This window comes from Erpetoichthys calabaricus, chromosome 15 (assembly GCF_900747795.2).
Source record: "Erpetoichthys calabaricus chromosome 15, fErpCal1.3, whole genome shotgun sequence".
In the NCBI taxonomy this organism is placed as follows: domain Eukaryota; kingdom Metazoa; phylum Chordata; class Cladistia; order Polypteriformes; family Polypteridae; genus Erpetoichthys; species Erpetoichthys calabaricus.
This window is the reverse complement of record NC_041408.2, coordinates 37,577,459-37,649,547: the sequence shown is the minus strand read 5'-3', so window position 1 is coordinate 37,649,547 and position 72,089 is coordinate 37,577,459. Positions and strand designations below refer to the sequence as shown.

Genomic DNA, 72,089 nt, shown 5'->3' with positions numbered 1-72,089 from the left:
GTGAGCAGGGCTGGCCGGAGGAGGGATCGGGATCCCTGTCCTTCCACGGTTTCAGCAGGTTCACATGATAAACCTGCTCCCTCAGCCGCCAATTGGGTTGACTCACCAAATAGTCGACGAGGCCCTTCCTCTCCTTAACTTCGTAGGGGCCTTGCCAATGGGCAAGCAACTTAGAGTGGAAGGTAGGCACTAGGACCATGACACAATCTCCCGTTTGGAACTCCCAGAGAGACGTGCCGCGGTTGTAACAATGGACCTGTGCTGCTTGGGCCTCTTCCATGTGACTTTTAAGGAGGGGCCGAATCTTTCCAAATCTATCGTGTAATTGCACGATATATTCTAGTGTTTGTAGAGGGAAGAGCCTCTTCTTCCCATCCTTCTTTTAGGATATCTAATATGTCCCGGGGTTGCCGCCCATACAATAATTCAAAAAGGGAAAACCCCGTGGAGGCTTGTGGGACTTCCCGATAGGCAAAAAGGACGAGGGGGGGGGGAGCTGATCCCAGTTCCTTCCATCCTCGCTGACCACCTTACGCAGAATTTGTTTGAGAGTCTGATTAAACCTCTCCACTAGACCGTCGGTTTGAGGGTGATACACCGCGGTCTTTAAATGCTTTATTTTCAGTAATCTGGCAGTCTCCTTGAACGTCTCCGAGGTGAAAGGTGTCCCCTGGTCCGTCAAGACTTCCTTGGGGATACCCACGCGCGCAAAGACCCCTAGTAATTCCCGTGCGATGGCTTTAGAAGTGGCTGAGCGCAACGGAACAGCTTTGGGGTATTTGGTAGCATAATCCACGAGGTCCGACTATATTGACCCCAATTCGTTGGAATTTGTCGCAATTGACACTCCGGCAGGAAATGCAAAAGCGACGAACCTCCTCATTGATTCCCGGCCAGTAGAAACAGAGCTTGATCCGCTCCAGGGTTTTTTCGGTGCCCAAGTGGCCACCTAGGAGGTGGGTGTGTGCTAACTCACAGACCTGCCACCGGAAGGTTCACGGGATTAGCAGTACCCTTCTCTCCTGCACGTCATGCATTGCTACGCGATAGAGAAGGTCGTTGTCTAATACAAAGTGAGGACCCTGTGGCATTGATTGGTTAGTGCGCTGGCTGTTGACAAGGACCACTACATTTTTTGCAAATTTCAGGGAATCGTCACTCCACTGCTCCCTTTTAAAGGAAGCCGGCGTCTCTCTAAATTGGAACCGTGAAAGGGAGAGAGGGTCTGGACCAACCTCAAGAGGCGTGGTTTCCTCCAGCTCCACCGCGGCACTGGTGGATGACGTGTCGGCACGTGACGGCCCGGGAGTTGCCACGTCACTCAGGACGGCTGCTTTGTCTCTCTCTGCCGGCTGATTACACGGCGTGGAGGCAGCTTGAGACGGCTCATCCCCGTCCATAACTAGGCCCAAGTTAACCCCAGGAGTGGTATGTGTCACACCGCTTTTGTTATTAGACCAGTCCCGCCCTAGTATCACCAGGTGTGGAGGATCAGGGAGGATCGCCACGGTTAATTTCTGAACTGATCCTCCATAGCTGATGACACAAACGGCGGTTCTGTACCAACGGGTTTCTCCGTGGACACAGGTTATACCGGACTTAAATTTCAACCACTGTTGCGGTAGCACAAATCGGCGGGCAACAATGGAAATGTTGCTGCCGGTATCGAACAGAGCAGAAGTTTTATACCCGTTAACGATCACCACGCCTGTGTGTGGGACCGCCAACGGGTTTGTCAGAGCACACCAACACCTGCATTCCACCTCATTCCCAAGCGGTTTGCACGCCCGCGGCCTCGGGGACGTCGGCACAAGCTCTGGGTTGTACACGGGGGGCTAGGTTTTGGGACGTACTCCGGTTGAGTTCGGCCAAGGGACGGTTCAGCTCCCCCAGATTGTGAGGCCATCCTTTGTCTTTCTACGAGCTCTATGAGCTCTGCCATGTTTCTGAATTGTCTACCCCAGACCGGCTGGGTGAAGCCCTGGGGTAGTGTGTCCAGAAGCAGATAGCAAGCCACCCGCTCTATTACTTGAAAGGGCTTGAGTTCCTGTGGCCGTAGCCACAACCCTACCTTTGCCCATAGTGACCAGGCTTCTTGAGGGGTTGGCCGTTCTGGGTCGAACCTCCAGGTTTTCAGGCTACTCACCTGCCAGTCTGGGGCACCCCTAGGTGGAAATCGGGGCTCTGGCTTCACAGGGAGGCAGGCACTCTCCTCCGAGAGAGCATAAACAGCCCTCTTTGCCTCCCCCTTCCGAAGCAGCCCAATTCTGTGAGCCTCTCCCACACACTCCCTGGCCTGCCTAGGTTGCCTAGTGGAGCATGCCGGGGGCAGAGCCTGTACTGGGCCACTCCGAAACACGGGACACCCTCCCCGCCTGGAAACTCGGCCCCGGTACGCTCCCACCTGGATGTGTTGAAGGTCCTGTCCCCTTCTCTTCCAGGACTTCTTCATCCTGCCGACTACGCCAATGTCACAAAAATGAGACATAAACAGATAAAGGTTTGGGGCAGCCACCCGTATAATATGGTATCCTGGCTGCAAAGTTGTGTTTTTTTGTTTATCAATAAACAGCACTGATGTGCATACAACTGAGTCCAGAACAAGACTGAGGGAAAAAAAGAGTCAGTGCATTCTGACACATCCCGGCATGCCTCAGAACTGCCTTCACTCAAGCCCTTTAGCTGCCTCCCATGCACACGTGTGTGACAATGTTAAAAGGAGGATTTTGAAATCTGCCATAAACTTAACCGGGAGCCAGTGTAATGATTTAAGAACTGGTGTTATGTATTCATATTTTCTTGTTCTTGTAGTTCTTGCAGCAGCATTTTGGATTAATTGGAAACTGTATAAAGAACAGTTTGAACATCCAGTGAACACTGCATTACAGTAGTCAGTCCTACTAGAAATAAATGCATGAATTAATTTCTCAGAATCCTGCTTATTTAGAAAATGCCTTAATTTCCCAACATTTTTAAGATGGAAGAAACATGATTTAAACAACTTTGTAATGTACACTTTAAATGATATGCTGGAGTCAAAGATAACTCCTAGATTTCTGGCTGATTCAGTAAACTTAATGGTGACTCTAACTGAGTTAAATGATGACAAAATATTCCTGTGATCAACGTCATTACCAATAATTAACATCTCTGTTTTATCTGTGTTTAAAGATAAGTAGTTCTCATCCATCCACTCCTTTAATTCACTAACACAACTAATTAAAGATAACTTTGGAGAAACTTAATTTGGTCTAAAAGAAAGGTATAATTGGGTGTCATCTGTGTATGAGTGAAAATTTACATTATGTTTTCTAGTGATAGATCCCAGTGGAAGCATATAAAGTGAAAATAGTAAAGGTCCCAGTACTGAGCCTTGCAGGACACCATATCTCAGTTTTGTGAATAATGATGGACTGCTGTCAGCACATTTCTGTACGTATTGGAATCGATTTGATAAATAAGAACAAAACCTGGCAAGGATGGTGCCTGTAAGCCCAACATCACTTTCCAGCCTGTGCAGTAAAATAAAACGGTCAATGGTGTCAAACGCTGCGTTTAAGTCTAACAACATAATTACAGTGGAATTTCCTTCATCAGAGGATATCAGAATGTCATTTACAACACGTGTTAGTGTTTCTGTAGTTTCTGTACTATGACCAGTGCGGAAACCAGACTGGAATTTCTTAAGTAAATTGTGATGCATAAGGTGTGACTGAAGCTGATTGGCAGCTACTTTTTCAAGTATTTTAGAGAGAAAGGGGAAATTTGAAATGAGTTTATAATTATGAAGTATATGTGGGTCTAGGTCCAACTTTTTAAGTAATGGTTTGATGACTGACACTTTTAGTGCATCAGGAACTGTGTCACGCAATAATGAACTATTGATAATGCTAAGATTAGGCACTGTAAGAACATCCATTGCACTTTTTACTAGTTTTGTTGGAACCGGATCTAGAGAACAGGTAGTAGGTTTCATTTTAGAAATTAAAGTCAAGACTTCCTGCTCAGTTACAGGATTAAAATTTCTAAAGTGTTGAATGCAATGTGGGACAGTAAATGTAAATGACTTGCGGGTAAATGCAGACAGAGGCCTTATACTGTTTCTTTTCTCATCCTTTTAGATCTGAGTGCCACATTTGATACCATTGATCACAAATTTCTTATAAATCACCTTAGTCAGTGGTTGGGCCTCTCTGGCAGTGTCCTACATTGGTTTGAGTCTTACTTGACAGGTAGAAAATTCTTTGTTAGTTGTGGTAATTGTAATTCAAAGACACATGATGTGTTCCACAGGGATCTATCCTGGGTCCACTGCTCTTTTCGATCTATATGCTTCCATTAGATCAGATTACCTCAAGGCATAATGTGAGCTACCACAGCTATGCTGATGACACATAACTGTATTTATCAATAGCGCCCGATGACCCCGACTTTCTTGGTTCACTGACACGTCTTATTTGTGTTTCTGAATGGATGATTAGTAATTTTCTCAAACTAAATAAGGAGAAATCGAAAATCTTAGTGACTGGCAAACATGGATATCATGAGGGTTCTGAAAAGATCAAACTCGATACACTTAAAAAGGTTTGGGGCAGCCACCCATATATTGGCTACAATGGGTTAATTTTGTACAAGAAGTGTCTTGTTTGGAGTCCAGATGGGAACTGATGAGGGTTTGTAAAGATGTTGGTTTTAAGTAGTCAGAACAGAACTGACATAGGGGAACCAGAAGTGACCCTCTTCTAATGTCAGTCGAGGCACTTGAACTGGAAGTGACATCATCTTAGGTGCCGGAACCGGAAGTGACATTCTTCTAGGTGCTGCAACCAGAAGTGACGTCTTCAATACTGAGTCAGACAGGTGTTCCCGCGGCTGGTCTGTAGAGATCACAGGAGAAGATTTAGTGCACCCCGCCACCCCCTGGCCTGGCATGGAATTACCTTCACTTGGTCCACACAACGTCCTCCTACTCACACGTGTGCGACAGGGTATTAGAAGTAAACTTGATCCATTAGGCTTAAAAGTCAAGCCAGAGGTAAAGAATTTAGGGGTAATTATTGACTCTGACCTAAATTTTAAATCACATATTAATCAGATTTCTAGGATGGCATTTTTTCACTTAAGAAATATAGTAAAAATTATAACATAACTTTGCAAAATGCTGAAAAATTAGTTCACAATTTTGTTTTTAGTCGACCTGATTACTGCAACACACTCCTCTCAAGACTACCCAAAAAAGACATTAATTGATTGCAACTAGTGCAGAATGCAGCTGCCAGAATCTTAACTAGGAAAAGAAAATCTGAGCACATCTCTCCAGTTTCGATGTCACTACATTGGTTACCCATGCCATTTAGAATTGACTTTAAAATACTGCTTATGGTTTATCGAAAGCTTGCATATTGTAATCTTTTTAGTTAGCCAATAAAAGGTGTCATTTTGCTTGACTTTTCACTACTTATGGTTTACAAATCCTTAAATAATCTCGATCCATCCTATATCTCAGAATGCCTTTCACCTTACACTCCAAATCGTAACCTTAGAGCTTCAAATGAGTGTCTGCTTATAATTCCAAGAGCTAAACTTAAAAGAAGTGGTGAGGCAGCCTTCTGCTGTTATGCACCCAAAATCTGGGATAGCTTATCGATAGAAATTCGTCAGGCTAATTCAATGGAGCACTTTAAAAAAACTGTTAAAACCCATTACTTTAAAATGGCTTTCTCATAGCTTCATTTTAGTGTAACCCTGATATTCTGCATATGCATTTAATTGTCATTTTTTTCATGGCTCCAAAATCCGTACTAACGCCTTGTCACAAAAAGTAGATACAAGAATCACAAATGGGTTTGGGGCAGCCACCCATACAATATTCACTGGCTGCAAAACGGTAAATTGCTAGCTCAGGACGGTGTCCAAAACAGAACTGATCAACTATTTGTTAAATGGCGGTTTTAAAGGCCAAAACAGGATATGATGTCAACAGGGACCAGATCTGGAAGGATCTTCCTCCATAGGCTCAGACCCGGAAGTGACATCATTAAAAGGGTCAGAACTGGAAGTGATGAATTTCCCGTGAATGGTCCTGCAGGAAAGGAAGAAAAAAGGTCAGTGCAACTCCGCCACCCCCTGGTCTGGTGTGGAATTACTCTCATTTAGACCCTTTAGCTGCCTCCCATGCGCACATGTGTGACACCCAACTTTCTCCACTGTTCTTTTTCCATTTCTCTGTGGTGGCGATATGTGCCACCACCACCTGATCAAGGCGCCATGCAGTCCCTACATTGATGGATTGAAGACCATCATCGTCTAATTCTTCCACGTGAAGCCTGAAAACCATGACAACTGATTTAGATCATTTATGTTAGGTAGAATGCCTTGTGGGGGCTGGGAGGTGTCATGGCCTCGGAACCGCTGCAGATTTAGTTTTTTTCTCCAGTCCACTGGAGGTTTTTTTTTTTTTTACTGTTTTTTCTGTCCTCCCTGGCCATCGGACCTTTATTCTTTGTTAATTAGTATTGCCTAATTTTTATATTTTTTCTTTTTTCTTTCTTCATCTTGTAAAGCACTTTGACCTACATCATTTGTATGAAAACATGCTTTATAAATAAATGTTGTTGTTGTACCTTGACAGCAGCAACACCAACTTGTATATTTTTCTTTTTTCACCTTTATTAGCTGCTACTGATGCCAAACAGATGCCCAATGCAAGTTAATGAAACATGTGTGGGCAGAAAGGTGCTTGCTGTTATTGGCTGTCTGAGCGGGCATGCAGGCGGGTAGACAACCCTGCATCTGCAAGTACAGCTGACCATGCACAGAAACCTCTGCATCAGCTAGTTGTTTCTGCTTTATGAAGTCTTCTCAACTATTTGAGTGCAAACAGGAAAGAACTGTTAGAGATGTTAGTTGATGGGCTGGTGCAGCACATGGCGATGTCATCAGTGCAAGTCAGCACCAGCATTTTGTTCAGTGTATTTTTCCAGCAGCATACAACATGACTGGCTTTGAACTGAATGCCAGGCTGTTGTCGTTATTAACATGAGAAACATGGTGTCAGAAGTCAAACCACATAATTCCAAAGACCAAGAAGGCCCTTCTTTTCTTTCACATCCTAAGCACAGACAAAGGTTGGAGCACTGCAAATCAATTCAGGTGAGTAGCTCCATACCTATCCTTCATTCATCCGTGGCCATGGCTACACACATTCCGCCTCCTGTAGAAACAAAACCTTTACCTTGGTGTAAATTGAGATGTAGATTATTGCATTGCTATCAAGCTTAATAGAAAGGACTATGCAATTCCAATAGTTGCTTTGTGGATTAGCATGTGCACAGAGTGCAGACGTGTCTACCAGAACAAGTTGAGTCTTTCAGCAGCAGACCAGACAAATGTAATGGCCATTCTGAATGGACAGAAGGTATACGTTGCAAATGAAGCAACCCACAGGCAGTTACTATGAATGAGAGATCTCATCCTGGCCATGGCAGTGGAGACATGTCAATCAACAGAGCTTACTGATATGAGACTTGGGTCAATGGAGTTGGACAAACCCCCCATGGATAGTGTCAATGTCACCTTAAAGCAAATTTCTTGGAGGCCACTATCCATTACTGCAGCAAAGCAAACCTACAGATCACCCAACATGTAAATACTGTGGTAGTTCAAATGTATATGGGAGAGAACACTGTCAAACATATGGAGAGGCATGCGATTTATGTTAGGCAGCCAACCACTTGACGAGATTCTGCCTGAAAAGCAAGAGAAGACAAATGGAAGGGAAATTCCTCACCATTGATCCAGAAGCAAACCAAGCAACCAGCAGCGCTCATATTGATGTTTACTTTACTGAGCACATTGGTACTGTGGGTACTAGAAGAAAGAAGTGGTTTGTTACACTGCAGCTTCACAAGAAACCACAGTTATGCCAGCTAGATTCCAAAGCCACATGTAATATTATGTATTTAAAGGACAAAATGAGTTTAGCACCCAGAGCTGAGCTGCGTCCCAGTAATACCAAGATAAAATTGTAGTCAGATCAAACAATGACCTCATTAGGACTCTTTGACACAGATTGTGTCCTTTGTAGTCATAAGCATGTAGCAGTGTTTATCCAAAATTGCCAAAGTCCTGCAGCTTTTAATTTGCTTCATAGATTGGCTCTTACACTTCCGGCCCCTAATTGTTTATACAAGAATAGAGACAATTACTGTATTTTACTTCAATAAGAGCCACAGACTACTCGTATACGGTATTGTTTTTGAAAAGCTAATAGTTAACTTCAAAGAAGTATTTAAGAATTTTTTATTTCAAACATTTGCTATTTCTTGTAGCAGGCACAGTTTATTCACGGGTCTGTCCAGAGTGCTGATTTTGGCTCTGCAAACAAAACCTTCTGACTGTGCCTTTAGAATCTGGCATTGTCTGGACGATTTGACCTATTGCCCAGAAAGTTGCAGTGTGCAGCATCATCTACTATTTAAACAATGCCTTCTACTTCAGAATTTCTTCATGTTGTAAGCCATTTTCATGTTCTTGAAATATTGGCAAATACTCTTTAGACCATCATTTCCAAAACAAATCAGCCATGTACTGGACTTGCTTCCAGCATCTTCGAGTATACTGGTCATTTATAGAAAAGGGTCCAAGAGGCATATTGGTCTGTGTCTTTAGTAACAGTAAATGATTGGGTGTGAGGGCCTCTAAATCATTTGGATCATTTGATGTCATTGTGAGGGGTCTGTTATTGATGATTGATTCAACTTAGTACATCACTGTTGGGAGACTTTCATCATCAAGTGTTTGCTGGCTAAGTATTGACTTTAGAATCTTTCTTATGCTTCTAATTTGTCTCTCCCATACTCCACCTTGATGATAGGTTGAAGGTGGGTTAAAAATCCATTTGATTTCTTTCATCATGGCATTGCTAATTTTTTCTTGGTCAAGATTTTTAGCTGCTTCACGTAGCTTTCTTTCAGCTCCATCAATGTTTGTTCCATTATCTGAGCACACTGATTTTAACTTGTCCTTTTCAGCAAATGAATCAGTGTATGGCATTGATACAAGAATCAGTGTCCAGGCTGTGTGCAGTCTTGAAGTGTATTGCTCTAAATGTGAAAATTACTCAATACCTCTTGAGTAGACTTCGTCCTGTTTTAACTTGAAAGGGACCAAAATAATCAACTCCAACATTGGAGAAAGGTGTTTGGTAAGGTAACAAATGATCTCCTGTTTTCGTGTTGTATCTGCATGTCACACACTTTGATATGATTTTTCTGATAATTGGGTTTGCTTGAGGTATCCAATATTTCTGGCGTAGCTGTGCAAGGATACAGTTGTGTCCACAATGTCCAATTTCTTTATGAATGTGCTGCAGTATAGGAGAAGCAATATGTGAACGTTTGTGGAGAATTGCAGGATGTTTAGCTTCTTCTGGCATTGCATCTTTGTTGAGTCTTCCTCCAACTCTCAACATTCCACCTTGTATGACTGGGTCAAGTTTGAAGATTTGACTGTTCTTTTTTACAGGGGTATTTTTCTTTAAAGCCTTTAATTCTTCTGTAAATTCTTGTAGTAGACTGAAGCAGATAAGCTCTATTTCTGCTTTATCCAAGTCTTCTGAAGAAATCGGGTTTGGTTTTAAAGTCAGTTTGTACATTTCCATGTGTGTTGTGATGAGTGTTTGTTGTTTTTCTGGGTTACCTTCAGATTGACTGACTTCAAACTGAAATGTCCTTCTTTTATTTTTTAACTGCAGCAGTATGTCTTTGAACTTGAGAAGCCATGCCACAGCTTTCTTTAAGTTTGGCCATTCTGAGAAGTTGGCAATGAGTTTATTTACAGGTTCAGTAAGCTTTTCTACACTTGTCATGTTGACGGCACATATTTTAATTTGTTGATTATCTCCAGAAATTGGTTAATTTCATCTGGGGCCTCATGTATAAACGGTGCGTACGCACAGAAATGCTGCGTAAGAACGTTTCCACGTTCAAATCGCGATGTATAAAACCTACACTTGGCGTAAAGCCACGCACTTTTCCACGGTACCTCATACCCTGTCGTACACAAGTTCTCCGCTTGGTTTTGCAGACTGGCGGCACCCAGCGTCAAAGCAGTGCAACTGTTCCTGTGTAGTTACCCTTTCTTATATCCACATCCATGACGGCGGCTTTATCAAATACACTGAAATTAATCGCATATCGTTCATAAATTTAATGCATCTGATTGTAATTAACCTGTAACAATATAATGGTCCACAGAATGGTCAAACTATTCTAAATACCATAACTGCTTTAGCCTTCTTCTTCTTCTTCTGTCAGCAGCTCCCGTTAGGGGTTGCCACAGCGGATCATCTTTTTCCATATTACTCTCACTGCACCACTAGTGGTATTTACTGTATATCACTGTATCTGAGTGTGAATCACAGATCTACAGCAATTGGAAAGAAAATTATTGGTATACAACATCAAGCACTCGGTGCCTCAGCCATTCGCTATTTGAACTGCTCTCATCTGACCAATGCTTCACAGCCTTTCCTGTTCGGACCTTGTGGTTCACAAACAGTTTCATCCCAAGAACTCTACATGCACTCAATCAGTCCATCAAGTGCTCCTTGTAGAACTGTTTGTACTTGCAAGTTACCATGAGGTAATTGTACTTATGATACAGTTATAATATTGCACAACCTGAGCCACTTTATAAAGCACGTATTTACATATGATAACAATATCATTTTTAAGATGAAATGCAGCAAAATATGTTGATTATATTATACAGATAAAACTTTAACTACACGGTGCCACAGCGTTAGCGAGGTTGAGCTTCGTTCACGGGTTGTTCCTGCCTCGCGCTGTTTTCATGCTGTGGCTGGCGCGACACTGGAAGGATAGATGGATAGAATAATTAAACATTACAAAGATATTTTGATGTTCCTTAAATGTTTTGAAGATTCGGCGTTCAAAGCTTACAGATGGCTTAACGTCTATTACAGAGCTGATTGTGTGGCGATTGGGTATTTGGGGAAAGAAAAGTAAGGACAGGAATTGGGGGTTAGTACGTTTGAAAAAGACAGTACTTCTGTAATAAAGCATTTCGTTGAAGGTCGCGCATGGCGCAGCAAGCATCTTGCTGTAAGACATGAACAATCACTGCGCCACCGTGTTCCCATGTTTTATAACATGCTTTAACTCATATCATCATGAAAATGATATCACGTAAACATCTCAGTATTTTAATTATTCAGAGAGTTGTAATATTATGAATGTAATGGATTCTGTGTCCTGTCGGAGGAAGAGCACGTAGTGATTCAGGCACATAGAGCACATAGAAGATCAAATACACAACAAAACATTTAACGTGCTACTTTAGTTACATTGGGATTTGAGAAACTAGTAAATTAAACAATTTTAAGATGAAGTTTATGATGTTCTACTTTAATGACAAAATAAACTACGTGATTAAAGTGGAAATTTCGAGATTAAAGTTGACATTTCATGCTTTTTTCACACTGTGTACCTTTTTTTTCACTGTACCTTAATAAGCGTTCATATGACACTCAGACGGTGGGCTACAAGTTGCCTTTTCACGCCGACTTTGATATGTGACAACTTTTTTATTTCGGGCACTGTGCGACTTTGTGCACTTGAGCTTTCGAGTTTCTCCGACACGCTATGTCACTCGATCAACTTCCTTTTGTTGCTTATATAACTGTTTAAACCAACAAATAGTACATTTTTCTTTGGTATTCGCTGAAATTATTCTATTTTTCCTCGTACCTTTGCCATTGCCTTTTCACAGAACGCTGGGCTTAAAGGCTATTTATATTGATTTGCATATTCAAAGAGGCGTAATTCTGGGAGGAGTTGGGGCGGGACAGCAAGCGCGTGCACGTGCGTTTATTTCCACGCTGAGCGGGATTTATGTAGCGGAAGAACGTGGAAGTTGGCGAATGCACAGATTCCTGCATCTGGATTTTTCTGTGCGTAAGCACATTTCGGCTTTTGTGCTTACGTCATGTTATAGTGCGAATTCTACGCACGGCGTTATGCATGAGGCCCCTGGTCTTTTTGACCACCCATGTTCTGGCATTAACAAGAGGTTTGGACCTTGTGACCATGTGGTGCCTTTGAGAAAGCTTTCTATGCTTAGCCCTCTGGATGCTTGATCTCCTGGATTTAGGGCAGATGTGACGTTCTCCCATAGCAAAGGTTGTGAATGATCTCTGATCACGGAGATTCTGTTGGCAACAAAGGTCTTGAATCAAGTCCTTTTGTTCGAAATGTATTTTAACACTGTGGTGCAGTCAGTCCGGAATGTAGATTCTTGTAGGGGTATTTGAAGTTCTCTTTTTAGCATCTTGTCCATTTTGGCTGCTATATTGGCTGCTGTTAGCTCCAGTCTTGGAATTGTGACATGCTTCAATGGTGCCACTCTTGACTTCCCCATTAGAAGTGAACAATGTTTTTTGTCTTCTTCATTAGTCAAGAAAAGATATGTGACAGTGCCATATCCATTTTCATGGCATCTGCAAAACAGTGGATTTGTACTGACATTATGGTTCCAAACTATGCAGGTTTAATGCATCTGTTCACATTGTAATTCGCTAGTAATTGTAAGTCATCCATCCATATTTTAATTTCTGAATGTGCTTGACTTCTGCTACTTCATTCCACCCACATTTCTCTTTGCTCTTAAGATAAGCTTTGCTGGCAGTATAGCAGGTGCTAAAAATCCAAGGAGGTCATAAACTGAGCTAATAAAAGGTAGGTTATTTCATAACGTTGTCTGAAATTTGAAACTGTTTCTGTGCACCACTGGATGCCCAGGGCATGTTCTGTTTGAAGCAAACTATTGCTCAAGCTCTTTTGTTCAAGATCTCTGTCTTCTTCATGAATGGACAATTAAACTGCTCTGCTGTTACTAACCCACTTGGTCAGGTGAAATCAAGGCACAATAAATTTCACCTTTTTTTAAATTGCACCTCTGTGTCTGCCTCCACTGGACCTGGGGTCAGACAGATATACTTGTTAAGGACTCAAGGGCCTGACACAAAACTAGAGAAAGTCTGGAGAAGCACAAATAGGCTGATTCTGGGACTACGAAGTATGAGCTATGACGAGAGATTGAAGAAGTTGAACCTTTTCAGTTTAAGCACACAGAGATTAAGAGGGGAAATGTGTGGTTTTTAAAATGATAAAAGTAATTAGTACAGAAAATTGCACTTGTTACTTTAAAATAAATTCTGCAACAAGAACACAGGGCCACGGATGGAAACTTGCTGAGGACAGATTTCACACAAATGTTGTTAGGCTCCCAATATCTATGCATAAAGACGAGGTTCAAGTCTTTAGAGTCCTAGGGGCCTCATGTATAAATGGTGCATATGCACAAAAATGTTGCGTACATCAGTTTCCATGCACACATCGTGATGTATGAAAACTAAACTTGGTGTAAAGCTATGCACATTCTCATGCCAGCTCAATCCATTGCATACGCAAGTTTTCGACTCAGTTTTGGAAACTGGCGGCACCCAGCATCAAAGCAGTGCTACTGTTCCTGTGAAGTTCCCTTTTTTTAAATTCACATCTCTAACACAGCTTTACAGTGAAATTAACTGCATATTGATTATTATTTAAGGCATCTGACTGTGATCAAGCTGTAACCATATAATGGTGCATGGAATGGCAAACTATTCCAAAATACTATAGCTGGTGTGGCGGAAGTGCCAAAAGAGGTACTTTTCCAAAAACTTGTTTAAAAGAAAACTGGCAAATGGTGAAACACTGCCAGGGGAATGGTTGCTTTATTCCCCTTCAAAAGGCACTGTGTTTTGTTTTGCGTGTAAACTTTCTGGGGGCAGTGAGTCTGCACTGACAGCAGGCTATAGTGACTGAAAAAATGCCGCAGCATGCTTGGGTGAATATGAAAGATCCAACAGCCACAGAAAAGCTGTGTTTGCTTATGCTATGCATGGCTGTGCTGATGCTGGATGCATAGATTCAGAACTAAAAAAACAATTTGAAAGCACACATCGAAAAATATGGCAATGCTGGTAAAGGAACGTAATCATACCTCTCATCAGATAGATAGATAGATAGATAGATAGATAGATAGATAGATACTTTATTAATCCCAGGGGGAAATTCACATACTCCAGCAGCAAAAAATATTAAATTAAAGAGTAATAAAAAAATGCAGGTAAAAAAAAACAGACAATAACTTGAATAATGTTCAACGTTTACCCCCTCTGGTGGAATTGAAGAGTCGCATAGTTTGGGGGAGGAATGATCTTCTCAGTCTGTCAGTGGAGCAGGACAGTGACAGCAGTCTGTCGCTGAAACTGCTCCTCTGTCTGGAGATGACACTGTTTAATGGATGTAGTGGATTCTCCATAATTGATAGGAGCTTGCTGAGTGCCCGTTGCTCTGCTACGGATGTCAAACCGTCCAGCTCTATGCCAACAATAGTTTAGAATTTATTATTTTAGAATTTATTGAACTGATGGGAGAGCAGGTCCTCACGTAGATTATCAGTCAGATAAAAATGGCAAAGTACTTTTCAATCAGTGTCGATTCCACTCCAGATGTTACACACACAGACCAGCTCACATTCATTATGTGCTATGTGTCACCTGACGGCTGCATCACAGACTGTTTTGTCAAGTTTCTACAAAGTCATTCAGAAGAGTCACTGTACCAGTCTGTTCTTGGTGTTTTAGAAGACATGCGCGTTGATATAAGTGACTGCAGAGGCCAGTGTTATGATAATGCAACCAACATGTCCGGAGTTTACAGTGGCCTGCAAGCACACATTAAACAGATCAACCCTTTGGTCGAGTGGGTGTCGTGTGCTGCACACATGCTCAATTTAGTGGAACTTAACAGTATTAACTGCGGCCTTGAAACAGAGGAATTTTTAAATTTTATTCAGACACATTTGAATTTTTCTTCCAAGTCCACATCCTGTGGACAGACAGTTACAGTGGGTTTAGAGCAGGGGTGGGAAAAGTCATTCCTGGAGGGCTGTAGTGGCTGCAGGTTTTTGTTCCAACCCAATTACTTAAGAAGAAGCACTGATTGCTCAATAAACTTCTGCTTCATTTTAGTTGTCTCGCTCATTAAGATTTTGAACCCTTATTGCTTATTTTAGTCTTAAACAGCTGTATTCTCAGTTTTTAATTGATCCTTATTAGCAATAAGATGCAAATGACAAAAGAAACCAGCATTTCTCCATTTAGCTTGTTTCCATTTACACCTGTGAGCACTTATCATGCACTACTTGGTTTAATTAAATACAGTGGAACCTCGGTTCACGAACATCTCGGTACACGTACAAATCGGTTTACGGCCAAAAAGTTTGCCAGACTTTTGCCTCGGTTCATGACCACACACTTGGTATACGAACAAGCCAGTTTCCCTTTCTTTTTGTACATGTTCAGTCTCTTCCTGTGCAGCGAGCAAGAGACAGAGAGCGAGAGAGCGTGACACACACACACACACACACACACACACACACACACAGAGGCAGCGCGAGAGAGAGACAGACAAACACACACAGGCAGCGCGAGAGAGAGATCTGGACACATAAGGTAGGAAGGCAGTTAAAGAATGCACTGGGCTTGATTTTGTTTTCACTTCTGTTTACAGCGATCAGTTCGTAGCGTGCATTGTTGCAATGTTACTTTTCTTGGTGGTTTATTAAATTACAGATTTTTTCAAATGTTCATTTTTTTCCCTGTGCTTAAAACTCATTAAAAAAAAGTGTTTTTAGCCAATGGTTGATAGTGCTATAGCGTGAACTATTGCAGTGTTAGTTTTCTCTGTTGTTCAAGGTTTTCTCAGTGTTATTCAATGTTTTTAAATTTAGTTTACTATTACGCTGTGCATTCTATGGTTTCATTAACTATATTTGTGCTTAAAAACTTAAAAAAAATATATATTTACATACAGTTTGTATGGTCTGGAACGGATTAATTGTATTTACATACAATATTATGGGGGAAATTGCTTCAGTTCACGACCAAATTGGTTCACAACCAGAGTTTTGGAACGAATTATGGTCGTGAACTGAGGTTCCACTGTACCTGGAAGGAAAGTGAACAGAAAAAAGTGAAGGACTGAGAATTACTCATCTGTTTTAGACTTCATATCATTTGGATGATATCCTTAGAATGCAAAAAATATCTAGGATATGAGCATAACCTGACATGCCAGCGTTAAAGCACTAACAAGCCATACAACTAAATTATTGACAAGGATTATTTTTTAATTAAGCAACTGGGTTGGAACAAAAACCTGCAGTCACTGCAGCCCTCCAGGACTGAATTTGCCCACCCCTGGTTTAGAGCCTAATGACAACCACAGGATAGGGACATTGAAAAGCCTTTCAGACACTAGATGTTCAACACATCCACTAGCAATAAAAGCAGTGCATCAGAACTACTCCAGAATTCAAGAGTCACTGCAAAAGTTAGCTCATGAGCCGAACCAAAACCTTACTGCTTGGGATGAAGCCAGGACACTCTATGCGAAGATGGAACAGCATACTGCAACGCTTTCACAAGACTAGCACTGATCTGCAGGCAATTGATTTGGATTCAATGTTAATCGGATCAGCTCATTGAGGAATTATGTAGCTGGCCTGCGAGATGATTTTGATAACATTGAGAGTGACACACAAAGCATGTCATCAACTGTGTCCCAATACTACAAAGTAAACACACAAAGGCATAGAAAAAGGAAAAAACAAGCAGATGAATCCGCTGAACCTGACTGTGAGCGATTAGGCTGAGACAAGTTCAAAACAACAGTTTTTATTGCCGTCATAGAATGACTCATTGCTGAACTAGATCAGAGGTATCATTCCTACAAAGACACTGAGCAGACATTTGGATTTTTGAACAATATTCAAAAGTCTCTCTGTACAAGATCTTTGAACTGGAGCGGCTAATCTCCAGAAGAAATATGCGGGTGATCTGGAAGAAGAATTTGTGGATGAAATCGGACAATTCAGAGAATTTATTAAAGAAAACAAGGACATCTCATCAAGGTCACTGCTGCAACTTATATGAGGAAGAAAATTTACAGTCAGTGTTTCCAAATGTTGATATAGCACGGATATTTATGACTTTGTCTTTAACGAAGGCTAGCGGGGAGCGTTCATTTTCAAATCTGGGACTAGTTAAAAACAGACTAAGATCCATAATAGACCAAAACAGACTAAATCACCTGCCTCTGATGTCCATTGAAAGTGATATTCTGAGCAAAATGGATTTTACCAGCCTCATCAAGGACTTCTCTGTCAGGAAAACAAGGAAGAAAATCTTCTAAAGGTAGGAAAATGTGTATTTGCCATATTAATATTAATTTGTGAATTTCCCCTTGGGATTAATAAAGTATCTATCTGTCTATCTATCTATCTATCTGATTATGCTGCTGTTGCGTTAATACTGTGTTACGGGTCTTATTTATTTTATTTGATACTAGTCATTTAGCCCGTTACAATAACGGGCGCTAGAACAGTAGTGCATAAATATTAGTAGGAACAGTCAATATTAAATAGCAACAAGGGACTTTGACCTCATTCTTTTTGTTGGTCGTATTTTTGTTTCTTTCAGCCTTTCTTTTGTTGATGTTTACTTGCTGAGCTGACCGTTCTTCGTGGGCTGCCGCCGTGTATTGTGTGACTTTAATTTTCTGTGACAGTAATACTGTCTTGTACGTCCGCTGGCTTCTACGTCCGTAATATACCTTTAATTTTCTCTGGCGGTAATACAGGCGTGCGCGTCGGTAATATGCCTTTAATCTCCTCTGACAGTAATACTGGCTTGTATGTGGCTGTAATATGCGTCACTGTATTGTGTACCTTTAATTTCCTCTCGCAGTAATACTGGTTTGTATTTCCCTAAAACGCCTCTAACTTTCTCTGACAGTGATATCGCGCATCGCACCGTGCCCCGCGCATGCGCACTTCACCAGAAGAGACACACACGGACACCTGGACGCACAAAGGGATTTTATTAAAGAGGATGTATGTTGCTCCAGTAATATAGTGTGGCCTGTACTACTGCCGTTATTGCACTTTTTGGTTTAGAAAGCTAAAAGCAGTTACTAACTTGCAGATCCACTGTTAATGCCTTTTATCTGTAGATTTGCTATTTATAGTAAAGGCTGTCAAGGTATTTCTGCAGATCTTTGTTTATACCAGTGTGTCTCGAGTGGGTGCATTTCGGCTATGTAATATTTCCAGCTCGCTATTACATGTGGCGTTAAATAATTTTTTTCTCTGGTAAAGCATTATGAGTAAGTGGGGTTGTCTATTTCCTCTGCAACAGGGGACCCACACAAGGAGTAGCCTAGGTGCCCATGAACATATTAATCTGCCACTGCATGTAATATATTGTGCCTTGAGGCAACAATAATAACGAGCCACTGGGCAACCGTTTTTGTATAAGTTATTTGTTTATTGCGAACTTGCCCAGACATACACTACGGGAGAACAGGAGGAACAATACAGACCAAAAGCGCACATCACAGTACATTACAGCCAGCACCATTTTGAAAAAAGCTAACTACAGAATAGTGCTTCCGACTCAGTGTTATACATGTAATGCAGTAGATGGCAGTAATGCACTATTTACGAATGTTGCTCCTCTCCTTATTTTAAATGGGAAGGAAGGAAGGAAGGCCCCATTCCACGTGGTCTTTTTGTTTGTAATATAACTGATGCGGAACAGTCAACGATTGAAAATAGTCCGAGTTTGGCGCTGTTATTTCCATGAGTAGAGAGAAGGTAAGCACAATATTTTAAAAGGTGAATCCTTACAATTTGAACGATTACATATGTAATATAAAAAATCGGCCGGGACCAAAAAAAAAAGAAACTTCATACCTAAAGGGCGTGTAGATGTTGCGGCTCTTGTGTTGCAGTTTGGTAGATTAAAGCATGACCTTCTGTGTAGGATCTGAGAACGGTAAAATAACACTGTCATTCTCGTTTATTCTAAACCAAAGTAGAAGATGTTCGGGCCTATGCCGATGTTATAGGGCACAAGTCAATGTCGAGGCCTTCTCAAGCAAACATTCACGCATCGGAATCGCTACGGGTGTTCAGGATAGATACGGGAAGAAAACCCCGAAAGAATTTTGCGTAAAGTTCGACATTTGTACCTTCAAGGTCTGTATCTTGGAAACTCGGAGTATAAAGTAATTGAAATAAACTGAGAAAGGGATTATTCCAATCACAAAAGTTACTTTATTTTCTGTAGCAGATGTCTGTTTTTTTTAAGCAACAAAAAGCCGAAATTGATGCAGTTTATACTGAAATCGATCCAAAAAATATAGAATTTAATTTGTGAATTTAGTCATAGCCTTTAAATGGGTTTTAATTGTCATAAGTAGAGCGCCTACGGTTTTGAAGCCATCCAAAGTAATGCAAATCGCAATTCTGTATTTCGGACGTCACATTTTGTGTTTTGTTCAAGATCTCTAAAGCCTCTCATCTCAAATTACAGTTATACAAGTAAAAGCACATAATGTTATATGCATATGGTTACCCACGCCAACAGATGTACTGTATAAGGGGTTAGGAATTTGAAGTGGTTTAAGGGTGTAGGACCGGTAGGTCCTTTAAAAAAAAAAAACTAAAAAAAAAACCCAACAAATTACAAGCGAGTTTTGCATTCACAGTTCTTGCTTAATTTGTAAATCTTTTATTTAAATTTTCATAACCTGCCAAATGTATCCAAATCATTTTTGAAGATTTATCTTGGAGCATTATTTTGAATTCACAAATGAGTTTGTGAATCCTTTGTTTCAGTTTAGAAACATTTTCAGAGCTTATTTTATTTCTCTTTTCGTAGTATGTTAAATTTAACACAGTTATGCACTCCTGTGAAGTTATTGGAATTGAAATTCTGCAATAGAATATGAGGTTTGTAAATTGTTTCCACACTTTCTTCATAACAGTAAAGTCATTGCCTTATCTTAAACTCACGACCTTTTAAGTTGCACTTGTATTAATCCATATTAAAACAGAGGGGCAAAATGACTTGCAATTCTCCAGAAATAACAAAGTTTATAAAGGAATAATGTTTTTGATGCACCATCTTTTAGGTCTGCCTTTGAATTTTACTACACAGATTTAATTTGTGAATCTTTGATTCCACTACACCTCCATAGTGATGCACAGAGTGGCAATATTTGAAGAATTAAGGAAAGTTAAATAAGTATAATTCTCATTTATTTTGAAACTGAAGTTTGCTACCTGTCCTTCTATTCTTAACCCACGTATTAACAAACCTTTTTGTTTGTTTTCAGTTTTTTATATAACCTTTTTATTGAACAAATTTTGCAAACAACTTAAACTATAATTTTGACAACATATTTTCAACCATCCAAAGAGGCATTTAGACTTGGTAATATATCCAGAGGTGCTTGTCAAAAGTTGTATTGCACTGAATATGTCTTAGAAAAGGAATAAATAGTAAATATTTTTTGTAAACCAACTACACTTTCTTTTAATGTTAACAATCTCTCTCCACTGATACGTTAGCTATATGGATTGTAATGGCGTTGGTTATCTTGATCCACCACTTGCTTTTTTTGTCGTAGGCAGTACCTCTAGCAAACACGTCTACAAGTGACGTCTGACACGAGTGTCCTCTAGCTTTTTCAGTTTTACCTAAGAATGTGGAGGGTGCCAATCTTGGTTCCATACATTCATGGTACTCCAAAGCATGTATGCGGTTAAGGTGATGCAGTAAATTGCTTGTGTTGCCACCTCTGGCGACAACTTTAGCTCTACAGCATTTGCAGTAAATAATTGTTTGGTCCACCTCCAACCTTTTAAAATCAAAGCATCTCCAGACAACAGACATGGTTCCTATTTTCGGCAAAAGTTCTTCTGTGTTATCATGTTCAACTTTATCGTCTGCTACAGCTTCAGTTTCAGAATGTTCTTTGTCCATTTTCACCGCTCGGTACCTCCACTAACGTATGTACTCCGTTGCATGAGTGTTTAGCGGTGTAACAGTGAACCCACACCCAGTTTCCCACTGCGCCACGTTCCGAACATTGTTTAGGCTATTTAAACCAGTATTGCTGTAGAAGGAAAATCTATATCATAACAAAAATTTAAGAAACGGTTTTCGGTATGAACCGGTGTACTCCCAGCACTACTGCTACCAGTTATTGATGATCTTTTTTGATATTTAAGACTGGGTCTAGTAGTTTTTAGGATGGAATAAGAAGGCAGTCACCATGAAGTGGATGTATGCATTTGAATAATTTATGCACTTAAAGGTTCTAAATTAAAGAACACTTTGTTTTTCATGCACAACATAACCACCAGTGTTAAATTAATAGTTGATATTTGGATATGAGAACAAAAGTTCCTTATACAGCTTTTTAATTTAACGGTATATGAGTGACGTTAACACCGGCACTTTTATCATATGAAAGCTGAATCCTGATAATTTCTATAACTAATGAAAGTCATGTTAGTTTTTGTCGTGTTAAATGCTCCTTTAGTAGTGTTCAAATGCTGATGATTAGCAGTGAGCAGGGCAGACACAAATTCAAACAATACTGAACCAGAGCCATTTCTTAATGAGAAAGCAAGTGAATATGGCAATGAAAAAAATCACTCCTCTTTAGCATTCAGTATTTTCAGCATTTGGATATCACGAATGGACCCAACTATATAGGAAAGAGTGGATTTAAAAACAAAATAGCAAAGGAAACACAAGTATTACCCCCAAAACACACACACACACACACAAAAATTAACCATTATTTATTTCACTAAACAATGTAATCATTTTAAAAGTATGGATAATGCACTGAATTAAACATGTTTGGAATAAAAATCCGCAGCTACAGGGGTTCTGCAAGACTAAATTTAGGAAACAGTGCTCTAATTTGAATGAAATCTAATTCCTTGAGCATTTTATTCCTTTACAAAACCCTTGGCCTTTCTATATTTAGGCAGACGCAGAGTCTATCATTGTCAAACATGTCATTTGCGTATCTTTAACTTCAGATTCCTTGGTTATTGATTCTGAAGGAATTTTAAGATATGTCATTTATGCAAAATAGGCACATCAAGTTTTTTGTTTCACTTATTTTAATTCCTGTGGGTCCCTGTCTTGCTTTTAAAATGTTCCAAATCTGTCTGTATTCCCATAAATAGTTTCTCTCATCCACCCAACTAGTAGTGTCATTTAGATATCTCACCATTAGTCTTTCTTCATCAGTGTTGAATGTTTCAATCTTCAGTTATTGTGACATTCTGAAGGGTGTACAAGATTTTGTCTCCTCTTGATTCTACTGACTATTATGTTTTCTTGTTTTGCCTTTTAAAACAGTTAGTTTTTGTGATCAGAATACAAAAATATTCATCCAAAAAAATCTGGAAAAAAACCCAAAAAACTATCTATTTAACTATACTCCGAGTTCAGAAAAAAAGTTTAATTCATGCAATGATGTGAGCAGTGAGTCGGCTGTGATTGCTAACCATTTTAACTTCTAGCATTTTCTAGTTAGACAAAGTAATGAGGAATGAATGAAGTAGATAGGAGAATAAGATACATCAATGACAAATAGGAAAAACACTATATAACACTACTGTGTTTAAGGACCTCTGTTTTCATTTATCATCACAGGATTGCAGGTATTATTTAAAAATCCTACATGGTTTAAAGTGATAGTGAGAAAATTCTGCTATGCTTTCAAGGTGAAAAAAGCCTTTCACTATTGCCACTTTTATCCAATTGTTTTATTAATTGACAAAGTAAATTATTCATGCATGCATCAAGAAGACAATGGTGTAACCAGTCAATTATCCGTTACAATTGTTTTACATGGTAGTTTCATGAATCTGAATGTGTTGAAAAGATGCTGAGATTAACGTTTAAAGCACTGTATAGCCCCAGTAAAAAAAACAAAGGCTTTGGATTCACCGTCAGATTTGTTATGAATATGGCTACAGTTGTCCATCATGTCCTCCATCAGTTTTCTAACTGGCTTATCTAGTTAAGAATTACTGGGATCTCATGTATATCCTTTTTATAGTGGGTGAAAGACAGGATTCAACCTTAGACAGCGCATTACTGTTGCAGAATACAGTAAATAAAGAAGAGTCTTCAGCCATCGACATTAATAAAGTCCAAACATCAATGTCCTTTATTTACATCTACAGGTGGAGACCCACATGCTCATGTTAATGCAACATGGCAGACTGAAGAAATCATATAGAGCACTTTTTATCAGCTAGGTTAATTTACATAACATATTTAAATATATTTGAGTTTTTACCTGTCTGCTTTAGATGAATGGTATACTCGAAACCCATTTCTGAATTAAGTATTGTGTAAAGTTCCAAACTAGATAAATGTATTAAAAGTCCAAATTCTAAGAAATAAGACTTATTTGTAAACTGTTATCAAAGAACAAAACAAAGTTAAATGTAATATATGGTCTCATTTTATAAAGAAAAATTTGCTGTTATAAACTAAGTCAGAATTTCCTAGTTTTAACAGGCAGGAGGTTTCCTTCACTTCTTCCATTACAATTTCTCCGTTTTGTTTTCTCGCATCAGCTATTCAAATTGTTTCAACATCATAACAGTCGGCAGATTTATCCTGAGTCTTGGTTAAAAAAATATTAAGTATAGCTCAATCTTTCTGAGATAAAGACAACCGTAAAAGCACCACTACTTGCTGTTATCTGCTAGTCCTCTTGCCGTCTAGAAATATTATTGTCATTGATTTTAAAGAACATTGCTTTGATAGCAAAGGTCATACAGAAGTCTGGAATCAGCTTTATATTTGAAGCCGGAATGTTTTGCCTTTTTCCTTCTGTAAAAAAAAGTGGCTTTGGCAATTTTATGCAAACAGTTAACAAAGGCCGATATTGCAAGTCCCACACCACCCTTTGGACAAACCTAAATAAATATTTTATCTACAGACAATGTAAGTGCAATTAAAGAGCAACTGATCTTATGTCCAGTGTGAAAAGAGTCCTGCTTGAAGCTTGTGCAGTTTTGAGAAAGCTTGTAAAAAGGTAAGTGATTTGTCCATGCAGTTACATTAAAATAGGTTGACACTGGTCACCCTGTGACTTGAAGTTGACCTAATTTGCATTAACTCTGTCTGCTGGTAATTATATAATCATGCATATGCTATTAATTTCATTTTTTCCTTCTTAAAACTCAGAAATGTGTCCCATAACTTAAATTCTAAATATGATGATTAAACATTGTCAGCAGCTACTTGGTAAATGTCTATTTCCTTTGTCAAACTATTTTTCCATGTCAGACGAATCCTGAGTATGATGTTAAACTGCATCCAGCCCTGTAAGCGGTACTCCAACTTGTAGGGAAAAGTTGGGGGTTGGTGTCAGGATTGGCACTTCAGCCTCCGTAAAAACTTCGCGCAGCTCTGAAACGATAGACAGAACTCCTTTCTGCTCTCTGCGGAGTAGCTCTGCTGAGAAGGCTGTTGACATTTTGAAGGGGATGGGGGAATGCCCTCGGGAGCCTCAGCCCCGGAAGAGTCAAAACCGCCAGAGAGCCAATGGGGTCAGGCCTGTTGTAGATCAAAACTGGTTTGAGGTGCTGAGGTATCACCCACTGCACAGCAGCATTTGGGTCCCAGTTTGAGGTGGTTCACCCGGGTACGTGTGTGGAACGTCTTGTTTCTCTGGCCTAGTGATCATCTTCTTCTGCTGTCAGAGGAGCTTCATAAACTCCACGTTTCAGTTTCAACACTCTCTGCGGTGTGCAGAGCTGGGACTGGCCAGATCTCTGTTGGTGGGTACATCTTTTATTGGTCTGGTTTCTCTGATGGGTGTCATGCTTAGGGAGTTGCTTTTGCTGTGGTGGATCAGCTCCTTCTAATGGTGTCCGAAGTCACTCCTTTCAACGAGCATATTATGGGACCCCCATTAAGGCACTCTCTCTAGGGGCCTTGTCTCAGTGTATGCTTCAACCAAGTGATGTCTTGATTGTGGAGGAATTTCTTTTGCAGCTTCGTTCGGTGGTCGATGGGTGCCCCTGAGGTGACACTCCTCTGGTCATGGGTAACTTCAGTGCAACCATTGGCACTGACAGGGCTTGCTATGAGGGATGTGTTGGCCCACATGGGTCTGGTGACACTGGTGAAAGTGGCTCCATCTTCCTTGACTGTGAAAAATGTCAGGGGCTGTGGATTGCTTCATAGTTGGAGTTGGTACTCCAGTACTGGTGGTACGGTGAAGAAGGTTGATCACATCCTCATGGGCAGACACTGGGTTTCCATCTAATAGGAGAATGAGTCTGGACCTGGTCAGACTTCAAGATCAGGCTGTTTCTGATGAGTTTGCATTTGGTTTGTGCAAAGAACTTTCAGACTTGGTTGTGACTGCTGATCCTAATGTGATGTGGGAGACCTTCTGTGACAAGACTCTGAAAGTTGTTGAGGGTTGTGTTGGTATTGCTGGTGTTCCCAGAAGGAGGTGTTTCATTTTGCAGGGCACCCTGGATATCATCGAGAGGAATTGTAGCACACTGCTTGATGGCAACTCCGGTCTGTACTGGGAACTAAGGAGGATGGCTGCGAGTGCTCTGAGGGCAGATAAGGAGGGGTTTGACAGAGGAATCTGTGAGCAAGTGACACACCAGAGTTATTATAGTTTTGACTTTTTTTGCTAGTTTTTATTTTTATATTACTTCAGGTCTTAATTTTAGTTTTAATTTAGTTTTAGTTAGCCTTCATGCCATATTTTTAGTTTTTAGTTTAGTTTTTATTTCACAAAGTCATTTTTATGTTATTTTTATATATGTTAGTTTTAGTAATTATAGTATTGTTAAAGCAATTTTGTGGAGGTTAATTTTGTGCCACAATGAGAGAACTGTATACTTAATAATTTTAGAAATAACATTTATTTAATGTCAGTAGAAACCTTTAGGTATGTCCTGTTAAAAAAACAAACAAATAAACCCAGATACTGAATTTGAACTGACTGTGGAACACACTGCAGTTTTGCATGCAAAATAGCCATCGATATGTTGAAAATGATGACACAGAAGGACTTTTGCTGGAAAAAGGAATCACGTCTGTTGTCTGGAGATACTTTGGATTTAAAAGGTCGGATGTGGATCATTATGTTCAAATGTGTAAATACTGTTTCTATACTACTGGATAATACTGCAAGCCAAGTTGTGCTTGTTTTATTTTTTTCAATACTGTGTAATGTACCTGGGTACTGTGTAATAGTGTGACGACATGTTGACTTTATTCTCGCCGTTTGTCAAGATTAAAGTCAACATGTTGACTTTAGTCTCGTAATTTGTTATTAAAGTAGAGCATCGTAAGACTAAACTTCATCTTAAAATGAATATTTAATTTACTAGATTTTCTCAAACCCTGTCATAAGTTAATTCATAAGTTCATTCCCATTTAATAGGATAAGGTTACTTCTCTTTAAGTTTCACATTTTTAAACCACAGATTAACCACAAAGGGTAATTTATTGTCATTTTATTAACCTCTGGTTAAAAAAAGTAACATGGTTATATACAGTAATCCCTCGCCATATCGCGCTTTGACTTTCGCGGCTTCACTCTATCGCGGATTTTCCGCTGGTTCGTGGGTTTCAGTGGACAAAGGGTCTTTTAATTTCTGGTACATGCTTCCTCAGTTGGTTTGCCCAGTTGATTTCATACAAGGGACGCTATTGGCAGATGGCTGAGAAGCTACCCAATCAGAGTACGTATTACATATTAAATAAAACTCCTCAAATATATTGTGAGCACGGGGGCTGTTCGCACCCCTAGAGGATACGGCCGCTCCTCAAAAAATGCTGAAAGACTACCTTCACATTGCTCCCTTCCTTGCTGGGCTTACTTGTGGTTGCTTTGTTGCGCGATATGCTTCCCGCATGGTGCTTCACATACTTAAAAGCTCAAACAGCACCTATTGATTTTTGATTGTTTGCTTTTCTCTCTCTCTCTTGCTCTGACATTCTCTGCTCCTGACGGAGGGGGTGAGCAGGGGGGCTGTTCGCACCCCTAGAGGATACGGACGCTCGTCTAAAAAATGCTGAAAGATTACCTTCACATTGCTCCCTTCCTTGCAGCTGCTTTGTCAAGCGACATGCTTCCCGCACGGTGCTTCCCATACTTAAAAGCCCAAACAGCACCTATTGATTTTTTGATTGTTTGCTTTTCTCTCTCTCTCTCTGACATTCTCTGCTCCTGACGCGCACTCTTTTAAAGAGGAAGATATGTTTGCATTCTTTTAATTGTGAGACAGAACTGTCATCTCTGTCTTGTCATGGAGCACAGTTTAAACTTTTGAAAAAGAGACAAATGTTTGTTTGCAGTGTTTGTATAAAGTTCCTGTCTCTCTACAACCTCCTGTGTTTCTGTGCAAATCTGTGACCCAAGCATGACAATATAAAAATAACCATATAAACATATGGTTTCTACTTCGCGGATTTTCTTCTTTCGCGAGGGGTTCTGGAACGCAACCCCCACCATCGAGGAGGGATCACTGTATTTGACTAATATCAGTAATCTTAACAGATTTAAAAAATCCTCAAGACAGCATATCTATAAATGTTAATGTAAAATGAAAGTACTGTATGTAGCATATCAAGAATGGCGGTAAACCGGAAGCTCAATTCACTTACTATCAAAAAATACAAACTCAAAGTAAAATGGACAGTAATGCTGATTACCACATAACTAATTGATACAAACTTTTAACAGTTCACATTAAAGAAAACTATGAAGGCAGCTGTTTAAATTTGTGATTGTCATGTTTTAGTATAGAGATGTTAAAATGGATTGATAAGGTCATACAATGCAGAGACTTATCACATTTTGTGTGAATTACTGGTTAGTGTAGTTCTGTGACCACTGGCAAAGTTTCAAGTATTTTAAGGGTGCAAATTAAATAGATGAGTGTGTTCTGCAATATTCTAAGACAAAGCGGCTGTTATCTCTACACCCAACATTTTATAGAACTTTGCTTACTAGGGATATGTAATGAGTTTTATTAAAGAAACAATCAAACGGAAGTGAACAATATTAAAGTCTAGTTAGATTTGCTTGTTTTTGTTCAGTGAGGAACCAACTAAATTGAAAAGATTAACATTTTGAATTTTTTTTTTTGTAAATTTCACATTTACTGGATAGTCTATACAGTGCACATTTTCAAAGATTCTCTTTTTAATGACATGTTCAATTTAAGTTTTGTTTCTTTCAGTTATTTTATTGTTTTGCACAATATATATTGGATATAAATGGAATGAATTGAGTCAGCTGATCTATTATTTAAATAATAATTTAAAACTCATTTGTTAAGGAAGGCATTTAACTTTTCTTTCAGTTTACCTCTGTCCAGATACTGATTATTGACATTTGTATCACAAATTGTATTTTTATTATAGTTTTAGTATTATGGTTTATTGTCTATTATTTGAATTTGAAGCTTTGTTTACTTTAGCTTTATTTACTGTTTTATGCTGATATTATTTGGTATCCAGTGTTATCTTTGTTGTCATTTTCTTGCTCTAGTTAATTATATATACCATAACCATGGTATTTTTAAATATATTGTGTGTGTGTGTGTGTGGTAGCTGGCCCGGACACAGACAGGCGGACACGTTGACATCACCCACAACACGTTTATTATACATCTCGTTTTCACAAATGCACCTCAAAACCCCCCAAAGTCCAGGCCACTCCTCAAATGCCTTTTCTTCTTCAGGCCGCCTCCACTCCTCTCCTTCAAGCTTTGTCTTTTCTCCTCACCCGACTCCAGCCCTGAATGAAGGGAGGCAGCTCCTTTTTATATGCACCCGGATGTGCTCCAGGTGCTTCCCGGCAATCTCCCACCGGCACTCCCCAGTGTGGCTGAAGTGCCGGCTGCGTACCCGGAAGCACTCTGGGTGTCCCCACTTGTCTTCCCCCCCAGCACTTCCTGATGTGGCGGAAGTGCTGAGGTCCAGGGTTCTCCAGGTATTGGGGTGCCCCCAGGCGGTGACCATGGGCCCCTACAGGGTTGGGCTTCACAGCCCTGTACCCGTGGTCCCCAACACAACCAGGGTAGACGCCCCCTCGTGGTCTGGAGGAGGCGTGAGCCCTCCTCCGGTCCTCTTGGGCGTCCCGGCTGGGTTCCACCCCCAGCCGCGTGCCACACTTGATATACATTTTTCACTGTACCGCCCAACCCTGCACTGTTTTCTAAAATCAGTGCATTCTGTGGTGATGCATAAACTTCAAAATTAAACACAAGTCATTGTGTATTGAAATATATACAGGTCATTTTGAATGTAAGGTGTCTTTTAAAATAAATAAATAAATAACATGAATAAATGCAACTCAAGGCTGAATATAACATATGAAAATTTAATTTGTGCAGCTTTAACTATCTTGTAATGATGATCACTAACACGATTCAGCAATAGCTTCCATCATTGTTGCTTGAAACTTTTTGTTTTTGTTAGTGGCATTAAAATGCCTTTTAAAGTACAGTAGAGTCTCGATTAACCAATGTTCTGGTGGCCCGTTTATGAAAAAATGTTGGATTAATGGGAGGTGTTAAGAAAAAGCCTATTAATCGTCAAACTATGTTATAATTTTACACATTACGAACCTAATAATCATGTTTTACAACAAAACAGAAAAAATTTACTTAAAAAATGAACTTACAGAATTGTCTGAAGTTAAATACAGTCCTGTGATAATTTAAAGAAATTTTTGATCGTAGTCTGCTTTCCTGACGAGTGCCGTTTCTTTGCTGCCAAGTCTCGCCATCTTGTTTGTATTTTGCAAGCTTTGTTTTGTGAAGTACAATATAGCAGTTCTTATGTGTTTAATGATCTGGTTCTTTTTACTATAGGATATGTCAAACCAAAGAAATATGGAGGAGGACGAATACCCAACAGAAATCCATGAATTCCTTTCGGACTTTGAATGTTCCTTGAACACGGTTGATGAAATGATAAATACGATGATATCTGTGTCCAGAGGAGAGCTTCTTTGCAAAGTATGTGCCTTTTGTAATTTGTTTTACTGATATTAGTTATAGTGTGTGCCTTTTGAGTTATGTACTGTTAAACAACTGCTGTAGCTAATGACAAACTATTACAAAGAATATGGAAAGTATGACTGTAGCAGCACAACTTGGCCATACTTCAAAAGTGGCAGTCACCAGTCATACGGGTGGTAGCATTTTGGTGCAAGTGTCCTGAAACAGGGACGGTATCTTCCAAGGAGTATGTTTTTATAAAAAAGAAAAAAAACTAACCATGCTTAATGCCATACACTTTTCTTCCAGGGTAAAAAGAGAATTGACAGATGAATAAGCAACACAAAGTAGAGGATATTGCACTAGTTATTTAAATATGATGGTTTACCTTAATAAAGTGGGAAAATCCTGCGGGTCTTTCAAGGCAAAAAAGCCTTTCAGTATTGCAAAAATCTACATATAGTAATTGAGCAGGATAGCGATTCACAACATCAATCTTGAGACTTCCAAGAATCGGTCGCGAATCATTTAAATGTAAAATAATGATGAATCAGAAAAACAGAATTTTTACCCAGGCCTACTAAGTGTAGGAGCACATAACAAACCTAGAAAGTTCAGAGTAAAGCCTTACAAACACACAGCTTTGGCTGTGTGCTACAGTGGATTCAGAAAGTAATCGGACCTCTTGACTTCCTACACATTTTACTGTGTTGTAGGTTTAATTATCAATGGATAAATGTGCCATTTTTACACATCAATATATTTTCAGTTACCCCTAATGACAAAGTTAAAATACTGCAAATTTATTAAAAATCAAAAGTAAAATTTCTCATTTTATACAAGTATTTCAGACCCTTTACTGTGGCTCTCAATTTTTTTTTTTTTTTCCAAAAATCTGTTAAACTCTTATCAGCTCTAGAATCTTTGTGGAATTTGTGTAGTCATCTCATGTCCACCTAAGTTTTTTTTTTGTGGTTATTCTGGTTCCCTTCAATGACCATAATATCTGCAGGATAATTAACTTTGAGACTCTAAACTGTCCTAATATAAGTAAGTGTGAGCAAATTGAGATGGCGTGCTCAATGACATCCTGCTCATTAGAGATGTTTTCTGCGTTGTTGCTTTGCCAAGGGTAGGCTTAGGCACCTTGTCACCCTCTATTGAAGTAAGCAAGTTTATAAGAGGGGAAAAGTGTTTTTAAATGGTTATTATACAGAGGTGTGTGTTAAGATGATGCATCTGAATCAACAGTCAAAATGATTAATTCCTGTACTTTTTTTATTTTTATATAGCTGGATCCTCTTGAGCAAGCTAAACTTGATCTAATGTCAGCATATTCTTTAAACTCTTTGTTTTGGAGTAAGTATTTTTCATTTTATTCTGAATATTATTAATAATTTTTTTTTAACACAATGCTCTGTTTTCTTGTAGTTTACCTAGTAACACAAGGAGTTAACCCCAAGGAGCATGCAGTCAAACAAGAGCTAGTAAGTAACTAACTAATCAAGCATTATTTTTCTTCCCTACTTCTTGACCTTGAAGAAACTATTGGCTTTACTGACACGCTGTACAGTGCCTGATTTGAGAAGATTTATGATGTTTTTCATTACTGGTTAGGTTTTTTTTTTTTTTTCTTTTTTCACTTCTCTCATTAAAAGTATTGGTTTATAAGACTTGTTTTGGATCTGGGTTACGATGTTGTGGAAAAAATTTTAGAGCTCATCACCTTAGCAATTTTTTACTGTCTTGCTTGTTGATCACTGTTTGGGAGCATCTACTGCTATGGGTTTCAGGAGAAATAGGACACACTCTGTTGCATTACTGGCACATGGAGCAAATCCCAAAGGAGTTCATGCCTGGACATTCTCGTCCAATCACCCACTCATTCACACCCCACATTTTAGGTTCAGGACTGTCAAATTTATATGTAAGGAATAATTGGTATGTTTTGCTGAGTTCATTCGGTGTGCTGTTGTCACACTGAATGAATGACCTTATTCTTTTAAATTAATTTTTTTTTTCTCATTAAAATCCTCAGTGGTTGTGCCCAGTCACACACATTTCATTGATGAGACAGGAAGGAACATTCAAAATTTTGAGGGATTGATGTTATTTTTGTTACATTAATCCATTGCATCTACCCTAGCAAAACTTTGTTTTTGCTTACTGTCTCAATAAAGAGTGCAGTAACAACAAATACTAAAATTTGGTATAATAAAATCAGATCCTTTACTTAATTGAACTTTCATTATACTGTTAATAACCTCTGCGCATACAAAACAGAAAATAATTTCATCTTTGACCGACTTACAGATGACACAATACCAGAAGTTTTCTATTTAATTTAAATGCAAGTGAAATTTGGTGATGCCTGATACGTTTTCAATATTGCATCAAAAACAGAAATCCCATTCAACTGCTTTTTATTAAAAGTACCTCCATTATTCAGGTGAAGAATATTTTCTTTTTTTTTTTTTTTGGGTAAAAGTATATAAAATATTACCACAAATTGCAGCTGTGTAATACTGGTATACCCATCAAGTAGTTACCTAACTATCATATAAGTAACTTAGTATTGCCATTCATAAATATAAAAACAAAATGCAAAATAATAGTAAAATGTAAAGCTTGAATTTTAATGCGTGATAGACAGGTAGAGATGGGGATCCCCACACTCTAACAGCATGTTGGGAATATTTTAATCATGAGGGTGTTTCAGCATAGGATTTATAAAGAATTATCTTCATGAACCGCCTGTGTGCACATTCTAAAATATGACATTTTGTGTCCAGTAACTGAAAAATACTTAATACAGTAAATAAAAATTCAAACCTTATTATACCTGTACTGTTGAATTAGTTCATTCCAAAAAATTAAGGATTTGTTTTCAATTAAATAAAATGTTTAAAGCTGTTCTAACAGCATGCCTTTAAAATCTGGTTTGTCAAAAAATCAGTTTGTTAGATTTGTGATTTGCTATTGTAAGATTTATATTTACTAAATACAGTAATCTCTCGCTATATCGCGCTTCGACTTTCGTGACTTCACTCTATCGCGGAATTTATATGTAAGCATATTTAAATGTATATCGCGGATTTTTGCTGGTTCGCAGATTTCTGCGGACAATGGGTCTTTTAATTTCTGGTACATGCTTCCTCAGTTGGTTTGCCCAGTTGATTTCATACAAGGGACGCTATTGGCAGATGGCTGAGAAGCTTCCCAACCAGAGCGTGTATTACGTATTAAATAAAACTCCTCAAATATATTGTGAGCATGGGGGCTGTTCGCACCCCTAGAGGATACGGCCGCTCCTCAAAAAATGCTGAAAGATTACCTTCACATTGCTCTGTTCCTTGCTGGGCTTACATATGGCTGCTTTGTCAAGCGATATGCTTCCCGCACTGTGCTTCGCATACTTAAAAGATCAAACAGCACGTATTGATTTTTGATTGTTTGCTTTTCTCTCTCTCTCTCTCTCTCTCTCTCTCTCTCTGTCTGACATTCTCTGCTCCTGACGGAGGGGGTGTGAGCAGAGGGGCTGTTCGCACACTAGCCTAGAGGATACGGACGCTCCTCTAAAAAATGCTGAAAGACTACCTTTACGTTGTACATCCTTGCAGCTGCTTTGTCAGGCGGTGCTTCTCATACTTAAAAGCCAAACAGCCCTATTGATTTTTGTTTGCTTTTTTCTCTCTCTCTCTGACATTCTCTGCTCCTGACACGCACTCCTTTGAAGAGGAAGATATGTTTGCATTCTTTTAATTGTGAGACGGAACTGTCATCTCTGTCTTGTCATGGAGCACAGTTTAAACTTTTGAAAAAGAGACAAATGTTTGTTTGCAGTGTTTTGAATAACGTTCCTGTCTCTCTGCAACCTCCTGTGTTTCTGTGCAAATCTGTGACACAAGCATGACAATATAAAAATAACCATATAAACATATGGTTTCTACTTAGCGGATTTTCACCTTTCGCGGGGGGGTCTGGAACGCAACCCCCGCGATAGAGGAGGGATTACTGTAGTAATATTTAAGATTTGTCAAATTGATTCAATTTCCAAATGTCACAAACTCCTAGTGCCTTAATTGTCCAAATCTGACCATTCTGTATCACATTTGCTCAAATGTTTAAGGATGAAATCAATTGTGTCAGTTTTACATTAATCTATTATTTCATAATTCTTTTAACACTAGAATTACCAGAGCCTACGAAAAAACTTGTAGATCCAGCCCACCTTAAATCCCATCGCACCTCTCCGTCAGCGTCTTTTGTCCTGTAAATTTGCCGATAAAGATAAGAAGCCTACAATACCATCCCCCCACCGCCGCAGAACGTGCACAGTTCATGCCATGATTATCTGGGAGTGAAGTGCTGGAGTTTTACAGTGGAAATAATAGATCGTTATTTGGAACACATGCATTTCATGTGTGTTACGTTTCTACAATAATCTGAGTAAACACATTGTTAAAACAAACGTTTGTCATATTTTAGCAGTAAATGACAGAATATTGGCATAATTTATATAATGTGTAGCATAGCGGCAAAGTGTGTACATTGCAAGAGGTACACATGCCGTAAATGTAGGAAGGATGGTCCTTGCGTGTGCGTGAATTTGATGATTGCATATACCACTGAACTGACCTCTCTACTATTCTTTCCTCTGCATGTTCTGGAGTACAAAAGAAACGGCACTATACAGCAATGTGGAGACTGGCAAGATCGGGGGGAAAAAAAACACGCGATCACTGATTATAACTGCAAGATGTTATGTGAATGAATATGAATAATATGAATAATGTTGCATCTGTGTCACAATGTTTTCCAAAATGTACTACAGTAATCCCTCCTCCATCGCAGGGGTTGCGTTCCAGAGCCACCAGCGAAATAAGAAATTCCGCGACGTAGAAACCATATGTTTATATGGTTATTTTTATATTGTCATGCTTGGTTCACAGATTTGCGCAGAAACACAGGAGGTTGTTGAGAGACAGGAAAGTTATTCAAACACTGCAAACAAACATTTATCTCTTTTTCAAAAGTTTAAACTGTGCTCCATGACAAGACAGAGATGACAGTTCCATCTCACAATTAAAAGAATGCAAACATATCTTCCTCTTCAAAGGAGTGCGTGTCAAGAGCACAGAATGTCACATAGATAGAGAAAACAATCTCTAGCAAACAAATCATTAGGGCTGTTTGGCTTTTAAGTATGCAAAGCACCAGGGCACAAAGCTGTTGAAGGTGGCAGCTCACACCCCATCTGTCAGGAGCAGGGAGAGAGAGACAGAGTTTGTTTTTCAGTCAAAAATCAATACGTGCCCGTCGAGCTTTTAAGTATGCGAAGCACCGTGCAGCATGTCGTTTCAGGAAGCAGCTGCACAAAAGATAGCAACGTGAAGATAATCTTTCAGCATTTTTAGACGAGCGTCCGTATCGTCTAGGTGTGCGAACAGCCCCCCCTGCTCAATCCCCCTACGTCAGGATCAGAGAAAGTCAGCGCAAGAGAGACAGAGAAAAATAAGTTGGGTAGCTTCTCAGCCATCTGCCAATAGCGTCCCTTGTATGAAATCAACTGGGCAAACCAACTGAGGAAGCATGTACAAGAAATTAAAAGACCCATTGTCCGCAGAAATCCGCGAACCAGCAAAAAATCCGCGATATATATTTAAATATGCTTACATATAAAATCCGCGATGGAGTGAAGCCGCAAAAGGCGAAGCGCGATATAGCGAGGGATCACTGTATACAGGTCATAAAATGAATAATTCCAAATCTATACTAATGAAAGGCAAAGCCCTCACTGACTCACTCACTCACTGACTGACTCACTCATCACTAATTGTCCAACTTCCCGTGTAGGTGGAAGGCTGAAATTTGGCAGGCTCATTCCTTACAGCTTACTTACAAAAGTAATGTGTGTGTGTGTGTGTGTATGTATGTATGTATATATATATATAGTGAAAGATTGAGGTCTCCGTGACCCCTTGAACCCTCTGAGCAGACGTCAGACACCATATAAAAGTCCAAATATTACTTTTATTTAGACAAATATGTGCACTAAGCACCCTATACTCTACAACACTCATATATAACTAATCAATACACTAACCACCACTCCCAGACACGTCGCCACCCTACCTCCCAGCTCAGCTCAGTGTTCTGGGCTTTCCCATAGTCCTTTATACTCCCTGACCCGGAAGTGGTTCCTGGCACAACCCACAAGTCCTTATTCCTCCCGGGTCAGGGTAAACAGTCCTTTTCTTCAACCCGGAAGTACACCGTTTTCTCCTGTCCTGGGATTATGACGTACTTCCGGGCATATAAGAGTCCACAGGCTTCCCTACAGCGACTCCTGGTGGTCCCCAAGGCATCCAGCAGAGCTGTGCATAAAAACTACATAGTCCATGAGTCCCTGCTGGAACCTCGGGCACGTCCATGCTGCAGGGAAAGCTCCACCTGGCGGCCTGGGGGTATTGGCCGGAATGAAAAGCCGGCCATATATCACAGTACCCTTCCCCCAGCGAAAAACCACGATTTTGAGCGGCCAGCCCCGCGAGGGACGTTTTCCTCCAGGAGGATCTGTATGCCGGTCCTTGGCATGGTTGTCTAGCCTCCCCGGAGAACCTTGGGGGAACGTTATAACGAGAATCCCTCTGATCCCCTGTCCTCCAAGGACAACATCGCCATAGGTGTCCCGGCCGACGACAGTTACAGCAAATCCGCCGTCCTCCTGGTTGCCTTCCTCTGTGAGACTGGAACTGCCATGGAACGTCCAGCTCCGTATCCGCCCCTTTCTCCGACAAGGAGGGGTGTTATGGCCGCCTCATTGCTCTCTGCCCTTTTCTCTATCTTGTCAGGAGACCCGTGTTCCAGCTTGTGGATCTCCTGCTTACTCTGGGGCTTGTGCACAGTGTGAGGCTCTCTATGGAGAAAAGAGAGCCTCTTTGCTGTTTGCACACCCGTTGTCCTATACAATATAGGAGGCGGCGTCATTAGTAACCCCTCGCCCCGGGTAACAGCACTTTTCAGCTGCCCCGGTTTGATTGGCACTTCCTCCGCCCCTCCATTAACTAGCGACAACTCCCTCTTCACGCGGGACGGGGTCTCGAGGTCCGTATCACTCCGGTAAGCCATCTTGTACCGCTGTCCCGGTTCGATCGGACCTTCACCCGTCCACTCAGTCACCATGCCATTCTCAACTGTCAGGCACACAGCGCTTTGGCAGCCGCTACTTATTAACCGCGGTGCCGGATCGCACTGTGTCCCTTTATTATATTCGGTACGGCTCGGGCTTACCTGTACCGCTGCATCACGCGAGTACGGGGCTTCTCGGCCTAATCGTCGCAGGAATTCCATCAGTCCCTTTAGCGGCGCCTCGGCTGTAGCTCCCAGCTCCTCCACGCGTTCCTTCAACTCTTTTACGTCCTGTAAAAAACGACTCACGGATCCGAGCAACTTCTCGATATTCCGCATGTCCAAAATATTATTTATTTCGACCGGAGGTAAGTTCGGTTCCGTATTCGACTCACCTGCCGACCGGGAGCCAATGAGCACGTCCGCTCCAGTCACGTGCTCTGCTGGGCTTCGCGGAGGCTTCTGGTCATTGGAGTCTCGCAGTTCAGATGGCCTGGGCGCTACTACCGGCCGAGAGCCAATGGGCACGTCCGTTGTCGGCACGTGCTCAGTGTCCCGCAAAGACTCTTGGGAGTTGGAGTCAGAAGAGGATCGGGTAGCCTCCAGCGGCTGACTGCGATCTGCTTTTTCAAATTTATCTGCAGCCCGTTCAGTCACGTCCCTCTCCTCCTTTCCTTTTTTTTTTTTTTTATTAATTTCGGTGCTGCTTCGCTCCCCACCCCCTTCCCTTTCAGGGAGCTTTGTTTCATTGGGGAAACGACGACCTCACCTATGGACTGGAGTTGACCTTCTCCTTCCCACAATCCATCGCACGAGGTCACGATCCACGAATGGGCTTGTTAAGTGACTACTCCCAGCCTGGCCTGCCTTCCGAGTATCGCGGCCATCTTGCCAAGGTATGACGCAGGCATCCAATGCACCGTCTGCTTTCTGGAAGCATGTCTCTATAAAATAGGAAAAAAACATCCCCGAAACTTCAGGCGTTTTCCCTGCACATACCTCCACACTTGGCAGCTGGGTTCCCAACCCTTTTTGGGATTCCGACACGACCGATGGCCGATAGCGTTCCTGCTGCTGGGCCACTCGAGCTTGCTCGGCTTTTATTATTGCCCAATCCTCCTCACTCCCAGTCAGGTAAGTCCAGGTCATCTCGGCTTCTGTCATGTTTTTCACCCAGTCGGGATTGCCCTTCTTCTTTCCCGATTTCTTCCCCATCATGGTCTGTATAAGGCTCACTATTGCAGCGCTTTTAAATTGGAGTGTTTCTTCAACCTTCGGGTGCTCTGACGTTATCTGCTTAGGGTTCTCTCCCCACAGAAATTTATTTAAATTCCGGTCCTCTGCCAAAAACTGACGGCCAGAGAATCCTGCCAAGACTACGCCACTGTGAAAGATAGAGGTCTCCGTGACCCCTTGAACCCTCTGAGCAGACGTCAGACACCATATAAAAGTCCAAATATTACTTTTATTTAGACAAATATGTGCACCAAGCACCCTATACTCTACAACACTCATATATAACAAATCAATAATCAATACACTAACCACCACTCCCAGACACGTCGCCTCCCAGCTCAGCTCAGTGTTCTAGACTTTCCCATAGTCCTTTATACTCCCTGACCCGGAAGTGGTTCCTGGCACAACCCACAAGTCCTTATTCCTCCCGGGTCAGGGTAAACAGTCCTTTTCTTCAACCCGGAAGTACACCGTTTTCTCCTGTCCTGGGATTATGACGTACTTCCGGGTTATAGGGCATATAAGAGTCCACGGGCTTCCCTACAGCGACTCCTGGTGGTCCCCAAGGCATCCAGCAGGGCTGTGCATAAAAACTACATAGTCCATGAGTCCCTGCTGGAACTCGGGGCACGTCCATGCTGCAGGGAAAGCTCCACCTGGCGGCCTGGGGGTATTGGCCGGAATGAAAAGCCGGCCACATATCACAATATATACACACTAGCAAAATACCCGCGCTTCGCAGTGGAGAAGTAGTGTGTTAAAGAGGTTATGTAAACATATATATACATATACATATCTACATATATATATATATATATATATATATATATATATATATATATATATATATATATATATATATATATATATATATATATATATACACATCCACACATATATATATACATATACACATCCACACATATATATATACACACACACACATACACATATAAACACATACATAACAGTGCGTTGTAACACGGGCTGTGATTGTTACATGGGAGGGAGACTACAAATCACAGCTTCCTGCTTTCTAATCGGGCCTGTGATTGGTGCTTTGACGGATGCCCAGATCTCACAGTATTTCCCCTTAGGAGAGGCGTTAGGCAAGTGTAATTGAATAGCGGTGCTGCAAGTTTAGCTTTACACCTGTTTTTAAGGCTTATTGACTGAAAGGGGCTTTCATGAAAAAAGTTAGGGCTTTGCTACAGGATACACCCTCCACAAGTTAAGGAAGTAAAAATAAAGGTATATATTTCTGTATATATATGTGTGTGTGTGTATATAATATATATATATATATATATAATACACACACACACACACACACACAGTGGGTATGGAAAGTATTCAGACCCCCTTCAATTTTTCACTCTTTGTCATATTGCAGCCATTTGCTAAAATCATTTAAATTATTTTTTTTCCTCATTAATGTACACACAGCACCCCATATTGACAGACAAAAAAAATAATTTTTGAAATTGTTGCAGATTTATTAAAAAAGAAAAACTGAAATATCACATGGTCCTAACTATTCAGACCCTTTGCTCAGTATTTAGTAGAAGCATCCTTTTGAGCTAATACAGCCATGAGTCTTCTTGGGAAAGATGCAACAAGTTTTTCACACCTGGATTTGGGGATCTTCTGCCATTCCTCCTTTCAGATCCTCTCCAGTTCTGTCAGGTTGGATGGTAAACGTTGGTGGACAGCCATTTTTAGGTCTCTCCAGAGGTGCTCAATTGGGTTTAAGTTAGGGCTCTGGCTGGGCCATTCAAGAACAGTCACAGAGTTGTTGTGAAGCCACTCCTTCGTTATTTTAGCTGTGTGCTTAGGGTCATTGTCTTGTTGGAAGGTAAACCTTCGGCCCAGTCTGAGGTCCTTAGCACTCTGGAGAAGGTTTTTGTTCAGGATATCCCTGTACTTGGCCGCATTCATCTTTCCCTCTATTGCAACCAGTCGTCCTGTCCCTGCAGCTGAAAAACACCCCCACAGCATGATGCTGCCACCGCCATGCTTCACTGTGGGTACTGTATTGGACAAGTGATGAGCAGTGCCTGGTTGTCTCCACACATACCGCTTAGAATTAAGGCCAAAAAGTTCTATCTTGGTCTCATCCACATGACAGCCCGCATGGAGTTTGCTAAAAGACACCTGAAGGACTCTGAGATGGTGAGAAATAAGATTCTCTGGTCTGATGAGACCAAGATAGAACTTTTTGGCCTTAATTCTAAGCGGTATGTGTGGAGACAACCAGGCACTGCTCATCACTTGTCCAATACAGTACCCACAGTGAAGCATGGCGGTGGCAGCATCATGCTGTGGGGGTGTTTTTCAGCTGCAGGGACAGGACGACTGGTTGCAATCGAGGGACAGATGAATGCGGCCAAGTACAGGGATATCCTGGACAAAAACCTTCTCCAGAGTGCTAAGGACCTCAGACTGGGCCGAAGGTTTACCTTCCAACAAGACAATGACCCTAAGCACACAGCTAAAATAACGAAGGAGTGGCTTCACAACAACTCTGTGACTGTTCTTGAATGGTCAAGCCAGAGCCCTGACTTAAACCAAATTGAGCATCTCTGGAGAGACCTAAAAATGTCTGTCCACCAACGTTTACCATCCAACCTGAAAGAACTGGAGAGGATCTGCAAGGAGGAATGGCAGAGGATCCCCAAATCCAGGTGTGAAAAACTTGTTGCATCTTTCCCAAGAAGACTCATGGCTGTATTAGCTTAAAAGGGTGCTTCTACTAAATACTGAGCAAAGGGTCTGAATACTTAGGACCATGTGATATTTCAGTTTTTCTTTTTTAATAAATCTGCAACAATTTCAAAAATTATTTTTTTTGTCTGTCAATATGGGGTGCTGTGTGTACATTAATGAGGAAAAAAATTAATTTAAATGATTTTAGCAAATGGCTGCAATATAACAGTGCAAAATTGAAGGGGGTCTGAATACTTTCCGTACCCACTGTGTGTGTGTATATATATATATATATATATAATATGTGTATGTGTGTGTATATATCCATCCATCCATTTTCCAACCCGCTGAATCCGAACACAGGGTCACGGGGGGTCTGCTGGAGCCAATCCCAGCCAACACAGGGCACAAGGCAGGAACCAATCCCAGGCAGGGTGCCAACCCACCGCAGGACACACACAAACACACCCACACACCAAGCACACACTAGGGCCAATGTAGAATCGCCAATCCACCTATGTGTGTATGTGTATATATATATATATATGTGTGTGTGTGTGTGTGTGTGTGTGTATGTATGTGTGCATATGTGTATATATATGTTTACATAACCCCTTGAACACACTACTTCTCCACTGCGAAGCGTGGGTATTTTTGCTAGTATCATATATACCTATGTCTCATGTTTTTTTTGTTGTTTTTTTTTTTTTTATATAAACACATCATAGACCATAAGGTGCATACTAATTCAGCGTGAGCAGGAACACCCGATTAAAACTGAATTTTAAAAAAAAAAAAATTAAAAAAAAAATCAACTGACAGTGAGATACGAATAAGGCAGATTCACCAGTGTTTGTGTGTCAGCTTTTATCCCTCCAGATCAGAGAATGTTCAGTTCCATTGCCTCAAAACACCACTCACATCTACAGTTATTCCCAATTTCAAATAAAAACTAAGTGTCAGATCCCTGGGGGGTGGTAGTATGTATCGTGATTGTGACTGAAAGAATAAAAGTGGGGGGGTGACTATAAATGTACACCGTCTGTTACAGATGCAAACCAAATGTAATGTGTGTACTAAGGTTGGGCGGTATCCAAATTTTGATACCGTCAAACTTCCTCCCTATTTTACCTCGGTATATGGTATTACCGAGAATAATAAAAAAATGTGACGTAAGGCTCAGACAGCGTCACCAAACTGTTGGCTTGTGCCTAAACCGTTCAGAAACTGAATATTAAACACTAATACTGAAACAATAACAAAATAACATGCAGAACAATATTAACAACTTTTTTTAGCAACAAATTGCACTTTTTTTATAAACTGCTAATACAACAGTCAAACAGAATTAAATTAACATAAACATCCAGAACAGTTTTCGCGCGGAGACGCGCACACAAATCCAATTAAATTAAATCACACCGCCTGAACAACTTTTAATAACAAAGAAGAGCAGCTTATAAAAAAGTGCAAATACACCCACAACAGTCAACCAGAGTTGAATTAACATAAACATCATCCATATTATAAAAAGTATTGCAAAGCAATAGTCCTAAACAAAAACTTCTTTCCAGTCTTCGTTCCAATATTGTTTTTAACGTAAACCAAATAAAAATACCTGAATCAATTAAATAAATAAAAATAAACACAGTGCGAATAGGAACGAATGGCAAGTGGCATCAATCTAGTCAAGATTTTTCACTAGAAAAACCAGCATGTTTACTTTGTCCGGCTTTAACAGGGCACGTTGTGGACCGACAACTTTACCTGCGGTGCTGAAAACCCGCTCCGATGGTGTGCTTGTGGCACAGACGCACAGGTACTTTCGTGCCACTCGCGACATCTGGGGAAAACGCCCGGCAGCATTTTTCCACCAGAGAAGTGGGTCCTCGTCTCCTTGAGTAACTAGCTCCAAACAGTAGGCTGTTATTTCAGCTCCGACTCGGTCCTCTACGGTGCCGATGCCGACGGGACCTGCCATTGCATCAGATTTTTTTTTGCAGCATACTTCCCAGAGTCATCTTTTTTCGTGAGGGTGCAGGTTGCGCCTCTCCCTATTCCACTCTGATGGCCACTGGATCTGCTGCCTCTAAGCTCACGATCTCAGCCTGTAATTCAGCCTTGGTCTCAGCCAATGCATTGTCATCCGTCTCATATCCTCCACGGTAACGAGGGTCGAGGAAAGTGCATTTTCGCAATATTTTGCGCACTGAATTGGATTCATACTTGGCCTCCAGCTTTGTTAGAATTCCAGTTTTGATTGACTTTGTTAGCTGGAGGTCATTTTCTGACACAGCCAACACATTGTCCCTGCAGAGCTGTAGTATTAGGAGGATACAGGAACTGGTCACATAACTTTCTCCTGACAAAATATCAGTGAAGTCACCGACTGGTTTCAGTGCTTCGTGAACAGCTTTCAAGACGTCCATGTCCTGCCAGGTCAGGGACAGGCTGCTCCTTCTGTCATCAGACAGGACGTGTCTGATCGCTTGGGCCTGCTTGAGGATGCGCTCCACCATTGCCAGTTTGGAGCCCCAGCGAGTTGCGCAGTCCTGCCGACTGACGGATGGATGGATGAATTAATGAATGATGAATAAACGATTAAATGAGTGAATAGGCCTAAATAAACGAATGAATAAATAGGCATAAATAAACGAATGAATGCATAAATAAATAAGTCCATTAATGTATATTATTCCATTTGGTCAAATTTGCATGCACATTTATTTTAGGCTAAATAAGTCCCTTATGCGCATCAAGTCTGCATTTATTTGATAAAAAAATACAGGAAAAAAATTACAATTTAAAAAATGGTTTTCTATTTTAATATAGCCTACTTTTCAATATAATTTATGTGATGCAAAGCATATATATATATATATATGTATATAATATATGCCCCTTTTTTATATTTGAGCCCCTGCCCCTGAGGAATTCTCTGCACGTTTTATGCTTACCGTTACGAGACTATGTTTTGGGAGTCCCAAGTCCACTTGCTTCTTGTGGAGTTCACGCTTACGTTGCCAGCTGTGTGAAAAGGCACCGACAATATTACGGCATAGTCCGAGGGCGCACTCGGTTTTTTGCCTCTGGTCATGCAATCCATTTGTGACAGCCAAGTTTAGATTGTGACCGAAGCAGTATAGCCACGGCCAATGCAGGGATCTGATTGCGGCATGAATGTTGGCAGCGTTGTCAGTGGTTATGGCTGAAAGTTTTTTCTCGTCAAGTTGCCATTCCTGAAGTGCAGCTCTGAGCACAGCAGCAAGATTGTCCGCTGTATGACTCTCAGGAAAATACGTAGTTTGGAGGCATTTGGATTCAAGTTTCCAGTCAGGTGTAATAGTATGGACAGTCAGAGAAATATATGGTGTCATGTTAACTGACGACCACATGTCAGTTGTTAAGGAATAACTGTCTGCTGCTGACAGCAGCACTTGAACATTGTCTCTAACTTTACTATATAAATGTGGGACGGCTGTTTGTGAGAAATATTTCCGTCCAGGCAGCTCGTACTGGGCATCTAGGACCTTTACCATGTCCGTAAAGGACTTTTTTTCCACTGTGTGGAAAGAGACCATTTCCTTCGCCAAGTATTTTGTCACTGCATCAGTACAGGTTTTCCAACGGACACTGTCCCTTTTGTACTTTGTTGCTTTCCCGAAGGCCCCCATTATCGTCGGCTGCGTACTGGCGGTGGACCTAGATGTTGTTGGTCCTGCATCGGGAGGCGTTGAAACTGTTGCACTGAGTGAACTCGGGTCCATCCTCACAGCAGTGAGTGGATGGTGGTTTCGTATATGCGACCTTAGGTTCGAGGTATTTCCATCTTTCGCGGTCACCTTTTTGTTGCACAATTTGCAAATTGCCTCGTCCGTATTTACCGCCTCTCCCTTCTCGTTCGGTCGAAACCCGAAATACTGCCAAACTGCAGAAGTTGTGTTCTTTTTCGAGACCAGGTCACTTGGTGCGCGACTCGCCATCTTTCCCCACCTCTCTCTTTCTCCTCCATGCTGTCACGTGATGACAACCACGCATACGCATTTTTAGGCATTAAATAAATTATATTTAATATTTAATCCTTGTCTCCCATATAAGTGCATTGTTTTTATGACGGTATAACGGTATTGAAACTGACACCGTTGCTATTTTTAGATCCCACGGGATACCATATTACCGTATTACCGCCCAAGCCTAGTGTGTACTGTATAATATTAACAATAAGAGCAGCTCACTACTAAAAACGGCAAATATAGGAGGCAGTCGGGATCGAACCAGGGACTCTTAATTACAAGTCAGCAAATCTTAACACTACGCCACGGAAGCTGTTGTCTTATCCTTGAACCTATTGTGGAAGTGTTTATTTGATCTCTGGACTTAAGGCCTCACACATTATATAGTTTATGCCTACATTTTGTCATTTACTACTAAAATATGAAAAACGTTTGTTTTAACAATGTTTACACAGATTATTGTAGAAACGGAACACACATGAAATGCATGTGTTCCAAATAACGATCTATTATTTCCACTGTAAAACTCCAGCACTTCACTCCCAGATAATCAAGGCATGAGCTGGGAGAACTTTATGCACGTTCTGTGGTGGTGGGGGGATGGAATAGTGTCATTATCGGCACATTTACAAGACAAAAGATGCTGACGGAGAGGTGCGATGGAATTTAAGGTGGGCTGGATCTATGAACTTTTTGGTAGGCTCTGGTAATTCTAGTGTTAAAACAGCCTTTGTTGTGATATTTTCAGAGTATCTTACATGAGTAAACGGACTTTGTTACTGCTTTGTCTTTGTAGAAATCCAGACAATTGACTAGACTAGTCTTATCTGTAGTCACTTAATTTTAATATTTTAAATATATGACATATGAGCTTTTATAACATCCATCCATTATTCAACCTGCTATATCCTAACTACAGGGTCACGGGGGTCTGCTGGAGCCAATCCCAGCCAACACAGGGCGCAAGGCAGGAAACAAACCCCGGGCAAGGCGCCAGCCCACCGCAGGGCATGCACGCACACACTAGGGACAATTTAGAATTGCCAATGCACCTAACCTGCATGTCTTTGGACTATGGGAGGAAATCGGAGCACCCAGAGGAAACACACGCAGACACAGGGAGAACATGCAAACTCCACGCAGGGAGGACCCGGGAAGCGAACTCCGGTCTCCTTACTGCGAGGCAGCAGCGCTACCACTGCGCCACCATGCCGCCCGCTTTTATAACATTGTCACATTTTAGAGGTTATACTCGTGAACATTAGTTTACCTTCAAAAAAATTAATGACTCATTTAGCATTTGCATATTTGTAATATCCTGTTTTTTTGTTGTGTTTTTTTTTTCCTTCCTGCGTGTCTGCAGTTATGCGTTTTGTCATATTAATATAAACGTGCTTTGCGTTTTGAAGCTTTGAAACACATAATTAAATTGTTATTTTTGTTTTGACAAATGCAGGAGTTCATTTCATGCTGGTGCACATATGCCAAATAATTGAAACTTGCTTCAATTATTGTTAGTACTGCCAGTGTGCAGTTTCCTCACACATCACACAGTCCTACAGTATATGTATAATTGTGGATACATACGAGGCCTCCCCTGCAACTCTGAACTTTTGTCACCCGTTAGAAAACAAATGGATACTTGTACAATCATCTGTTGACATGCTCATTGCATTCATAGATTTAATGTGAAGCCTACAGTCCTTCATTAGGATTATGTAGGACACTGTATTTAAAAGGGATTAGTATTGTCATTATTTCATTTCATCTTAAAAATTGGTGACACAAAAAGTTAAGATTACAGCTCCCACCCGATTTGTCACATCCTTGTACTCACAAAGCACACACAAATCTATTTCTAAACTAACTCTGTAATGTGATAGGCTTTCATCATTGCCACTCTTATGTGTTTGTTTTTTGTTTTTTTTTTCCATTGAAAATAAGCACAATTCCCGCAATAGAGAACCAATATTCTCCTGCCTCAATTACAATGCATTACATATGTAATGCCATGAAAAGTGCGTGCTGACACTTCAGTACACGAGTAATGGTACGAGAATGACGTCAGACTTCTTTTTTGGGGCACATACACCGTCCAGATCTAAACACTAGCGTGAAGTACTCCGTACTGAAGAGTCTATAGCTGTAGGTGGAAGCTGCAATTGCACTTTTGCCATCGCTGTACTTTGTGAGCATGCCCATGTCGATCAAACACAGGAAGCTCTGCAGTCTACTAGTAACTTTGCGCTGTAGGAAGATAAGTAAATAAATCAAGGTAAATAACATTCAATCTGGCTTCTATATAGAAGGTACAGTGACGGCAAAAGTGCGACGTGCATTCTTTCTTCGATGTAAATCCCTCCTCATCATCTGAGTTCACCTCTGTGTTATAGCACATCTTTATGTGAAAACAGCAGTGTCAGATCGGGGGGAGCATGAACGTAACTGGGGGGGAAAAAAACGCTAACATTTACAAGTACCATAAATTTACACCGGTTCTTACAGACTCAAATCAAATGTATGTTTTTATTCTATAATAGTAAGAATAAGAGCAGCTCATTTCTCAAAACTGAGGCATCTGGGGTCAAACCAGCAACTTTTTGATTACCAGTCAGCAGTTCTTACTGCTGTGCCGCCAAAGCAGGCATTTTAAAGGCGTGTCAATATTGCACCCTAACGCAGGTTCTTTTTCTGCAGTTATATTCTTGAATACAAGCGCACTTGTTTTGTTAGACTTGTACCTTCTATGAAAGTGTTTATTTGATATTTTGACTACAGGCTTCACACATTACACACTTCATGTCTACATTTTGTCAGTTATTACTAAAATATGAAAAATGTTTGTTTTAACGATGTGTTTACATACATAGTTGTAGACATGGAACACACATAAAATGCATATATTCCAAATAACGATATTATTTACCCTATACAACTCGAGGCAACTCACACACAGGTAGACCAACTAGAGCTGAGAGAACTTTCTGTGTTGGTGGGGGGATGGGATAGCAGGCTGCTTGACACTTGTGCTTATCGACACATTTGCAACACAAAAGACGCTAACGGAGTGGTGCAAAGGGATTTAAGAAGAACCGGGATAAGTTTTTTCATACGCTTTGGTAATTCTAGTGTTAATACAGCACTGTAATATCACCATTGCAAACCATTTTCAAATGTAGTTTTTACATATATTTTTCTCGTATTATTGTGCCTCCTGTAATAATTAGTATAACTGCAATATCAACTTTAATTTTGCAAAACTGTTTTCAGAATTCTATTTACTTGGCACAAAATATCGGTTCTTGTGACATCCCTAGACTTCCTCCAAAATTCACCTTCCTTATCACTAGAATCCCTGGAGTCTGTGAAAATATTCATAATCCCGGGCCACCTTAAATTCCCTCACACCTCTTCATTAGCGCCTTTTTTCTTGCAAATGTGTTAACCAGCACTGGCAGCAGGCAGCCTGCTATCCCGTCCCCCACTGACGCAGCTGAAGTTGGACACACTTTCTCCCAGCTCTAGTCTGTTTATCTGGGTGTGAGGTGTCTGGAATTGTGTTGGGTAAATAATATATTGTTATTTGAAACACATGTATTTCATGTGTGTTCCATGTCTACAGTGATCTCTGTAAATGTAGGATGCCATTTCTTGTTGTACACATGAAATAATGTTTTACTTATATGTTACAGTAAAAATGACAAATGCTGATGTGGTGTTTAATTTGTGAAGACTGAAGTCATTGCCAAACACCTGTTATTGACATTATTGAACGTTGTTGCGCATATGTAAATTGATGTTTTTTAGACAACTAGACAATAATAACTGAATAAAGCACACTTACAGCTTTTTACATTCTCTACAGAAAGTTACTACTTTGTCATAAAGATTGTCTACTGTCACTAGATAGATAGATAATACATTTGTGTACTTATGTGAGAGAAAGCAATGAACAGGAATGTAGTATGAAATCAAGAACTATGGTTAAGAACTAAACAGAAAGGCTTCCACTCGTCCATCTTGCTAACCTGCTTATCCAGAGCAGTGTTATGGAGCAGCTGTAGCTTCTCCCAGAATGCTTTAAATGCAAAGCAGAAACAGTCCCAGGGCAGGGCATCAGTTCACCATGGGGAGAGCATACAGACACACACAGGCCTCTTTTTTTAAAATTTTTTTTTGTATTAACAGTCCATGCAGGGATGTGTTTGGACTGAGGGAGGTAACCAGAATATCTGGACAGAACATGCAAATCTCTTTCAGTGTGAGAAAGCAGTGCAACTACTGCGTCACCTTTCTGCCCAATGTTATCATTATTATTACAAGCAGTGTTTCCCATTTAAGATGGATTGAAATTAAAGTAATCAGCGTAGAACTCGTGTTTTTTATTTGGTACATGGGTTGTCCATTTGGACTGGCATAATAATACACAACCTGATCTCTTGTCCTTACAGCAGCCTTTTCTTCTTCGGATAGTGCCACCTGTTTTTCTGTTGCTTCTTAATGATGATCGTCGAATGGACTATTCTTATAGTCTTAAGTGTGTTACTACTGCATTGGCTTGGTTTAGTGACTCTGGTCTAGCGACTCCTGATGTGCACATTGATTTATTTCAGTCATTATCATTACAGTTATAAAATTTGTTCACGTGGCCTGAGCTGGTGCCCAAAAATCACTACCACACTGCTATTGCTGGTGTATAACGTCAGACAACAGAATAGACCAATAAGACCCAATTTTGTTATTTTTATTATCATTTTTGATTTTTTTAAATCTGTTTTTAAATTTTATTTCCTAACCTTGTGTAACTGAACAGACACTTGTTCCTTTCTTAAGGTGGATTATTTTTTTGCAGTCCTCAATATCTTCTATTCATTACTCTATCCAAATAGAATATCGTACCTCCAGAGGTATGACCACTTGATCCAGAGTGCCCAACTAGAATTACCAATGATATCTGCTTTCCCTGTGGGCTGAGGTGAATGGCTATGCCAGGGACCAAAGAAATGCTGGCTTGATCTGTTGAGGGATGATCTATGCACAGTCAACCGCAACTCACGAAGGCCCCCTGGATCAGAGCAAGTGGACATCAATGTGCCAATTTGGAATAGGATTACAGTGATCCCTCGCTATATCGCGCTTCGCCTTTCGCGGCTTCACTCTATCGCGGATTTTATATGTAAGCATATTTAAATATATATTGCGGATTTTTTGCTGGTTCGCGGATTTCTGAGGACAATGGGTCTTTTAATTTCTTGTACATGCTTCCTCAGTTGGTTTGCCCAGTTGATTTCATACAAGGGACGCTATTGGCAGATGGCTGAGAAACTACCCAACTTACTTTTCTCTGTCTCTCTTGCGCTGACTTTCTCTGATCCTGATGTAGGGGGTGTGAGCAGGGGGGCTGTTCGCACACCTAGACGATACGGACGCTCGTCTAAAAATGCTGAAAGATTATCTTCACGTTGCTACCTTCTGTGTGCAGCTGCTTCGTGAAGCGACATGCTGCACGGTGCTTCACATACTTAAAAGCTCAAAGGGCACCTATTGATTTTTCACTGTTTTGTTTTTCTCTCTCTCTCTCTCACCCTGCTCCTGACGGAGGGGGTGTGAGCTGCCGCCTTCAACAGCTTTGTACCGGCGGTGCTTTGCATACTTAAAAACCAAACAGCCCTATTGATTTGTTTGCTTTCCTCTCTGTTTCTGACAGCCTGTGCTCCTGACGCGCACTCCTTTGAAGAGGAAGATATGTTTGCATTCTTTTAATTGTGAGACAGAACTGTCATCTCTGTCTTGTCATGGAGCACAGTTTAAACTTTTGAAAAAGAGACAAATGTTTGTTTGCAGTGTTTGAATAACGTTCCTGTCTCTCTACAACCTCCTGTGTTTCTGCGCAAATCTGTGACCCAAGCATGACAATATAAAAATAACCATATAAACATATGGTTTCTACTTCGTGGATTTTCTTATTTCGCGGGTGGCTCTGGAACGCAACCCCCTCGATGGAGGAGGGATTACTGTAATCTATTCATATGTTTTTCTCTGCTATAGGCATAGTAATAACAATAAGCCATCCATCTTACTAACCTACTTTAACCAGGGCAGGGTCTTGGGGCAGCTGAAGCCTTTGCCTGAAAGTATTGGGCACAAGGCAGGAACAATCCCTGGTCAGGGCACCAGTCCATTACAGGACATATAAACACAAATACATACTTGGGCCACTTTAGCAGGACCATTTCACTGTATTTCAGTGCTCTTCTGCCTATTGATACAAGCCTTGGCGGAACATAAACCACTGAAACAACAGAATCACAGAAACAAAAATAGGATAAGCAACATATACAGTGCATCAAGAAAGTATTCACAGCGCATCACTTTTTCCACATTTTGTTATCTTACAGCCTTATTCCAAAATGGATTAAATTCATTTTTTTCCTCAGAATTCTACACACAACACCCCATAATGACAACGTGAAAAAAAAGTTTACTTGAGATTTTTGCAAATTTATTAAAAATAAAAAAATTGAGAAAGCACATGTACATAAGTATTACAGCCTTTGCCATGAAGCTCAAAATTGAGCTCAGGTGCATCCTGTTTCCCCTGATCACCCTTGAAATGTTTCTGCAGCTTAATTGGAGTCCACCTGTGGTAAATTCAGTTGATTGGACATGATTTGGAAAGGCACACACCTGTCTATATAAGCAGGGTTCCCACGCGTCCTGGAAAACCTGAACATTTTGAGGGTTATTTTCCAGTCATTGAAATGACCTGGAAACTGAACGAAATGGTCAAATGTCCTGGAAATAATCTTTTTTGTCCTGGAATTTTATTTCTGTTTTCGCTTTTTAATTTTTCTGTTTGAAACAGCTTGCTGTTCATAAGTCTAGATATGATGACAGCTGAGCTAGGTCGTGGCCTCTGCTGCGCAATGTCTCCACCTACTGAGACATGTATAGGCAATTATTTGAGTTTTGACCCTCGTTGCTCTAGCTTGTCAGTAGCTGACAGGAGAACAACAGAACATCAGTTCATCACTTGAAATTTCTGGTGAGTGCATGACTAAGTATGACCACAGTGCATATGGTGCAACTGACAGTTTTGTTACTTCATACCGTCTGATGTGGACCCAGGTCGCATATTAAACATGTCAAGTAAATTGGCGATGCTAATTGCTGTTAGCCTGTTAATGGCAATTCCCATTAGGTGTTAGCATAGTGCTAATTGTCTAATGACGGTAATCAGAATCAGAATACTTTATTGATCCCGGAGGAAATTGCTTAATCAATCTAAAATCATTTTGTAGGCCTACGTGGTCCCACTGTTAAGCAAATAAATTCAGTGAACCAAACCTAAAACAGCACGAACACGATAACAGTCTTAAAAAGAATTAGACTAAGAGCTACTGCTTTCATTTAAAACAAATAGGGCTTAGGCTACTTGAAGCCTATATCTAAATGCCTGTTCTTGTGTGTTTGTGTAGGTTCGTGTGATATCCTTCCAGCCGAGCAATCGCCACACAATAAATATTACTTGGCTTGTGCCGTTTATTTGCACAACTGAACACGCTTAACAGCTCCTGGCTCAACTTCTTATTCTGGCTTGCTTCCATTATTCCACAGAACGTTAGCTCCCTCTAGAGGAATTATATGGGTATGCTTTCACATTAAGTTTACCACAGTTAGCCTACAGAAAATCTGTACTGGATCAGTATTTCTATTTAGCCTACATTTTTGTACATTACTGTATTTAATGTTTTTGACATTAATAGGCAGTGTTGCAGGAAAAATAGTAGCCTATAATGGTTAATTTAGAGAATGTATTTCTAATTACAGAAGTGAGGGAAAGCAGAATCATGTCAAGGAGGTGTACGTTTAAGGAGGAATGGAAGATAAATCCTGAGTTCAGGGACTGGATAGGACATGTGACAGATAATGTACATCGGGCATACTGCAAGATATGCAGGAAAGCTTTTGATGTAGGCAACATGGGCATTTCTGCTGTTAAAAGCCATGCCAAAGGACAGGGACACAAGAGGGTCATGTCAAGTCAAGGCACAGGACCACACATGACTGATTTCATCAATCAATCTCCCACCCCCCAAAATTCTGAAGCTAGCAGACAGGCAGCAGAATCAGAGAGTCAAGGAAGCAGCGAGGTCCAGCCATCAACTTCTGTAACTCCACCTCAAGCTACACCCACAATCGGAGCTCATTTTTCAAGTGAAGCTGTTTTAGAAGCAGAGATCCGCTGGGTGATTAAAGTGGCCCTTTCCAAATATTCTTTCAATTCCTGTTCAGATATGGATTCATTGTTTCACCTGATGTTTCCAGATAGTGAAATTGCCCAAAAATTCTCATGTGGTGCAACAAAAGTAGCGTATCTGATGTGTTTTGGCCTTGCACCATATTTCAGAGACAAGCTAGTGAAAGACATTAGACAGTCCAACTGCTATACCATTTCATTTGATGAATGCCTCAACAAAATAACACAGACCGAGCAGATGGATATGCTTGTGCGGTACTGGAGTGATAATGAAGAAAAGGTAGTTGTGCATTATCTGGACTCCCAGTTTCTAGGGCACACACAATCAGAGGAGCTTGTTGAGAGCATTAAAGTTTCCCCCTCTCCACTTGATCCAAACAAGCTCCTGTAAATCTTGATGGATGGACCAAGTGTCAACAGAAATTTTTTGAGATTATTTGAAGAAGACAGGTCTAAGGAGGCCCCAGATATTAGAAGCTTGATAAACCTAGGAACCTGTGGTCTTCATACAGTTCATGGAAGCTTCCAACAAGGCGAGAAGGAAAGTGGAAGGAAGATAGGTGACAAACTAAGTGCCCTTTGGCAGCTTTTTCATGACACACCAGCCAGACGGGTTGACTTTATTGAAATTAACGAAACATCACCATTCCCTCTAAAATTCTGTCCTCACAGGTGGGTGGAGGACTTGCCAGTGGCAGAGAGAGCACTTAAGATGTGGCCACATGTTGAAATATTTGTCGACAATTACAAGAAACTGCCAAAGAGTAAAATGCCAACGTCAACATCATACACTGTGGTCAGAGAGGCTGTTGGTGACCCTCTTTTTGAGGCAAAAATTACAGTTTTTTGCCTATGTGGCAAGGCAGCTGAAACCCTTTCTTGAGACTTTCCAGACTGATGCCCCCATGATGCCATTTTTGGCAAAAGACCTTCAGGCCCTTCTGAAGAGTTTTATTTCATGCTTTATGAAGAGGGAGGTACTGGATAACATCAAAACACCTGTCCAAATGCTTAAAATTGATGTACTGGACAAAACACTCCATTTGCCACTGAAAGAGGTGGATCTTGGCTTTGCCACCAAACAAGCTCTTGAGAAAGCCTCAGAGAAGCTGCTTGAAAAACCGCTGCCGGGTCAACAATTCCGGAGAGAATGTGTAGCCTTCCTGTCCGCAACAGCAAAGAAACTGCTGGACAAATGCCCTTTGAATTATGCAGCAGTAAGGCACATGGCATGCCTAGATGCAGTAACTATGATCAGCGATGAAAGGCGTGCCATCTCCATGTTTGAGAAGCTCTTACAGCTGCTTCTTAACGCCAAATGGCATACAGCAGAGGAATGTGACCAAATCCTGAGTGAGTACAAGATGTTCCTCACTGAAATGGTGCAGCACCATAAGGAGGAATTTCAAGGGTATAGAAGTAGCTCCTGTCGGCTGGACACATTCATGGGAAGATTTGCTGGTGACAAAGCAGAGTACGCAATTCTGTGGAAATCAATGAAAGACCTGTTCATATTGTCACATGGGCAAGCAGCGGTCGAAAGAGGGTACTCTGTGAATGACATGCTGGTTACAAATCTGAAAGGAAGGACTCTGATGTCTCTTCGCCTAATCCAAGATGCTTTGACTGGTGGCTCATTTGATAGAGTATTGCCAAAGCCCCTCATGCAGCATTGCAGAAATGCCAGGATGCGATATGTCCAATACCTTGATCACTTATGCAAATTCTACAGCTGCTGTATTCCCAGTAAAGCTACCAGTTGAAAGTTAACTCTGACTTTGTTTTGTCACGTGCCAATTGTTGCATATATTAGTGTTATAGGCATCATACACATGATATAGGCAATAAATTGGCTTTATGCAGTTTTGTTTAATACAAACATTGTACATAAATTTATTTGATACAAACAATGACAATATGTAATATGCAAGTAACTTTTACTGAAATTAGGTCACTATGACAGCCTATTTCATGGTGTGATCAACAGCTCTATACTGAACATTATGGAATTGCTCAGTATATGTCAGTGTTTGGATAGTTTTCCACAATCCAAGAGGCATTTATTTCTTTAAAAGAGTTTTGCAGTTTAAAACAGTGTGTAACAAAAAGAGGTCAAACAACTCCGTTATACATCAGTGCATTAATTGGTGTTGCCTTTATGTAATTTAGCATATCGGTGACACTAAGTCCCTGCATAATCAAAGAGAAATTAAAATGGCATTAAGCCTGCGACTAAAGTGAATGACTGTATGACCAGATCCTGTCATGAATTTCCGGAAAAAGCACCTGGAAATGTCCTGGAAAATGATTCCTTAAAAAGAGTGGGAACCCTGATAAGGTCCCACAGTTTGACAGTTCATGTCGGAGCACAAACCAAGCATGAAGTCAAAGGAATTGTCTGTAGACCTCCGAGACAGGATTGTCTCGAGGCGCAAATCTGTGGAAGGTTACAGAAAAATTTCTGCTGCTTTGAAGGTCCCAATGAGCACAGTGGCCTCCATCATCCGTAAGTGGAAGAAGTTCGAAACCACCAGGACTTTTCCTAGAGCTGGCCGACCATCTAAACTGAGCGATCGGGGGAGAAGGGCCTTAGTCAGGGAGGTAACCAAGAACCCGATGGTCACTCTGTCAGAGGTCCTCTGTGGAGAAAGGAGAACCTTCCAGAAGGACATCCATCTCTGCAGCAATCCACCAATCAGGCCTGTATGGTAGAGTGGCCAGACAGAAGCCACTCCTTAGTAAAAGGCACATGGCAGCCCGTCTGGAGTTTGCCAAAAGGCACCTGAAGGACTCTGACCATGAGAAAGAAAATTCTCTGGTCTGATGAGACAAAGATTGAACTCTTTGGTATGAATGCCAGGTGTCCCATTTGGAGGAAACCAGGCACCGCTCATCACCAGTCCAATACCATCCCTACAGTGAAGCATGATGGTGGCAGCATCATGCTGTGGGGATGTTTTTCAGCAGCAGGGACTGGGAGACTAGTCAGGATAGAGGGAAAGATGACTGCAGCAATGTACAGAGACATCCTGGATGAAAACCTGCTCCAGAGCGCTCTTGACCTCAGACTGGGGCAACGGTTCATCTTTCAGCAGGACAACGACCCTAAGCACACAGCCAAGATATCAAAGGAGTGGCTTCAGGACAACTCTGTGAATGTCCTTGAGTGGCCCAGCCAGAGCCCAGATTTGAATCCGATTGAACATCTCTGGAGAGATCTTAAAATGGCTGTGCACCGACGCTTCCCATCCAACCTGATGGAGCTTGAGAGGTGCTGCAAAGAGGAATGGGGCAAAACTGGCCAAGGATAGATCTGCCAAGCTTGTGGCATCATATTCAAAAAGACTTGAGGCTGTAATTGTTGCCAAAGGTGCATCGACAAAGTATTGAGCAAAGGCTGTGAATACTTATGTACATGTGCTTTCTCGGTTTTTTTTATTTTTAATAAATTTGCAAAAACCTCAAGTAAACTTTTTTTACGTTGTCATTATGGGGTGTTGTGTGTAGAATTCTGAGGAAAAAAATTAATCCATTTTGGAATAAGGCTGTAACATAACAAAATGTGGGAAAAGTGATGCGCTGTGAATACTTTCCGGATGCACTGTAGCTTAGCACTGGGATCTTTAGGTTATCATACTGTAATTCCACTCAAAATTAGACCTGTTACATTAAATTGCAGTAGCAATTTTTATCAGTCCTTTAACGTTAATTCAGTTCAGAAGCCTAAAGTAGTTGACAGTTCCCCTAGTTCATTAAGTATGTTGAATGATTGTCTCCTCTAAAAGAGAATCAGATGTGTAGATGATTAACAGTTTGTTTAGTTATCTTTTCAGCACACAGCTTGAAGGCAAAATGCAGTTTGATTCATGATCAGTTTTAATCTACATTACAGTGGGATCGGACAGAACATGCACAGTTCTGTGCAGGAAAGCAAAGTCGTTTTTAACTAGGCTATCCTCTCACACAGAGTGTGATGAATCAAACTGTGACAAGCAGTTCTGTTGTGTTGGCTGGAGTATTCCTTTAATATACTCCTGTGTGAATTTGTTTTAGTGATACTTCACAATTGGGAATCGGACGATTTTGTGTCAGTACTAATTCTAGTTATTTTTTTAAGTAATTATAACTCAAAGTTCTTCAGTTGTTGCTTTAAGATAGACAGTAACTACATTGATATTAGGACTAGGGCAGCGGGTTCAAGTTGTGCATCATGCAAGCAGCTCTCAGATGACACGTAAGGGAAACGCGCACACACAATAAGAACTAGCCCTTTAAACACAGTGGCTGATCTTGTTTCTCCTTGCTCGTCTTCAGTTCCACCATTCCACTCCATGCTATGAGACGTTCTTCCCCTCTCCTCTACCCCACTGTGTTCTCCTACTTATTGTCTAGTCACTGCCTGTGGCAATTCATAGTCTCCCTCTGCTTACTTGGGGTTAAAGGCAACCATAGCCCTTTTCTCTCAATTTCTTTGCAACTCCCTTAGTTAAGATGCTTTCTGAAACCATGCTTCAAAAATGAAGGATTTCTGTGAAAAAGAGCATTTTAACTGGTGAGTTAAGTCTTTCTCACCCCCTCCTCTGCGTGTGTAACCTACATTTTTAGTGTTTACTAATATTAACAAAGGCAATCTTCTTTTTCATCCTTTCATTGCCACTCAGGCAACTGTATAGATGCATCATACGTAAGCTTTAGACCTTAGGATTACTCGAGCTGTAAATTGTTAACAGCGGTAGTCCCAAGCATTACTCAGGCAACAGTATAAGTGTGTTTTATGTAAGCGTCAGGCCTGAGCATTACCTGAGCAGCAATGTAGATGCATCTTTTCCTAGCCTTCTAATGGCATCTCATAAGAAATGTTTTTCAGCAGTCCAGATGTTGCATGCTCTTGACAGTGATGCGAGCAGTAATGTTGAGGAACCTCTTACCAGCAGTGATGATTAATTGAATCTGTCTTCAGGCAATCATTTTGAAATGGGCAGTGAAACCAAAAGTGATTCTGATGAATCCGAAAATAAATAATACTCTTGTCTGGGTTTCTGTTAACCCTTCTTCAAGTAAACCAGCACCACCTCGTTTAGATTTTTGTGGGGCACTCAGGAATAAAAGTGAATATTGACAGCCAAGATCCACTTACTTACCTGAAGTTATTTCTTGACAATGACGTGGTCAAAAGAATTTTTGAAACAAACCATTATGATCAATGTCGGGTAAATGACCATACACGTAAGCAGTTTTCCTGTTCAGATATACCACACAAAAGACTCATTTTGACAGGTATACAGTATTGGAATCATTTATTACTATTATAAATTTCAGATTATTATTCATTATTATTTATTGTTATACTTTTTACACTTTTGACTTTGTACTTTAGTGTTTTGCAGGTTTTACAGCAGAACGATGAGATTTAATAAAAATGTAATTATTTAAATCAAAAAATAATTGGGCGGTCTCGTGGCCTGGAACCCCTACAGATTTTATTTTTTTCTCCAGCCTTCTGGAGTTTTTTTTTGTTTTTTCTGTCCACCCTCGCCATCGGACCTTACTCCTTTCTATGTTAACTAATGTTGTCTTATTTTAATTTCTTATTTTGTCTTTTATTTTTCTTCTCTTCATTATGTAAAGCACTTTGAGCTACTTTTTGTATGAAAATGTGCTATATAAATAAATGTTGTTGTTGTTTGAGAAAAAATGTATCGCTAAGGAGGTTAAAAATACAGGAACAGGGAGAACCTAAAAATTATAGCCAAAAAGCAGACTTAGTTTACACATTGACTTGAAGTTATTTTGCTCTTCTTTTTTCCACCTGAAGTAGTATGTATATTGTGAATACTACTTGTGATCTGAATTTATTTGTATATTGTTCACTGTGTAATTTTTGCATACTGAAAGTGTAGAAATTTTAGATTTTCAGTTTTTCATAGAATAAAAAATCTTTTCCCATAACTAAAAAACATATATCCACTTACACAAAAACTCAGTAATCGTTTGTTAAAATCACAAAATACAATATAGATAGATAGATAGATACTTTATTAATCCCAATGGGAAATTCACATTCTCCAGCAGCAGCATAATGATACAATAAATAATATTAAAGAATGATAATAATGCAGGTGAAAAACAGACAATAACTTTGTATAATGTTAAATGTTAACGTTTACACCCCCAGGTGGAATTGAAGAGTTGCATAGTTTGGGGGAGAACCGATCTCCTCAATCTGTCAGTGGAGCAGGACATTGACAGCAGTCTGTCGCTGAAGCTGCTCTTCTGTCTGGAGATGATACTATTTAGTGGATGCAATGGATTCTCCATAATTGATAGGAGCCTGCTGAGCGCCCTTCGCTCTGCCACAGATGTTAAACTGTCCAGCTCCATGCCAACAATACAGCTTGCCTTCCTCACCAGTTTGTCCAGGCGTGAGGTGTCTTTCCTCTTAATGCTGCCTCCCCAGCACACCACCGCGTAGAAGAGGGCGCTCGCCACAACTGTCTGATAGAACATCTGCAGCATCTTATTGCAGATGTTGAAGGACGCCAGCCTTCTAAGGTAGTATAACCGGCTCTGTCCTTTCTTGCACAGCGCATCTGTATTGGCAGTCCAGTCTAATTTATCATCCAGCTGCACTCCCAGATATTTATAGGTCTGCACCATCTGCACACAGTCACCTTTGATGATCACTGGGTCTATGAGGGGTCTGGGCCTCCTAAAATCCACCACCAGCTCCTTGGTTTTGCTGGTGTTCAGGTGTAGGTGGTTTGAGTCGCACCATTTAACAAAGTCATTGATTAGGTCCCTATACTCCTCCTCCAGCCCATTCCTGATGCAGCCCACGATAGCAGTGTCATCAGCGAACTTTTGCACATGGCAGGACTCCGAGTTGTATTGGAAGTCTGATGTATATAGGCTGAACAGGACCGGAGAAAGTACAGTCCCCTGTGGCGCTCCTGTGTTGCTGACCACAATGTCAGACGTGCAGTTCGCAAGATGCACATACTGAGGTCTGTCTTTAAGATAGTCCACAATCCATGCCACCAGGTATGAATCTAATCCCATCTCTGTCAGCTTGTCCCTAAGGAGCAGAGGTTGGATTGTGTTGAAGGCACTAGAGAAGTCTAGAAACATTATTCTTACAGCACCACTGCCTCTGTCCAAGTGAGAGAGGGATCGGTGTAGCATATAGATGATGGTATCCTCCGCTCCCACCTTCTCCTGATATGCAAACTGCAGAGGGTCAAGGGCGTGTTCAACCTGTGGCCTAAGGTGGTGAAGCAGCAGCCTCTCCATGGTCTTCATCACATGTGATGTCAGAGCAACAGGCCGAAAGTCATTCAGCTCACTAGGACGTGATACCTTTGGGACTGGGGTGATACAAGATGTTTTCCAAAGCCTTGGGACTCTCCCCTGTTCCAGGCTCAGGTTGACGATGCACTGTAGAGGACCCCCCAGCTCCGATGCACAGACCTTCAGCAGTCGTGGCGATACTCCATCTGGACCCGCTGCTTTGCTGGCACGGTCTCCTCAGCTCTCTGCTCACTTGCGCTGTTGTAATTATGGGTGGGGATGTCTTTCCTATGCTGGTATCAGCAGAAGGATGTGTGGAGGGTGCAATACACCGAGGTGAGAGTGGGTTAGGGTGGTCAAACCTGTTAAAGAAGTTGTTCATTTGGTTTGCTCTCTTCCCGTCTCTCTCGATGGTGGTACCCCGCTTCGAGCTGCAGCCAGTGATGATCTTCATCTCATCCCACACTTCCTTCATGCTGTTATTCTGCAACTTCTGCTCCAGCTTTCTCCTGTACTGCTCCTTCGCCGCCCTGAGCTGGACTCGGAGTTCCTTCTTCACGCGCTTGAGCTCATGCTGATCACAGTTTTTAAAAGCCCTTTTCTTCTGGTTCAAAAGGCCCTTGATGTCACTTGTAATCCATGGCTTGTTGTTAAGCATAGCAGCGTACAGTTCTTACTGGAACTACAATGTCCATACAGAAGTTGATGTAGTCAGTAGTGCAGTCAACAACTTCCTCAATGTTCTCACTATGAGATCCCTGCAGGATATCCCAGTCTGTAGTTCCAAAACATTCTCTCAGAGTATTCTCAGCCTCCGGGGTCCACTTCCTGAATGATTGTGTGGTTACAGGTAGGACTCTCACTTTTGGTTTAATATACAGGATATACAGAGCATTGAAATGGAATAAGGCAATAAACCAGAATAAATACTAAAATAAGAGTACTGCAAGAAAACCCTGAATGAATAACATACTTTGAATGAATTGAGTCAGCTGATCTCATTAAAGTCTGGGCACTATTGAGCTGAAGGCTCTGACACCCATAGAATGCAAGTTAGTGTGGGGCACAACTTGAGTGCCAAAATCGGTAGACCTTAGTAGGTGGATAGGACCATAGTGACGGAAGAGATTGTCTGATCAAGATCATTAAACGCTTTACAGGTTAGTAATAGAGGTTTATATTCAGTCCTATAGACCTGGGGAGCCTGTGAAAATGAAGCAGGATGGGTGTTACGTGTGCTTGTTGTTGCGGGTCTTTGTAAGGACTGTTGCAGCAGAGTTCTAAACCACCAGGAGCTGTTATAACAGACTAGAAGGGACACCTGCCAGCAGGGAGTTGCTGTAGTCAATGTGGGATATAATAAAAGCATGGACATGTTTCTCAGAATTGGAAAAGTAGAGGAATGAGTGAACACGATGTTACTGATGTGGAAGTAAGAAAGTTTCCTAATATGATCATTGTGGGTAGAATAAGAAAGGGAAGAATTAAAGGTTAACACCAAGATTTATATTAGAAGAGGAGTCCAATAACATCATCACTAAGGGTGATTTTTAAGGAGCACCTTTTCTTAGGCTGAGCTTTTGTGTAAATTTGCACAACTTTTGGTTTTGTTAGTTTAATTTTTAAAAAATAATACATTTTATTTATATAGCGCCTTTCCCATGCTCAAAGCGCATTAAAGAGTTATAGTCCATCCAACTTTTAATTTCAGTGAAGCAAGGTGTGAGCTGAGAAAGCTCTGAGCTTTCACTTTTAACATTGAAATAGGTCTGAGTATCATCTGCATATAAATGAAAACCCATTCTAAAGCTACAAATAATATGACCAAGGGGAAGTATGAAGATACAGAAGAGCTGATGACTGAGCTTTGAGAAGCTCCTTGTGCACCTGTATGTGACCAGAGCTGAGCTTAACCGGCTGTTGCCAAGACAAATTAATTCTTGCTATTAGTCAGATAGAACTTAAACCACTGCAGGACAGTGCCAGAAATACCCAGAATGTTTTCCATTCTGGACAGTAAAATGTCATGCTTGATGCTATCGAATGCAGACCTAAGGTCTAACAGAATGAATATACTGGTTTTCCCATAGTCTGATGCCTTAAGCAAAAGATTTGTTACAAATTCCCATTTGTTAGATTAGCCACAGTTCTAAACAGTACATGAAGATTATTATTGTTGTCTATTATTTAGAGTAGCAGTTGGAGTGATCTTTAAAGAGAGTTTGTTGTATTTTTTAACACTTTGTTTGCTGCTCTGCATCTACATTCCAGTTTTTGACACTCTTATGTGTGCAAGTGTTCTCATTAAACCATGGTGAGTTCCCATGTACTTTAATCAGTTTTATTTTAAGGGGAACTACTGTTACGAAGTTGAGCAGTTTTACAGCAGTGCTGTGCTCTAATACCAAACTGAAAGGGGTCCATTACCTTAGTACAAGTTAAGTAACTGGTGATTTTGAAGGTCACAACATGATCAAGAACCTTAGACAGAAAAGTGAGAGAGAGGCCTCAAATTGTTGAGATTATCAGCAACAAAACCACAATTTTTTAATGTTAGGGCTACAGAAGCATTTTTAAAGTAGCTAGCACACAGGTGCTGTCAAAGGATGTTATTGTTTACTGTCATGACAATCAGGATTATTTAATGTGGATGAAATGGAGGAAGACAGAAAAAGATCTAAAATAGATCCAGTAAGGATAGATGGACAGATATTTTAAGGTTTCTTGACATTACACAAGATTACAATATGGAAGCTTTCGAGGCAACTCCGACCCCTTCTTCAGGCAAGGTGTAATCAATCGCTCGAAAGCTTCCATATTGTGATCTTTTTAGTTAGCCAGTAAAATGACATTTTGTTGGACTTCTCATTATATCCATAATGGCAAACACTGTACTACACCCTAGTACTGCAGTTAAGACAGTTTATATAAAAAAAAAAAAAAAAAATGTGGTCAGAAAAAGCCAGATGAGTGTTGCCATCAGATAATCCAAACAAACCAGATCTAATATGTGACCACCAGAGTGGTTTGGAAAAGAAACATATTGCATCAAGTCAAAATGGTCCAATAGGATAGGAATTCATTTGTCATTTTACATGAATGATTGACAGTCTGGTCACCTGCAGGACTGTCAGGGGGGAAAAAAAGCTCAAAAGAGGTAGTATTTCAGTCAGATGAAATAAAATAAAAAAAACATTTTGTTTTGGAGGACGATATAGAACATAGGACCAGATTTGGTTATTAGTTTTTGAACCAGACACTCATAGGGCAGTGGACATTCAATTGAAATTCATTTGATGATTAGCTCAGATCTCACAATTACAGCAAGCTCTCGACCTTGTAGTGAGCTGTAAACTGCCATAACATAAGCATAACCTGAGTCAACTTGGTTAGAAATGCAGATTCACTTGGTTTTTACCAAGTTTCTGTTAACCATAATATATCAAAGTTGAAATCTGTAATAAATTCTGACAGTACCAGTGGTTTGCCATTGATAGACTCCTTATTAAAAAATGCAAATTTAGCAGCTGAGAGTTTGTTGTGCCTAGATCCAAATCCATAGCTTATTTCAGTATAGCATAGATTTGCAATGTTGACACCCTTATTCCCAAAACCCTGAGTAGAACGTTTTCCAGGCCAAGTGCTGCTGGTGGACTTCATGGTCTCAGCCTGGCGATGGTGACGTCCCCATCCACAGTGTACATATTTCGGATGCTGCACAATACCAATGTCTTAGGATATTCTAGTTCGACCATTTGCTCTGGACAGATTGTTTAATATGCCATAGTTTATCGTAAGAGTATTTCAGCCTAATGGAAAGCAAGCACTCAAATAGCAAAAAGAGCACAGTGGGGAAGGTGAGATAGGGGAGCAGTGACAACAATGCAGCAAGAGTATAGAAGAAAAAGAAAACAATGCAATTTGGAGGTTGTATCCATTAAAATCTTATCAAATAATGTTATTATATACATCTGTGGCAGAGCGAAGGGCGCTCAGCAGGCTCCTATCAATTATGGAGAATCCACTGCATCCACTAAATAATGTCATCTCCAGACAGAAGAGCAGCTTCAGCGACAGACTGCTGTCACTGTCCTGCTCCATAGACAGATTGAGGAGATCGTTCCTCCCCCAAACTATGCGACTCTTTAATTCCACCAGGGGGGGGTAAACGTTAATATTTAACATTAAACATAGTTATTGTCTGTTTTTTTCACCTGTATTATTATCATTCTTTAATATTATTTATTGTATCAGTATGCTGCTGCTGAAGAATGTGAATTTCCCATTGGGATTAATAAAGTATCTATCTATCTATCTATCTATCTATCTATCTATCTATCTATCTATCTATCTATCTATCTATCTATCTATCTATCTATCTATCTATCTATCTATCTATCTATCTATCTATCTATCTATCTATCTATCTATCTATCTATCTATCTATCTATCTATCTATCTATCTATCTATCTATCTATCTATCTATCTATCTATCTATCTATCTATCTATCTATCTATCTATCTATCTATCTAGATAATTACTAGAGCTTGAAGGATCCAACACACAGCCTTTGGCAATTTAGCAGGTGCGATCTCCCTAGCACCAAAAGCCCCCAAAGAATGCCAATACCAAAGGTCTAACAATCCACACAAATGTCATTAAACACAATATAGACTACACCAAAAATGGTCAAATTAGCCAGCAGGGCTGTCAGCCATGAAAGACTTACAGTTGAACACAGGCATCCGGTCATTTCTACAGCTGAAGTACAAACAGCAGAGACAGCAATACAGTACATCAAAGGAAATGGAACGTTCCCAAAAACTAGATTTCCATTTTGTAAAGAAAAATATTCACAAACAGGCATCAAGGAACAGATCAGAAATTGGGAAAACGTTTCATCTTGTGGACCACCAAGAGACTTAAATCAGTTGTCCCAGAGCCCACAAACCCAGCCAAGATATAATCCAACAAAATAAATCCAAATTCAAGACAAAAAGTTGCTGTTTGCATCCATGAACAAAACACAGTGAGAAAAAGTGAAAAGTAATGCAAAAAGGCTCATTGTAAATTTCAACAAAAAGTTTTATTCATAGAGAGGATTGACAGCAAGTCTATGCCAGGGTTCCCTCCCTACAATTACAAAACCAGTTCAGTTGACAGTTATGGGTTATGTTGCAGGAACAACTCTCATCAGGTCATGCTACAACGTCAAGATTGGATTGAGGTCTAGACTCCGAGTTGGCCATTTTGGGACATGAATTTTTTTCTGTTTAAATCTTTGTTTTTTATTTACTACTTTGTATCTGTTCATCGTCTTCATCACCCAACTTCTGTTAAGTTTCAAGTGAGCAACTGCTACCCTGATGTTCTTCTGTAAAAATTTCTTTTTACAGTGTTGAAATCATTGTTCCCCAGAAAGCCACACACCCATCATGCACACTCACATATTGCCTTGTCATTCTGCCACAGTTAAAATTAAATTGAACTGAAAAGACCATACACACAACATACTGTATGGGTGCAGTTCAAGCAGTAATTGATTAGTTACAATATATCTACTGTAGCTTAGTGTAGAGTTTGGGATGAGGTCACATTGTTTTATGCTACTTTTATAATAGTTGTTCATTAGTTAAGCTCTAATGGAGGATTACCAGAGAACAGCCAACAAGTGACATTATTTGTTCTGCAAAATATAGATCCATCACCAATATCTATTAAACCAGAAGTTCAGTCTTGGGGGAAATAAATTGATTGGACAAAAACCTACATCCTTAAGGGGAACCTAGGACTGGATTTAATAACTCCTGTATTAATCTACAGTCTGAAGTAATATAAAGTGTGTATCCATTATGATGGTAATTAGTCTCTGTTACCAAATATAGTTGTTTATTGTTTTTTTATCACACAGGAAAGAATACGAACTTACATGAATAAAATTAAGGAAATTGGTGACAAGAAAAAAGCTGCTAAACTGGACAAATCCGCAGCATCCAGGTTCTTGAGAAATGCTTTGTGGGAACCAGACTGTGGTGAATCAAAACAATTACCTGACCATTCAAAGTCAACTTGTAAAATTAAAAAAAAAAAGTGAAAAGAACTTGAAAGGTATTTTAAAAATATCTCAAAATATTCTAAAACATTACAGAATGCATATTTCATGTGTTAAGTACATTTTATATGTAAAGGTAGATCACAGCTGATCATTTGATTTCAGCATTTAGTTTTGTTATTTGAGTATTTAACTGTATTTTGAAGATTTCAAGCACATTTATTAGCCTCTTCAGCATTGCATTATGTGAAATGTTTTTGCATTTAATGTGAACATATTTTAATATTAATTATGGCAAATGAAATTCTCCTATTCAGAACTGAAAATGCCGTTATATCATATTTAAAGCAATTTTCTTGTACAAATAATGTAAATCATGTTTTGAGATTCATATTTTGGAAAATTAATAAAAAATTAAACAAAGCCTATAACGTATGTTTTTCATTTTTCATACTTATTTTTCTTTCTCAGTCAGCAAAACCAAATGTTTATTCATGTGTGCTTTGTTTTCTTTTTTTTTTCTTTTTTTTTTTACTTTATAAACTTCTTTCTGAATGCCTACTTGCTAAAAAGCTAAATGAAAGTATTTTAAAAGCATACTGGAAACTTGTGTTAAAATGTTACCTCCCAGGGACTGGATTTAAAAAAAAAAAAAAAAAAAAGCAAACTGGCAAGGAGCAGCTTGTTGAATTTAAAGATCCGTTACTGGTTTGGACCGACTAGACAAAGAGTGACATTAGAACAATCTAAATGAGAACAGGCCATTCAACCCCACAAAGCTCGCCAGTCCTATTCATATTAATTCTTCTTAAAAAAAAAAAAAAAAAAAAAAAGTGTTTTGAAAGCCCCTAAAATCTTACTGTCTGCCACGCTACTTGGTAGTTTATGGTTCTCTGTGTAAAGACAAACTTCTTAATATTTGTCTCCATGTTCTTAATGAGCTCATTTTAAAATAAGTCTCAATCCACTGTACTAATTCCCTTCATAATTTTAAATACTTCAATCATGTCACCTCTTAATCTTCTGAAAAGGCTCAGCTCCTTTAATCTTTCTTCATTATTCATCCCATGTAGCCCTGAAATCAGCCTAGTCACTCTTCTCTAGACATTTCTAGCACTGCTTTGTCCTTTTTGTAGCCAGGAGACCAAAACTGCACACAGTACTCCAGATGAGGCCTCACCAGTATGTTAATAAAGCTTGAGTATAACATCCTTGGACTTCTTCCCCACACATCTTGCTATATAACCTAACATTCTGTTTGCCTTCTTAATGGCTTCTGAACAATGTCAGGAAGTTTATAGCTTAGAGTCCACTATGACCCCAAAATCCTTTTCATAAGTTGTACATTCGACTTTCAGACCTAACATTTTTACTTGCTATGTGTAATACTTTACATTTACTGACATTAAATTTCAGCGGCCACAAATCTGCCCAAGCCTGTATGCTATTCAAGTCCTTCTGTAATGATTTAACAGATTCCAAATTATCAGCCAATAATATAATACCACCTATCTTGGTATCATCTGCAAACTTAACCAGCTTGTTATTTAATATTCCTACATCTTTATCTAATTCTGTCTAAGCAAAACAAAGCAGCGGCCGTACACCAACCTTAACATTGGCCAATTCTGATGAGGTTCCATGCACCATCACCCTCTGCTTCCTGTGTATGAGCCAATTCTGCACCCATCTAAAAACATCACCTTGAACTCCCACTTCTTTTAGCTAGAAGCCCACCCTCTCATGGGGCACCTTATCAAATGATTTCTGAAAGTCAAGATAAATAATACCATATGCTCCACTTTGATTATATCCTTTTATTGCTTCCAGTATGTTAGTAAAACAAGACCTGTCTCTTCTGAACCCATGCTGACTGTTCAGAAGGACTCCTACTTGCCATATGCTGCTCAATTTTATCCTTAATTCCTTCCATTAATTTTCCTGTTATGCACATTAAGCTTATGGCCTATTGTTGCTTGGATCCGCCCGGTCTTCCTAAAAATATGTGTCCAGGGTTTATACTGTATATGTACTCTCTAGCCTCCTTAAGAACTCGAGGGTAAATATCTGGGGGGTATTTTTCGTACGTGGATTACTCGTTTAGCCGGATGTAATTGTTGATGATTTGGCCTGATCCTGGATCTGTCAGTATTTCAAAACTCTTGCAGGATGTGTAGTCATAGCAACACATCCTAATCCTCAAACCTGCTCGGAGCAAGTTTGTTCGATGTAAACAAGGATTAACTCACACACTTAATCGATGTCCGTGCGTGGAATTAATTTAGTCATGACTTCGCCGTTCATGCATGAATGAGCGACCAATTGATATCAGTGTGCAAATTATAAGAAGAGAATTTCTTATAGAGAGGGTTTTGTGCAGTCGGCAAGATCCTTTATTGCTCCTGCAGGAAATTCTTTTTGAAAGATACCGCTTTAGCCGAGGGGTAATATTGTACCTCAAACATTTATTAGTACCTTATATTCGAAGTCAAACTAGGTGAAGTCGGGCTCTCACAAGCACACAGACAGTATGCATTGCTTTGAGGTTTTTTGCAAGTGGCACTTTTTTTTATATGCTTTAGTATATAAAAGTGCAGTTTGCCAGGCAATTCGTAAAGTCTGTTTGGCTCTGAAATATTTCCTTCGGGTTTTAATAGTGTTTCCTGGACACCTGCATGTGCAGACAAAAGAGGCGTTTCATGCCATTGCAGGTAGGCAGCACAGGCAAAAACACCCACAGTTCCATAAAGAATCTCACAATTAGCCTAACATTCTCATTACCCTGGGTTTCCAAATGTGATTGGGGCACATGGGACTGATCAGAGTGGAGTTTGATCAAACATTATTTGGAAAATGTACCTCTTCTCCTGATGAATAATCAGACACAGTGTCTTCATCAAATATTTGACCTTCGTCAATATCTCGTTGGTCAGACACAGGTTCTAGGGATAAGACATTCCCTGCAACTGACCCAACAAAAAAAGAAGGCTATATGGAACATACATATGGCACACATTGAGGACAAATGTATGCAATGACCATCCTTTACCTAAAATGAAGTGACCACTGGTTCTGAGGCGGAGCTCCCCCCTGGAATGCCCTCAGAAACAGGGCGATGGGCATTTTGCTGGATAGCCAACTTTTCTGCAGGGGTTAGGTCTGGACAGCATGGACCTTCACCTGTTTTTTGCTTGTCTGCCTTCTTATTAGCTTTAAAATTAATGTTCTTTACATTATATATGATTCTTTGGTAAATATGGGTATATAACTATTTAGTTTGAAGTATATTCTTGTACTTCACTTTAACCTGTTCCCGTGTTCTCCTTGTGTTCATGTTTGATCTGGAATTATGACATATTAAATAATAATTAATCTGACACATAGGAAATGAAACGCTGCTTTCAGTAAGTACAATGCACATGCATTTAATTTGTCGGCCACTTTTTGCCAGCCGTCTTTTCTGGTTTGGGCTGCTTTTGCAGTGTTACCCCTTTTACATATTAAATCTTGAAATTCTTCATGTCCTTTGAATAAAAGGTCTTGCTCCACTTGTGTGAAAAAAAAAAAAAAAATGTCCGTTCTTTCGTCATTTTGTTACAGCCTATCAAAGACGTGCTGATCATGTTTTCTAGACTCAATATATATGGGCTTTTCAATCAGTGCGGTGCTCGCATTCATCTCAGATGATTAGATCCAGCTAGACTAATCTACTACACGGCTGCGTTTGAAAAACCGACTTATCACTGGCATTAACTCATCCAAGATGAGGCATCTGATCTCGGATGATTTAAGCGACGTACGGAAAATACCCCACTGGTCCTGGTGATTTGTTGAATTTCAGCCCATTTAATCTGAGCAGTACTTCTTCCTCTACAATTTCCAAATCCTTCAGAACCTCCTTAGTAGTCCCATTTACTGCTGGGAGGTTATCCACTTCCTCAATTGTGAAGACCTCAGAAAAATCCACATTTAGGACAGCCACTATTTCACTGTCTGTATCTTTTAATTCCCCTTTACTATTCCTGATGCACTTCACTTCCTCCTTGACTGTTCTTTTACTGCTAAAATACTGAAAGAATCTCTTAGGGTTGTCTTTCGCCTTATCTGCTATATACCTCTCCAACTGTCTTTTAGCCTCCCTGATATCCTTCTTGATGGTTGCCCTTATGTTCTCATATGCTGTACGATTCACTTTGCAGTCATTAGTCTTATATGCAGGTGCTGGTCATAAAATTAGAATATCATGACAGTTGATTTATTTCAGTAATTCCATTCAAAAAGTGAAACGTGTATATTAGATTCCTTCATTACACACAGACTGATGTATTTCAAATGTTTATTTCTTTTAATGTTGATGATTATAACTGACAACTAATGAAAGTCCCAAATTCAGTATCTCGGAAAATTAGAATATCAATTAAGACCAATGCAAAAAAAGGATTTTTAGAAATGTTGGCCAACTGGATTACATAAAATCAAAGTGCTGTAGATCAATGGAACTGGCTGTGTTAGAGCATTACATTATCAAATGGAATCTGCTATTGTGCATATCCACGCAGTTGTCTGATCATCGAAAGTGTAAAAGAAAGGATATATGTGAATGGAAGTATAAAAATAACAAGACCGCTTCATAGGCAGTGTGGTGTGTGAAATAATACTTTTAATAAAGTTTAAAATGTGAGGAAGCAACGACTGAAAGATGCACAGGATGGCAGTCTGTAATCCTCCCTTATTAGCCTGAATAATGCAAAATAGGTCAATTCTGTTTATCCATGCCAAGTGTGTTTTATTTGTTAAAAAAAACTACAATAGAAGTAATTAAAATAAAAATATTCTGCAGACTCTTTGAGCCTAACTTGACAGAAGAATTGTTAGTGGATTCAATAATGGGGAACTGCCCAGGCCCTTCTCATCAGATGCCCGCTTTGATTTTGGCCAAACACATCTTCAGGTACTGTGGCTAAATACCTATATCTTTGCCGCATCTGTCCAGAGCACATTATTCCAGAAATCCTGATCTTTGCCTAGGTGTATAGGGGCAAACTTTACTCTTGTCCTGATGTTCTTTCTGGACATCAAAGTTTTCCTCCTGGCACATTTCATATGCATAGTACAGCTAATTTGCGTGTCCACTTTCTAATGGTAGACTCGTACACTTTGACATCAGCAGTGGCAAGAGCTAGCTGTAGTTTTTGTGATGAAATTGTGGGGTTCGTAGAGACAACTTTCCACACCTTACATTCTGCTTTCAGACTAAACTTGCTGGGGCAGCCTGGCTTAAAAAAGTTTGAAATGTTCTACATTTTAGAAGATCTTCTGAACAGTGGAATGTTTGCTTTCTAATCATTTAGAGATCTTTTTTAAATCCCTTCCCAGACTTCTAGGCATCTACA

At 40.2% G+C, this 72,089-nt stretch overlaps 1 protein-coding gene across 2 annotated transcripts; it reads left to right on the top strand.

The window, feature by feature from the left end:
* Nucleotides 1-18,570: 18,570 nt before the first annotated feature.
* Nucleotides 18,571-67,115, top strand: c1d (C1D nuclear receptor corepressor). Of its 2 annotated transcripts, none has more exons than XM_028820495.2 (5): nt 18,571-18,786; nt 29,881-30,027; nt 31,302-31,368; nt 31,441-31,496; nt 66,556-67,115. In XM_028820495.2, the coding sequence occupies exons 1-5, from the start codon at nt 18,772-18,774 to the stop codon at nt 66,736-66,738; spliced, it is 468 nt and encodes a 155-aa protein (XP_028676328.1). In that variant the 5' UTR covers nt 18,571-18,771; the 3' UTR covers nt 66,739-67,115. The 2 variants fall into 2 exon arrangements, with proteins under 2 accessions (XP_028676328.1, XP_051775305.1); XM_051919345.1 differs by lacking the exon at nt 18,571-18,786 and adding an exon at nt 18,925-19,170.
* The last annotated feature ends 4,974 nt before the right edge of the window (nt 67,116-72,089 follow it).

Bases quoted from the DNA above. Each gene is read 5' to 3' on its own strand.
- c1d (XM_051919345.1), top strand. From the start codon at position 18,940: ATGACCTTCTGTGTAGGATCTGAGAACGGTAAAATAACACTGTCATTC. The intron at 30,028-31,301 runs GTATGTGCCTTT...ATTTTTATATAG, and splicing joins GAGGAGAGCTTCTTTGCAAA to CTGGATCCTCTTGAGCAAGC. The intron at 31,497-66,555 runs GTAAGTAACTAA...TTTATCACACAG, and splicing joins ATGCAGTCAAACAAGAGCTA to GAAAGAATACGAACTTACAT.